General features: G+C 35.8%; 4 protein-coding genes and 1 pseudogene across 5 annotated transcripts; 3 read left to right on the forward strand and 2 right to left on the reverse strand.

Moving 5' to 3' along the window:
- The first annotated feature begins 1,938 nt into the window (after window positions 1-1,938).
- On the forward strand, window positions 1,939-24,252 carry LOC120340673 (uncharacterized). The gene is made up of 10 exons (XM_039408992.2): window positions 1,939-2,225; window positions 5,469-5,682; window positions 7,716-7,777; window positions 16,801-16,919; window positions 17,001-17,171; window positions 17,560-17,933; window positions 18,387-18,583; window positions 18,721-19,700; window positions 19,827-20,225; window positions 20,350-24,252. Exons 1-10 carry the CDS (start codon window positions 2,092-2,094, stop codon window positions 23,310-23,312), a joined length of 5,613 nt encoding a protein of 1,870 aa, XP_039264926.2. The 5' UTR covers window positions 1,939-2,091; the 3' UTR covers window positions 23,313-24,252.
- Window positions 24,253-25,854: 1,602 nt separating this feature from the next.
- Window positions 25,855-27,998, forward strand: LOC120340672 (uncharacterized). The gene is made up of 2 exons (XM_039408990.2): window positions 25,855-27,070; window positions 27,317-27,998. Exons 1-2 carry the CDS (start codon window positions 25,871-25,873, stop codon window positions 27,971-27,973), a joined length of 1,857 nt encoding a protein of 618 aa, XP_039264924.2. The 5' UTR covers window positions 25,855-25,870; the 3' UTR covers window positions 27,974-27,998.
- A 1,476-nt stretch (window positions 27,999-29,474) lies between these two features.
- Window positions 29,475-34,018, forward strand: LOC120340674 (coiled-coil domain-containing protein 169-like). 2 transcript variants are annotated; one of them, XM_078119866.1, is made up of 7 exons: window positions 29,475-29,685; window positions 29,789-29,981; window positions 31,061-31,162; window positions 31,524-31,668; window positions 32,111-32,200; window positions 32,772-32,899; window positions 33,510-34,018. In XM_078119866.1, the coding sequence occupies exons 2-7, from the start codon at window positions 29,857-29,859 to the stop codon at window positions 33,616-33,618; spliced, it is 699 nt and encodes a 232-aa protein (XP_077975992.1). In that variant the 5' UTR covers window positions 29,475-29,685; window positions 29,789-29,856; the 3' UTR covers window positions 33,619-34,018. The 2 variants fall into 2 exon arrangements, with proteins under 2 accessions (XP_077975992.1, XP_039264928.2); XM_039408994.2 differs by having other exon boundaries at window positions 29,475-29,981.
- A 3,383-nt stretch (window positions 34,019-37,401) lies between these two features.
- Window positions 37,402-47,278, reverse strand: LOC120341465 (methanethiol oxidase-like). Its single transcript, XM_039409974.2, has 12 exons — window positions 47,075-47,278; window positions 46,452-46,584; window positions 43,419-43,491; window positions 42,788-42,973; window positions 42,584-42,704; window positions 40,894-41,076; window positions 40,412-40,467; window positions 39,888-40,013; window positions 39,385-39,463; window positions 38,827-38,990; window positions 38,121-38,290; window positions 37,402-37,979 (listed from the first exon to the last, which is right to left on the reverse strand). The coding sequence occupies exons 1-12, from the start codon at window positions 47,076-47,078 to the stop codon at window positions 37,817-37,819; spliced, it is 1,458 nt and encodes a 485-aa protein (XP_039265908.2). The 5' UTR covers window positions 47,079-47,278; the 3' UTR covers window positions 37,402-37,816.
- A 5,877-nt stretch (window positions 47,279-53,155) lies between these two features.
- LOC144431924 (uncharacterized) lies at window positions 53,156-53,978 on the reverse strand (annotated as a pseudogene).
- Between the last annotated feature and the right edge of the window lie 7,366 nt (window positions 53,979-61,344).

Consider the following 61,344-nt stretch of genomic DNA (forward strand, 5'->3'; position numbering starts at 1 on the left):
TATCGCATTGGTGTAGAGGGAGTCACATCATAATTGACTCGGAAATATCCTCTGTCAGGATCTGGTACAAACAATGCTTGTTTAACGTTTATGAGCTATACGCAAAGTTCAGTCGTATTCATTTTTTTTACATTACGGAAAAACTTCTAATAACCTCCCTTCGTAGGGCACAATGTCGTATTTCCTGTTACATTGCTCAATCAGTCAATGAAAATATATCACTAATAAATTGCGCTTTACAGCTTCGGAAAATGACGTGGCCTACAACTCCCAGAGCGTTCAACCATAAATGAAGAGGTGCCCACCTTGCTCAAGTGGACGTCGTCGAGGGCGCAACGTTTGATTTAATATCTCATAATATTTATACGTAATATTCTCAAGTTAAATGTTCGTCGGACCTTACGTTATATCGCAAGTTGTGTTGTGGTTATCGAGTGGTTTCAAAGAGTAGAGAGTGAAGTTGATTTGGGAATTTTGATGAAAGATCAGTGGACAGAAGAATTTGGCTTTTATTATCCATAAAAAAACACCTCCTAAATCGCAAATTCAGAGCATGCTGACTCAATTCAAGATCCTAGTTTCATATTTGACTTCTGTACATAAGTAGTAGTAGCATAGGCTGAACACAAGCGAAGGTGAACAAAACAATACAATATTATTCTCAAAGCAATAACAGAAATTGAAACATTGCTTCGAAGGTGGGCGTGCGCTATACCCTATTGCCATTTTCCTCGGCGTAATCTGAGTGGGGGAAAATTGGTGGCGGGTGATACTTGACACAACTCGTCTTTTGTGTGATCCACACCACTATGTCTACGCTGAGTAAAAAGGTTTTTTACTCCAGACTACGCAATAGTATTTTCTTTAAGTCATGTTGTTTACTGCCAACAAAAACATATCCTCTGTATGTCGTTATTAAATTATGCATACATTTAAAGAAATTGAGCAAATTCGAACACTCATTACGTTAGGGCTAAAGCTAACAAGCATCAGAGTCTCATGATAGGTATGAGGACATTACACACTGTTATATTAGTGTCGTAATAGGTGGTAGTCTCAGTTGAAACCTGTCAAGAGAAAATTGGCGGGTTTACCATTTTTGAGTTTCAAGTAACATTTCTCAAATAGTTCCGATGAATCGATACATTTTTATAATGTATCCCACCATTTATCAATATTACGACAATTTTATCGTAAATAGCGAACGAAATGATTGGTGTTATTACAAAACAAATGCCTAATTTGTTGATAGTACAAAAAAATATGAAAAGCTATTATTTTGTCATATATTTCCTTACTTCGATAAAATCATTAAGAAAGACCTATGCTTGACCTAACAAAACCTAGCACTGTATGTTGGTATTGTAGTGCGCTATTCACTGTTATGATCGATCATAATTTGAATCATTACCCTTATTTACGGCAGCGAATCAGAGGAGATCATGGTCTAATTTTATCTCATTTATGTATTCTAATTATGTTGTGTGGTTAAAGTCCTATTTTATCCGCATGGGTTAGTTCGATGGCGTCATTTTCAAACATAAGCATAAACGAGGAAATTAAAAATAACTCGTAATGTAAGCAACGTAATTTTTGCTCGATCAAGTTTGATCAAACCATGACGATTGCAACATCTCAGAGCATGTTTGATTGGGTTGTGTTTTTTTAATTAATTGAACATCTGACGTCATGATTTTGCTCGGCGACTGCTGAACGCTAAATGATAAATGATGCCGCTCGGGTTGTTACTAACAACTTTCGGTATTAAAGGCAGTTTTTTAGCTATATCGTCATTACTATAATGCAAAAGGTACATTTAGGCTTACTTGCAAATAAAAATAAAATGGCTTTGTCTCGTTGATAGTTTGAGAGAATATCCGTTCTCCATTTTGACAATTAGATCTTGATTTTTACATCGTTTCGTTTATATTCATTTAGAGGTTATATATTGTAACATAGTTCAAGTAAGTTTATGAGACCACAGGATGCTAGCAATGTGCTGAAACTGGACGAGGCTTCGGAGTATCCGGAAATTGTTATTGTCACAAGCATCCGTGAGAATTTTTTGTTCAAAGTGTCTATTTTCCAATTATGAACCATGACATACCGCCACCGCCACCACCCCCTCCAGCTCCTATAGCCCCACCTCCACCGCCACCGCCACCAGCCCCGGGTATAATTGGAAAATCAAAGAAAAACGACGAGTCAACGACTAAATTTAGAAGGTTTGTCTATTTTTTATGTTTTCGAATAGATCATTTCAGAGATATTAGTTGTTAAGTTTCATTTTTTTTTTATCAGATATTGCATTTTTGCACAAAAAATAATAATTATAGGCAGTCAACCCAATATGTCGTGAATTACTGTGGTATGATTTTTGATAAAACCGGAATCTTTCCGATATGTCATGGAGCCTACCTAATTTATTGAATACCGGACAAAACTTTAGACATTGGGTCGTTTTTAGGATCTGAAAAATAACATTCAAAACGAACTAGTAATATATTGTTTCAATTTGATCTGATAGTATTTATTCATAGGTACAGTACATCAAATATAATTCATGAATCCAAATACTTCGATGAAAACTACTTAAAAAAGTGACAATTCGGAAAAATATGTTCTCATTTATCTAAACCGTTCTACATTCGAATCAACAAATTGTCAAATTTTACAGTTGGTTTTCAAAGCTTATTTTAGGGAGACGGGGAGATTTCAAGTGTACACACTCGTTCATTGTTGTGTTAATCATTAAGTAAATCGAACTTCGTGATTAATCATCCAGAAACTCATAGAATTGCAAATATACACTTAAAGAGGAATGGGTTGTGATTGTTTATCAATCAAATGCAGAGCACTACTTTACCTTCATTGTCGAAAATTTGAAGCAAATGATCCTGATTTGACAGTAATTTAAATAATGTCATAGATGATACAGTAAATCAACACCATCATTTACCGGGAAATGTTAGTCTATTTTCTAACAGTCAAGCTATACTATGAAAATGACTTAGATTGGTTTTTATATAATTACCAGCCAAATTTCAGCAATGGTATGCATTGAACTTAATCAATTAATTATTAATTAATAATAAATATTCATGCATGCAATTGGTCACGGATTATGCAGTATATTCGATGTATAATTTGGTATCGGCACTCTACGTGTTACGTATGTTACAAGACATGCGAAGAACATCGATGAATTCACTACATTTATGGGAACTTATAAGGAATTTAACCTAAAACAGATTTGTAAACAGGCAAACTGTTTTAGGCCGTAATGGGCGCCCTGTCTAAATTTTTCCATTCCTAGTCCGGAAAATGTTTTTGTTGTATCTTTGTATGCTCACGATATGGAACTGTCAATACCTTATTAGATATAGAGGTATTTATCCTTGAAAACGAGTTTCTATACCTAATGTACCAAATGGAGACGTCATCGCTTTGAATTTAAACTTAATGTAACAACACATGCTAGTTTATAAACCTAATATTACTTGCGTCAGTGCGTGCATTCGGTACAAGACAATAGAAAATAAGTTACCATATTGTTTGCTGAAATTTTACTACATCGGGTTTGCACAGACCATCGGAATGTGGTTTACGCAAAAGCACTGTTCGGTCTTTTACGCACGCAAGTCATAAATTTCCGTAACATTTTGCAACTTCATTGCGCTCAATAAATTACCCTTTGGTTCTAGGGATTACACCAAATAAATTAATTTATCGCTGTCCTTGAAATGATTACAGAAATCGTTGTCAATTTATGCGCAGTTAAGTATATGGATTATAAGCTAGCTTGGAAAATTTTATTTGTGACATAATATCACTAAATTATCATGTAACAACACAAAAATAAATGTTTATTTTCAATCAATTGGATTTGATAACATATTGCCAACTTGCTGCATTAAAATAGTTTCAGCGACCAGTATGGTACCACTGCGACATTCCCGTTGGAAGTCATACGCTGTTCGTATTGAATTGTCCGAAATGTTTCTGATGTTTACATCTCCGTGTGTCCTTGTGTGATATTGAAGTTCCTTAAATTCAAAGTAGCAAGCCATTTCGTAAAATATTTATTTCTCCAGTATACGACAGCTTGGTGATGTTGTTTGTATACTACCTCCGTCATAACGATGCCATCTGTCGCCGGAAATGTAATATAAATCAGAAATAAACTATTAATTACGGTCCTTAGATAAAAAGTTCAATCTATATGTTTGCCTTACTTGTTAGAAGGTGCTTCAAGAGATTAAATTTCTGAGCGTAGGCACTCGAAGAGTAAAATAAACTTCAAGTTAATGTAATCGGAAATGCTTGTTTTACCAGTACTCAAACTTCTGTTTCGTACCATCGTGTACTGTACAATCAGTTTGTGTATTTAGATTATATAAGTTAACATTAACGAGTAAACGTGGTTTATTATAGGATACGTTAATATCAGAAGTTATTGAGTTAATAAAATCATAGCAGTGTGTTGCCTTCTTACTTGAATGGAATTCAGAAAGTCTTTTATAGGATCAAAAAAATTGAACAGAATTTTGGAGTACTTCAAAGTCGCTTGAAATATAGTCTGAAGCGTACGTTTGACGCAGCAACAGTGAGTTGTGACCCATAAAAAACGGAACCCACAAATTTCCTAATTACTCTTAAGAAAAATGAAGAAAATGTATTAAATACTTCATTAATTAAACTTCTGTTTGTTTTTGTTCTGCTGTATTTGAGTCGCCTTAGAATCTTAGATGATACATGAAATACAATTTTTCTGTGGACAGAGCTTTCGCTCATGTGTGTAACCAGAATTTAATAATAAAGTCATTCATTTTGTGTTAGATGAAATGTAGAAATACGGATAAATAGGTGCTTCAAGGCTGGTCATGTAGAAGTAAAAGGCTTTGTATGCGATTTTGCTAACTAAGATCATAATAACGTCGCCAACGGTAGCAAATAACGCTCGATGCAAGAAGTATTTTATTGATATGGTCATAAAAACATCCCTCTTATATGTGGATTGAAACATGATTAGCAATCAGTAGTCAATATATATCATTAGGCTACAAATATACATTCATGTTATAGTCAGGTCATACATGATCGAATATCCTAGGTACTGTGTACTTAGTCAGATAATAATTACTCGTTCATTTTAGGGGAATACAGTATAGGCAATCGATAAAATATGTACAGACTAATGCCGTCGTTTTAAATAGTCAATTCTGATTGTTTGAGTCTTATTGAAAGTAAAAGATTAGATGCCCATAATATTGAAAAATCGAGTAAAAATATGATAGCGTTTCACTTCAACAAGCATATATCCAAAGTTCCAATAAACGGTTTCTGAAATATATACAGTATATATATATATATAGATATATAAATGTTTTTATTTATTCTCATTTCCAAAATGAGCATAATACACATTTGGGGAAATCTTATTCTTGATTGCTTTTATCACAATTTAGATTTGCCTGGAAAAAGATTCCAGACGTACAAATCACTGACGCTGAGACTATTTGGAGTCCTAAGGAAAATTCAAAAAACACGCCCCGACTATCGGTGGACATAAATACAATACAAGAATTATTTGCCGTGAAAGACGTAAAAAGCAAGATCCGATCTCCATCTCCCAGAGGATCGAGAGTCGGGTTAGGCCCTCAGAATGAAAATAAAGGCCTGGTGAGTACTAAATCATTTTGCTGTGTTTGGAAAGGGAACAGAATTATCTATTTCTGGCAGACTTTTGTATTGATGTGCTCAAACATCATCGATTCGAACAAGTATTCTTTGAGGTGTTACTTAGGTAAGGGCTAAGGCGGCTACTCAGCCAACTCAGGTATGGGAATTTTAAGGGACGTTCAACACAATATAGACAATTTATCCTACTTCGAGTAGATTAGTAGTACTGGATTGGTAGTATTGGCCCCACCGGTATAGTCAACTCAATTTGCATTTAGTTACTTCGATGGGCATTAGAATAACATTAAAAGAAAATATTCTAGAGGCGTCACGTCTTTATGATTGATATAGAAATTCGCTTACACAGTTTTTTCTGCATACCTTTCCTATTCTCTCGCGTGCTCAAACTCTTAAAGTTCGCACGATATATCAAGTCAAACCCCTTATGCTCACAATTACTATTCACTCTGTCAATCTTGTAAGGCTTCTGTGCTTTGTTGTGTTGTACTTTCAATTCAATTGTTACATTAGACTGATGTTTACTTTATAGCAACCAAACCCAAGCTAACCAAATTGTAAACGAAAACATTATGCCTTTATAATGTTTGTATCATTGGCGCAATTTGGCTTGACCACGCATGTGCTATTAAAACACCGTTATGTGCGTACTGTACCGGTACCGTAAATCAGGGTTTTGATTTGGATATTTTTGTTTTTCTAACCACTGCTGACCCAAACGATTTTCCCATGTTACCACAGAAAGAAAGGGTACAGGCTTTACACAACATTCGAGTAATGCGTACGCGATTGGTCGCTGAAAATGATGTTTCTTTTTATCGATAATTGGTTCCAAAACGCCAGCGTTGTAGAATATGAAATATAAATTGGAATATTTACCAGGATAAGACTTATTTTTAGTCTTAGCTACACACCACGTGAGTATATTGTCGGCATGTCAGATTCCATTATTTATTGGAAAACTATTTTTGATCTGCGATAGTGCATCTAGAGAGGAGAATTGATCAATCTTATTCATTGGTTTTAATTAAAAACTGTTCTTTCTAAACGTAACAACAAATTGGTGAATAAATAAATATGTATTAATTTTGTTTCCCAAATATATCTTTTTTCGTCTTTGACTATAATTACGCAGCAATGTTTTAAGGTGTTATTTTTCTTATTTCTGCAGTTTTGGCTGTAAACAGATCTACTTATCTTAATTTGTCCACATAACTATCAATAACTTTACTCCTATATGGTCAGTTGGTTATGTATTATGACGTAATCTTCTGACCAACAATCGTTTTTGTAACAGATGGATCGCTATGGCTTGTCTCGGATATGAATCTTGTTTATTGTGTATTAGATAATTGTCGAACAATATATATCATATGCAGAAGTGTGATTTTCTCATCGCCTTGATTGATTTGAGTCCAGTGACCCATAGCTCAGCGTTGCTGTAGCTAATTCATTCTGACGAAACCTGATCACACACCGGCGCATCTTCTGTGGTATCACTCGTGCCACGCGTTTGAGCAGATAGCAGAATGTTGTTCTAATTATTACAGCACTGGGGTCGAATTACACAAATCCAAATATTAGATCAGTGTCTTGTATCATGATTTTATGTACTTTGTGTTAATTTGAGTTACAATACACTTCATTGCCTTTCCATGAAACGAAATTGCCTCGCAAGTGATGGCGCCACAACTATTCACCCGCCTAATTACACTAATAAAACTGTTGGTTCAATAGATACCGACACCTATGAACGTTCAGCAACTTTGTGTTTGCAACCAGCACTCACTCTGCTGCGTTTGAACGCTTTGGATTACTACTTTTAACTACGGGCCATGGACAAAACTTATGTGTCCGGGTCGTGTAGAAATACAGGCTCATTTTTGGGCTGAGCCAAATCGCAATATGTAATATTTGCGTTGAAAGATGGACATGACACTCAGAAAAGCCCAACTGGCATTTTCTCATTTCACAGTCTTTGGACATACTAATATACGAAAATATCTCTATTTTAGATTACTTTTCTCGATACAAAACAAAGCATGAACATCAACATCTTTCTACGGCAATTCAAACGGTGAGTACAGTTTATTTTCAAATTCAATTCGATTATTTTGTGAGAAGCAACATGTTCGAAATATACTTCATCGTATACCAATACACAATATATATTGACTGTGGAATTCGACGGCCATGCAGCATCCAGATTTTTTCAAGGCGAAAAAATTGCCCCCAAATGAGAAACGAAAATAAAACACTCATTTCATCCTATCTTTACCTACTCAATTTTCACCCGACATCGATATTAGGATCGTGTTCAGGCGGTACACTAACATTCAAGACGGGTCACCTCGTACATGATCAATAACTGAGTTGTATTTTTAGCTGCTTTTCGGAATTGATTTGTAGGGCTCAATTTGTGAATGAGCAAATAAACTTTTTGTTAAAATATGTTTAATCAGTTTCTAGTGTAAGGAGATAATAATTAGAGAAAATATTAATAAGGTGACAATAATGCACTCTTTGAAATGATTGTCCCAGGATATACGATTCTAATCTATGTAATCCATAGATTATATACAACTTCGCCTTAGGATTCAATGTAAACTTCCGTAAATCTCCCTATTCACGCACAAACACAAAAATCGTAATTAAAATCGGCAAGTGTTTCTTAAAATACAATTGTAAGGCCATGTAAGTGACATTGTCAATTGAAGTGGAAGTAAGATTTCCTCAACAAAACATAAAAGTCGATTGAACATGGGCCTTAGGTGGGTTTTATACCAGGTGGTTGTGCGTTACAAGGGCCAAGCCTGGTAACAACCGGAGACAATTTTACGGCATTTACAGGATTCGTGGGAAGGGTAAATTCACACAAAGTAGTACTCATCGTCTTATTAAATACCAGTTAAACGATTATGGAAAACTTGAGGTTACCGAGTGTTTTATTGGTGCTCATTTGTTTCAGAAGTAGCGCTGAGGTTTCACTTTTCCTTCGATGTCCAGCAGAGCCAACGAGCAAATAATCAACATTTTCTCAGCGGGATCCGGCTTTTGTTCAAATAGGTTTCTGATTGTGTTTTTACACTGCGGTTCCCATGCGCCACTCGAGTCGGCGCACTTCGCTCGTTCAAACGATGTAAGCCCGGCCACTTGAGAACAAAAACGCTCGTCTTGGCCTACTCGAGCCTCGGCAGTCTTTCTTTCCATGAAAAAGAAATATTTTCGTCCGAATGACAATACTAGATTTAACATTAGGGTTCTACAGGTAACCATCATGACGTCATTAGGCCCCTTGAAATTTGAGTGTTTACTAGAAGTTGCAATGGTGCCATCAAGTTTAGGTGAACTCCCAGGCTAATATATAATTTTCACTTCGGTTTTAATGTATTTGACCAACTGTTTAATGGTTTTTATGAAACTATACTTTGTGATTTTGACATAATAACTGTTTTAACAAATAACTGTTTTTTTACTTCCATGTTCCATTCCATGTTTTAACTACGAATTTCATTCCATTTTATAATATTATTAACTTTAAAAAAGTCTGAATGCACCTCGTAATAGTGACATAGTCAAAATATTTTGTGATACTTTATATATCCTTATTAGATTTGAATTTCATTATCCTTATTTGGCTCATGCACAGGCCCTAAATACAAGTGAAAATCACAATACTGCCATTCACATATTTCGCATTCATGCTAGATGTAGTCATTCACACAAACGATTTTGTTAAAGAAATTATACGACGATATTTAACTATGATGGATTGTTCCATTGGTTTGACGTTCGATTCAATCCTGATAGTTTTATTGTTGAACAACGCAAACAAATAGTACGAAACATATCATCGACAATTCATGGTCTCGCTATGTAAGTTTTTAATACGTCTCACATGAAAGGACAATTTTATTTGCTTTTAAAGAGTTCCAAAATACATATCAAGCAATTGTATTTTATTTGTAAAACACAAATCGTGTCTGATCAAATGCGATTCGATTTTACTTATAAAATTTACTTCAAATTTGGGGAAAAGTTCATTTGATTGCTTTGCATTCGATTTTTATCGAATATTTATTTTTCCGCAGTCACATAGTACCTGAATGGGAATTTCAAAGCCGGGAATGTGAGGGCCATTTTGTGAATATAAGTAGAATACCGCTGTCGATATTTGAATGTAATTGTTTGAATAAACTCAAAAACCCAACTTACAAGACACTTATATGTTAAGAATACTACTATTCCCGTTTTTCAATAGATAAACGTAGGCTCTGGTGATTAATAATCTTATTGCAATATTTAAATGAATGAATTTACAAGAAGTCAAAAATATTTCAGTACTAGATAATATAGCAATTTGTGATAAAATGATACTTTAGAGTTGGCTTATCTGAAGCATTCAAAGCGTGGTATCTGGTAAAATGTTGCAAGCTTTAGACCAGGGGTGTGTAACAATTTTTGTTGGTGGGCCATATAACCAACTTCAGACATTTAGCTGTGCCACACAAATATCATAGTTTTCCCTGTTCACAACGAATTGAAAAATTATCACAAAAAAGCGTTATGTATTTCTACCCATGCGAGCGCCTATCTAAACCTAAACTGTCGGATTAAGATTTTAGGTTTGGTGGGGAAAAATCCGAGTGTTGAATCGGGCCACACTTAATGACTTGGCGGGCCGGGTTGTGGCCCGCATGCCGCCTGTTGCACATCCCTGCTTTGAACCAACTACATAATGCCTTGTAAGCATATTCTATGATCCATTATTCGCTGTGTGAAAAAACTTAAATTTCATCTAGATTTCCAATTTCAGATTCGCGAAACAGGCAATTCAGATATTATAGAATGAAATAAAATATGAGTACAAACGGCTGGTTAAGTAGTTATTTCATTGGAAAACGAAACTTTAAATCAAGTTTCATTGTAGAAATCTTACCCAATAAACTATATTCAACAAGAAAGAAACATTGTAACCATTAGCTATTTATTTTGGTTACCGACATAACGCCATTATGTAGCAACGCTAACAAGAAAATGAATAACAGTCCTTGTAGATATTCTTCAATGAAATAATGAATAGACATTCCTCAGAATCCTAAATAATTTGATCTTTGATTGTGAGCTCATGCTCGATTGTTGCTAATTTGACTGTAGCCCATACTTGATATGGTATCACATTTTTTTTGCGATAAAAGTGCTGTTGACAATGTAGTAAACTGAATTTAATGGCTGAGTACCGGTATATTAAACTTAAATTACCTTGTCTGTCGTAAGCAAGAGTTACTGCCAATCATGTCTGGAATTTCAGGTATAAAGTTTAATGTTAGAAGAACTGGTTTGCATGACCTGAAGGTTAAAGGTACAAATTGTTTAAGTCGTACATGACCGCATTTTAAATGTTGGATTTTGTTTTAAGCTACCCTATTTTGCATTTATGTATTTAGATATAACAAGTTATGTCATTACTCTACTTTTCTCTAAGATAAACAGAGAAGTGTGTGGCAATATCCTATATTTCCTATAAACTGCATAAAAAAACAGAGAATTGGTTGTGGGGAAACACCGGGACAGCACCTAAAAATATTAAAGGCTTTTATTTTAGGCACGACCAAAAATCATTGCATTCATGTTATAGGATAGGGTTTTATTTTTACTGCAATTGTCGTCCAGTTCAGTACAATCACTCAAATTGAACCAGTTATTATATTTGTGATCTGAAAAATTTGTTGTTATCATCCACTCAGTATGGCCAATTGTCCATACCATCCTATGTAATTTTCAATTCAAACAGACAAAGATTTCAGCCCAAACGCGTTTTCTTTATGTCGCCTAATCGCTTGTAGCTGAGTCCACAACCGATCATTTACAACTTGTCATGCTCTAAGCCCTAGCTTAGATAAGCAAAATATCGAAGAATAAGAGTAGCCCATGGTGGACAGGTTAGAATTACCCCTGTGTGTATAACATAGCAATAGGAAGCCTGGTTCAGTCCATTTTAAGGCAGCGTTTTAACAATGCTAATTTGAACAATGTCCCGTGCAATATCGAGGAAAAATTCCAACGAAACTCATTACAAAATGATGGAGTACCGCCCAGTTGGTAAATGACGTGCGCGGTACCGACATTGTTTGTCCAAATATAAATTCGCTGATATTGGTTGGAGAGGGTTTGTGATTTTATTATATTTACCTGACCTTCTGACATACGTTATAGAGTGACCACAAAAGCGCTTATATAGAATGTCAAAACCAAACTTAAACTACACTTTTATTCCATACGGTCGGTATTTATCAGATTAAATAGGCTCTGGCCAAACTCGCTCTCCTACGTATTTGTGGCGACTTATCCAAAACCGTCTCCAGGGCGAGGGTGATTGCATTTAGAACTGCTGTATTCTCGTTTATTCTGCTGTAAGTTAGTGCGCGATTCCTTGACATCACATTGTTGAAATGAAAAATTGAAATTTGCTTTTATTTGAAGTTACTTGTGCCGACCATACACTAATCTTTACCTACTTGCTGGAATTTCACTGAATTTATCGCTCAAGTACGTAGTCGACAATCATATTAGAGATAACGTTAAAGTGTTTAAAAATATATGATGAATGGATTCGATCTCAAGTTAAATGCACGAACGGCAAGACTATTTCAGAATAGTGTTTGAATAATGATGTCGAGTAGACCTACATTTTTCGAATAGGCAAATAATTTTGGTTTAAATACATTGCCCATCTTTGGCAATGAAATTGTTTCACTTCGCAACTGAAAATGAATGAAATGAGGAAAACAAATCTAAAATAAAACAGAAACATCAAACGATTAATGTTTAGCAGAATGACTACTGAAATATTTTATTTTCACTCTCTGAAACAAAATTGAAGGATGCTTTTGAATGGAAGTATCAATCTGCATTCCCACTGTCCTCATTTACGTGACTCTTCACTCGGAACAAGGCAAAGTGTAAGAGGGCAGGCCCTACTTTTGATTTATCGCAACATGTTAACGCTGTAGAGCAGGGGTCACCAACCTTTTCGAAGCCGAGGGCTACTTTTTGGGTACAGATTAAGCTGCGGGCTACCAGTTCAATGTACACTTCTAAAAAATCAGTTGCTCGATTAAGCTTCAATTATTGATATAATTACTGGTATTTAGTGAAGTATAGACACTAATAAACTTTAGAATTATTCAGGAAATCAAACAATTATCACAACGTTGCAAATAAATTTCTATCAATAACACTTGTATTTCAAAACTGAGTGTTTTCAAATTGATTTTCAACACTCTGCACAAGTCTAAGATAAAATGTAATTACCAGTTGTACTATCAAATGTTGCAGAGTATTATACTCCGACGTGTAACTTGTCACTGTAACTCTGAGCGAGTCTTGCAGATTTTCATCAGTGAGGCGTGTTCCGGGTTTGTTCCTGGTGGAGTGAGTCGCGGCGCTATGACTCCTCGCCGCCGTAGGGTGGTTCGCGTAACCGCTGGTCGGTTAAGGCTTCCTTCGCCATCAAGTCCAGGCTTCCGGGAACAAATAACTAACTAATCCCATACCCGACATCGAATGGTAACCGGCAAGAAGCCGTGGTTTGTCATATGGTTAAACCGTCCTATCTTCTTCCCCGGGATAAATATGTAAATCTCCTCCTATCCTGAGTTTATGTCAAAAATGTTGATTCGAAAGAATAGGTTGAAACAAACGATGGTCTCGTAAAATAGGATTGCTGTATGATTTGAATCGCGAGCTTTTTCTGTCCGTACTGTGCTGACCAGTGGTAGTTAGCGCAGAAGATTACGTGACAAGAAGTGAAATATCTCTCCGCTTTGCCGTCGCTGAAATCGTCCCACTAATGAGACACGCGCAGGCTGTTTTCATGGTGGTATAAATATATCCACCTCCCATTCATAGTGAAAATGATGGGTTTTTCTTTGGAATCAATGATTGTATTATTACTGCTCCGCTAACCAACGGACAAGAAAAAGCGCGGGTTCGTGGAAAGTGACTTCATTGTGATGTCATAATTGAAAGAGTGTTAATTGACCCGTCACATTACTGAGGTCAAAGTAAAATAAGGTTGATGGTTACAATAATTAATATAGTGTCATTTCTAGTTTCCATATAAGTGTGATTTATACTAAAATAGCAGGACAAAATATAATTGATGTAGCTTACTTATAAGAGCCGTTATTAAGCTTAGTTTGGAACAGACCTGCGGGCGACTCATATGGTCTTTGCGGGCGACTTGGTGCCCGCGGACAACGCGTTGGTGACCCCTGCTGTAGAGATTCATTACGATATATCGTTAATAATTAAACTTTCGTTCAATGTTATTTAACATTCAATCTGTTAAAAAGCAATGCTTTATGGTGACGTTTCATTTTTGAGTCGTGAATATCTAAGCCACGAGTATTAAGTAAAAAATCTCCATTTGAACCAATTTTCGTTTTGTGTGGTTCAGCACATTCGGATTTTATTACATGATGTGATTCGTTAGTACTAAATCCAGTGGTATGTTTAGTCAATATTATTATATATTATTGGTTGGTTGGTGGTTTCCTCCTTATTTATTAGGACGTGACTATTTCAAAATCTGTGGACTAGATTAAGTCTGAGCAAATTTTGATATAAATAATCTTGACAACGCAAAAACAAATATATATTACATCAAAATATATTCGTAATAGTAGAATTGAGTTTGTCCCGTTTTCTTGAGATTTTTCCTGTCTATTATCTCTAAACAAAGCTCTGGAACAGTTGACATTTATCTCTAGAGAGCCATTGAAACTACCGGCATTTTTCTTCGCTCGATCATAGGCATTAAAATAAATGTCTTTTATGCGTTAAATTTGCTATAGGGTCAAATAGGTGATACTTTCAGCGAAAAACAAAAAAAAATGTTTTTAATGTTTACTTCAGCCTGTCGCTATGATTTCGTTGTATGAAAAATGACAAGCCTAGTAATAACGCCCGCCAACAAACAGCGCGGATGCATCAGTAAGTGAATTAAATTTGCGGTAGTAACAGAGATTCTCAACTGACAATCAATGTCATTGTCTCGTTCATTACCACACATCTACTTGCCATTTATCTGATCGTTACAGCTCGTTGGAAAATTTCACAATTCCGCTTTTATTGTGGTCTGAAGTAACAATAGGCATCGAAAAGGACTTTTGTTCGTCGCTTCCCTGGCCCGCGTGGGTATACAAACACTACGCTGAACAAAAATAACATTACCGTTCCTATATGTGCACCTCGATTCCACCGTGTACTTTTTAAATGAAAACAAAATACTTGGTTGCCTAGAAAGAATGTTCTATGGCGCTTCCGTCAATCATAGAATAGGCGCCAACAGACGAGTATATATATTCTTGTGATACATGGGTGTGAATGAATTATCGCCGATGAAAAAAGATTTGATTTTTTATATTTGATGTTCGTTTATAATATTATTCTCAAGTCATGTGCTAGAACATTTTTACTTTTGTGAAATAATATGATGAATAACATGAATGATGACTTGGCGAAACTATTTATATTGTATATTCATTCAAATTTAAGTTTAGGAATAGATACTGCTCAAAGGAATTGTATTTGAATGTCCAGGTTACATAGTTTACAAATATTTATCCTGTCTCTAACCCCAAATTAAACTATTTCATGAAAGTCGCGAGCACTCATTTCTGATTGAATCACAATGAAAACCTTACCATTTAATCATATCTTCGGTCGCCCACAAAAATTATTTTCAAAAACTTAAATGTGTGAAAATAATGAAATTTACAAAATTTACAGGGCATTTCCAATTTCCAAACTAAAATAGAGCCAATTTTCAAACCCTTTAATTGAGTGAATTTGATAAAATTTACAATATACGTCACACTTCGAAATGCACAAACATATATATCATGTGAGGCAAGTAGTAAGTGTGAGATTTTCAGGTTTACATTACAATTTCCAAAAATAACAAGTTTGAAGTGCCCGCACCTAAATCTTTACTTTTCAAAGCTACCTGCCGCAAAATAAGCTTTTACCACCAAAATGTGATACTTTATAATCACATGTGTGGACCATATATAAGTATAACTTGTATCTGAAGAACACGTGTGAATATGAGTCCAAAAAAATTGAAATTCGAATTTAAAGTTCTCCAGATGATTGTAACATCACTCAATATGGTTAGTACAAGGCGACCGCTAATCCCTTAGTACAACATAAACTGTTGTAAAAAGAAGGTGAATTTACTCCCAATTTTCAAGTCAAAAATATTACTAACTAAGATTACAGAAAGTGCACAGTCGAGAAAGAACAATACGATGCCAGCTACTACTAGACTTAATTAAAAAAAAGTATACACAAATTTCGTACCAAGCTTTACATATTGTAAAAAGTGGCTTTTTTCTATACATTTCAAGTCACTTTATTTTACAGCTTTCTCAAATTTTTTTACACCGTCGAAATATTCTGTACAATGTATACACTGATAATCATAATTGTGGTTATTCAGCTCTTTGTAAAATCATCACAGTTGTTATAGAGACATGGACAATTTTATCGAGGGCATTCTTTGTAGCTTTATGTTCCTACACATCTGATAATTTTGTTGTTTTATCAATTGAAAAGTCCACTGATGACGTCATGAACAATGTTTTTGTTTTTCTTGTCATTTCTAAATATATGTGATGTTATTATCTTATTGAAACTATTGATCATATAATTGCCAGTTAATAATGTTACTGTTAAACAGAAAATATGATTAATATGCATAAACTGGTGATGTAAGAGTGTGTAATTAAGGAAAATTAGATTTGTCAGGACGATTGCCAAAATTTTTGATAAAACTTATTCTTTTTATTTATATCCAATTTCTTAAACCAAAATTTTGTACTAAAGCACGGTTTTTCATGTCGTTACTATATTAAGTACATAAGCATGACTTGGTAGCTTATACAAGCAATTACTATATATAAAAAAAGATGTTTAAAAGCACTTGCACGTTAAAGGCATAAATGGTTAACATGGGAAAAAATAATAATATGCCAGAATACATTTTCATACTATAACATTTCATATATCATTCGTTTTTATTTGTATTTCTAGATCGATCAAAGACGTCGTGACGGCAATTCAGGAATGCGACACATCTCTGTTGTCTGCTGAAAAACTGCGAACCCTCTGTAAGCTAATTCCAGAAAAGGATGAACTCAAAAAGTTGGAAGGTAATTGGAAGACTATGGTATACGTTCATTTATAACAAAAACGTTTTATTCATTGCATTAATAAACTTCCTCGTTTTCTAGAATACAAAGGCGACGAAGATTGCTTGGATAAAGCCGATAAATTTGTGCTGGGAATACTAAAAATTCCATCGTACAAATTAAGAATCGAATGCGCCATCTTGCGGGATGAATACACGCCAGCAATCCGAGAAATAGAAGAGTCTTTAAATATTCTCCAAAAAGCTATGTTTGGTAGGTGGATGTATGGATAGATATTTCATGGTCGTTCTTAAAATAAAATACGACTTATTTGGGATCAAATTGGGCCAAGAAGTTAATTTATGATTCCTAACGTCGTTGATAAAAAAAATAAGGAAAGAAGGTTTTTAGTCACAAGCGCACAGTATGAAGTAAAATTGCTCACAACTGATTTATGAGTGATATAACACCAGCGAACAGATGAGAACGGTCTTGTTGGCGATCAACAGTGAACTGCTGTAGGCGACGGTTAACACCCTTGATATTTAGACACGATTGCGATTTCGGATTTCGCACTTACCTTGAAGCTTATAAAAACTATGAAATCAGCTGCACAAGGATCAATCGTACACTAATATCCAGCTTATTAAATTAATTTCAGAAATTCGTAACTGCCTCGCTTTTCCTGCACTTCTTCACCTTGTATTGCAAGCTGGTAACGTTCTCAATCAGGGAGTTAGCTACGGGAATGCTTCAGGTTTTCGCCTTCACTCGTTGAAGAAATTATCTGAAACTAAAGCTAACCAACCTGGTATAACTATGATGCATTATGTAGCAATGGAATTAGAAAAGCAAGACCATTTGATGATGCGCTGGCCAGAACAGCTTCCTTCTTTGTCGAAGGCTTTTCGGATTTCAGCGACTGAAACTAGAAACGATCTTGCTATTTTAAGAAAGAAAGTACAAACTATAAAAGACTGTGTTGAACGAGATAAGAATGATGATTTGAAAGAGAAAGTTCGCGGATTCATGAAGGTTAGTTGGGGGTCTCGGCACAGTTGTGTTCAATCTATGATTTGGGTAAATTTCAGACTAGTTTATGGGACTTATTTTTTCGTTTCATCCGATGGGACATTCTAGTGGAATTCCCGAGGTAATGACGATTCCATGGCCAATACTAAAAATTGATCGAAAATAATAATAAATAGCCATATATATGTATTTATCCAATGTCTCTCCGCAAAATAAATAATATCCCCAAAAAACGTTTAGAATTTGAAGATTATAACCATTTATAGCCGTAATCAAATTGCCGGGGGAAATAAAATGTGTGGTGTCCCATCCCATCCCATGGGGCGTTTCACTTGAAAATCTTATGGTCAAGCCAAGGAATTGATCATACGGTAGTATATAAGTTGACTACTTTAATAATCACGTTAGCAAACATTATTCTTTTTTGCTTGTCTAATCTGGTTGGTTTATTTGCAGGATGCCGAAAGTGATTTCAAAGCACTTTCAATAAAAGAAGATAAATTCGCAAAAGATTGTAACGACCTCGCTCTGTATCTATGTGAACAACCTTCTCAATTTTCTTTGGAGGAATGTTTCAGCATTGTGGAAGAATTTCGTAATAAATTTATCCAGGCTGCAAAAGAAAACTCCAGAAAGGAAAAATTGAAAGCGAAGTATGTGGGATATCTGAATTTTTGTTTTATAGGCAATCAATCACGAAAATTAAATATATTAGACTGAGTTCTAGGATATCACAAATGTGTCAATAATTCATTCAAGAATTCTATAATCTTTGTGTTTTTATGTTCAGGAGAGAAAGAAATCGAAACATTTCTTCACACTCGTTTTCCGATATATCAGCTGCAAGTCGTCTCAGCGTGGACGAAGCGAAACGTTCTCTTGATGATGTTGAATACGGGGGCCGTTTCAGACGTCGAAACACAGTTGATATTGCGAGACGAAGGCAAAGATCACCAATGCCCAATAGACCTGTAAGTGACCCCGCAAAACCAGGAAGTGCTCAAGAAGTGGAATTCACGAAAAGCAGTGAAGCTAGTTTGCAGAATACTTTGGATTCGCGACTAGATTTCAAAGTGGAACGAGTGACTATGACGAAGCTCGAGCCTATACAACGGCAGTCATCGGAGTCCGTTGCTGACGTGCTGTTATCAAGAGAAAGAGATACTTCTTGGGGTATGGCTTATGTGCCAGAATCAATAGGCACGACGCGCCAAATAGACCCCAGTATCACTAAAAGAAACTCTAACGCAGAAGATGTTAGTGAGGCAGTTGAATCTTCTAATGTTGAAAATGGTAGACCAACACGCCGGCGTTACAGATCTTTACGATCTGGTCTTTGGGACTCCGAAGACGGTGGGGCGGATTTGCGTGATAAACGAGAGTATTTTGGATCCACCAATTCACTTAACACACTTGCAGAAACCGCCGAGAATCAAATAACTTTATCGCCAAATGCTGATAAAAACAATGAAAAAGATTTCCTGAGTCCTCGAGAAAAAATAAGACTGCGTCATTCGAGTAGAAGAGTTAGAACTGATTTGAAACTAGCTGAAGATACTTATGTTACCAGAACAGGCGAAATTCTACCTATTAATCCAGGTAAATCTGCATCTGATCGTCCTAGATCTCATGAAGAATTTTCTTCTCGTTATTCTACGCAAGAGGACGAAGATGCGGGTAAAAAGAAGAGTCGGCATGATGACATAAGGGAGAGAATAAGAAGATACAAAGAAAAGAATGAAAAAGAAAACAAAACAATGTTTCGGCAAGGTACAAATTTTTTTTTCTTTCGAATTTTAAATCAAGAGGACAATACATTACATACAGATTTCTTCAAGTCTCTATTTGGCAGTTTCTTTTACGTTTTGATTTATATATCGATTTGTTGTTTTACAGCCTCTGAAGAAACCAGTGATTATTCGTTGCGCAGATCCAGACCAGCAAGTGATGGTAGTTCTATCAATCGACTCTCACGAATATTTGAGAAAAGATCAGTATCTTACGCCGGGGAAGGGTTTGATCAAAGAAGTGATGAAATCGTTTCTGCAAATTCCGATTTAAAACTTGAAGATGTTTCACAAGTCCTGGAGACTTCGACGCTAGTGACACCTCTGAAAATAAACGAATCAGTTGAAATGGAACATTCACCCGCACCACAAAAACCAATATTTAAATTTGAAATCGACCCTCAAGTATCCAATGATGCGACTATACCTGAGGATTTACACGCAAGTGAGAGAATAAGACGATATAAAGAGAAAAAGGAAACCGAAAACGAGACAATGTACAGACAAGGTAAATATTTATTTTTTATTTATAATTCTAAATCAAAGAATCACAGTACATTCAATGCAGAGACTTTTGGACCGTTTTATTTGCAGTTTTTGTTACATACATATTTCGATTTTTTATTTTACAGTGTCTGAAGAGACCAGTGAATATCCATTGCGGAGATCAAATGATGGGAGTACCTTTAATAAACTAAAAACTGATTTAGAATCTTCCAGGAATATAAAAACAGACAGCGAGTCTCGAAAAACCGTCAGCAAGAAGACGGACGCTAAAACAAACGTTTCCATTACTTTAATCGATGAAAACAATGACGAATCACAAACTACTTCAGTTTTCTCCGCTGAAGATCAAATTGATAGAAAAGAGGAAATAGGGAGCGACGATGTTAATCCCAGGGATTCATTGCCCTGCGAAATATCAGATGACGAAAAGATACCTAATGATACGACTATGCATATTTCGGAGCATGACCGTCGTGATACAAGCAGTTTTGATCGGCACAGAATTATTGTACATATGGATCGTGTGGAAGAAGCGGAAATTTCAAAATCAAAAGCTCAACAAAAGTCATCTTATACCGAATCAATTGCTGATAAGTTGGCAGTAATTGATGTAGCTGAAAAGAAAATATCCAACGATGCCTTACAATTAAAAAGCGGGGTGATTGAAGTCATGGAACAGTCCGACCTTTCTAACAAACATCATTATATTGAAGATACATCTGGTATTATTGAAGAAAATATAACCGTTGTGGATGCATTTTCTGTGCTTGCTGAGAAAGAATTGGAAGATGCTGAACCTGAAACTGCACAGAAAGCATCTCCACGACTGCACATGAACACCGATGATGACAACAACAATACAGTAACAAGTCTGAAAAGCTTAGGAAATGAACTTAAAAACAGGAAAGATAAATTGAAATCTAAAAGAGTCAGTGCAACTCCATTAACTCCTGCAGCACGGGCAGCCCTTCGAAAGCCGAATTCTCCGGCTGCACAAGTTAAAACAAGCCAAAGCACAACTTCTTCACGGCCGAAGACATTTTCCAACTTCAAGACAACATCGTTAAAAGAAAAAATAGGTTTACAGCCTGTGTCTGCAGAAGTTCTCAGAAAAACAAGATCACGAGGAAAAAGTGTCAGCCCAAAATCCTCAACGACAGTTCCACCCGCAAAGAGTGTTTCGAAATCAGCTAACAGTATAGCTAACAAGAAAGATCATCAAATATCGAAGGTCGGGGAGGCAGCTAAAAGTGAGGTCTCAGTTAAGAGGGGTAACGGTGGCGTTACTTCGTCTGTTGTCCGACCACTGCAATCGTCCAATTCAACAAGCAAGACCACAACATCACCATCGATAACGAAGACGATAGAAAAGAAGCCCACATCTTCAAAGCCATCGTCAGCACGCACAGTAACACCCCGATCCGGTGAAGCAACAGGTCATGATGTGAACTCCAGACGTGCTCCAAAACCGGGTCCAAAATCATTTATGGGCTTGCGAGGCCGAAATTCTCCAATGAGAAATAGCACAAACTCTATAAATAGAATTGGAATCAGGACCTCAAGTGTAGTAGACTCTTCCACTCTCCCAAGGGCCAAAAGTGGGGCTACAACAAAAGGCAATACAGGATCCCGCTTGAGGCGTAGCACAGAATCTATTGATAAAGTGGGAATCAAGGCTACAGTTACTGTTGAGTCAAATACTCTTCCGAGGACGAAAACTGGCGCTAAAACAAAAACTGCTCCTAGCTCGACTTCCATATCACAAACTCGCAATTCTACAATGAGAGGCAGCTCAGATATCATAAACAGGTTGGGTGTTAAATCCGCATCGCCCGTGGAGTCCAACACACTTCCCAGAAGCAAATTTGCGTCAAAAGCACGAGTTGTAACAAGCGCTACAACTTTACAAAAACGGAATTCTCCAATGAGAGGAAGCACGCAATCAATCGATAAAATTGAGACGAGTGTCGGCGATTCCAGCACTCTTCCAAGAGCTTCAAAAACACCGACCGCCGCCAGAAACATCGCAGCTACAGTCGCAAGACTAGCTAGACCGCGAAGCATTGCTTCAGCGAGTGATCTTAGGTCTGCATCTGTAAGCAAGTCGTCTCGCAGCAACGGTATTGAAAATCACAATGCCAAGTATAATTCTCAACAACAGAAAAACACGCAATTGAGCAAACCTTCTTCAGTAAAGATAGAATATTTATCCAATACAAAACAGCCAAGTAAGTCCGTAACTGCTGCAGAAGAGAAGACAACTAAACCCAACTCTTCTGCAACGTCGAAGGAAGTTAAACCTAAGCAAAAACCAAGTGGACAACATGAAGTTGTAAACAAGATAAACGCTCACAGTAGTAAATCCACAACAAAGAAACCTTCGACACATAGTCCTAAACCGACTTCGAAACAACCTATAAGGCAGAAGCTCACCAGTGCGACAATACAAATTAAGTCGAGTCCAAATGAAAGTAAACCAATGAAATCAGACGGTAAAGAAATTTCTGGAAGTAAAAATATTATTGATTCGCTCATGAGGAGAAAAACAACTCCAAAAACCACAAATCAAAAATTGACAAATGGTGAAATCACGCCAGCTAATAAATCTGATGAAACCAAATCGACTGTGGCTGTAACAAAAAAGTCATCTGTGAGTAGAGTAGCGGATATAAAATCAAGAGATAAGAAAACAACCAGAGATACCAAATCTACAAATATGGTGGAAATTGAACAAAAATCATCAAAGAACGTTAGTAGTCCTGGTAACAACAAAACACGTGATATGACCTCAAGATCAAGTCCATCTACAAAAGTCGTTGCAACCTCTACAAAAAATCCGTCATACAAGCCAATCAGAGCGTCGTTGAAGGATTCTGGTCTTCGATCTGTCTCATCTTCAAATCTATCTTTACGGGAAAGTCCACCCAAGAAAAAGTTTCCTCCATCATCCTACAGACCCCTGAAGGATTCAATATCAGCAAGATCAACTAGTTCTATATCTTCTACCGTAAGTAACTCGAGTGCAGATGTAACATTGAACCGAACAGCAAGACTTCGACTTTCCAGGCTTAATATGAACAAGAAATGATTTTTGAAAAACGGGTGTGCAACATTGTACTGCTAGAGAGATGGAAAAGAGGAAGCTGTAACCACATTATCATGCTCAAGGACATGTACATGTCAGGCTGGTTGGCAATGTTCGTAAGCAAAGATTTTCAATGCATCGCAAACGCCTTGACTGTCAACCGCCTGGGAATCAAGTTGGTTCATATTGGTTGTAATGAAAACTCCCGACTTGTTAACGAGCTTAGAAAGAGATACAATGTTTATTTATATATGCTGTTAATTTAGGCACTATCTTCAAGGGTGCGTTTTTATGATACTTCAACACTGTAACCTCAAAAATTTAACGAGAGTTGAATGCTTGCCGAATATATTTGTTCCATTCAATTTCTGCTAACATCACTTGATTTGGCGTTTACTTTCCAATTTTTGATTAATTCTTTCTTTTTAAAAAAAGACAGCTTCATAATTCGTATGGAACGTTTGTATACTTCAATAAACGAATTAACTCGCACGAATTAACTCGCCAAAAGCAACTGCTAGTCATGCTCGACGTTATTACAAGTCCTTTGGACAAGTTTACCAGCAGTCACTGTTGAATATTTGTGATATCTTTTAGTTCACACATAAATTACATTATCAGATTTCAAAGGTGTATGATGTATTTGTTGTGCTTACTCCTTTTATCAGCAATCTTTCACAAATTTTCTAATCGTTTAGCCATATTAATATCTTCCAATTGTTATTGGTACATTTCTCATCACTATTACCAGGCATATGATAATCAAAGAAAATCTTTTTTGGTATATATATGTAGTGGTACATATGATTTTATATTGGTATTGTTACATTTTTGATTGCTGAACCAAGGTAAAAGTATTTTCTCATAGTTATTTTATACAAAATAAGCAGTTTTTTATGACTAACGATAGCCACAATGTAAAATGAAACTCAGCATTTTTTTACAAATGTGAATATTTCTCTGGTAGTGATAAGTTCATTTTTAATTTACAGAAAGCTATGCTTTTAAAGATTTCATATAGCATATAGGAACCAGACAATAAGTCTCGCGCACGCCAGTAAATTTGCTGAACGTTTTACATATTGGCTTGACGAGAAAATCGGTTGTGGTAAATTCAAATAGATTTTGTGATGTATCTGATAAAATTATTCATGAGTGTGACTTAATCAACAGTTAAATCACCAGCAGTTATCAATTTTGAATCACTGTAAGAGTAAATATATTTTTATGATTTCCCAACAATGGGAAACATGTATTGTAGACGTCGAACATGTTTCCTAGTGAATCGGTGATATTATATGCAATGTTTCAGATAGGAATTGGAGTTTTTTCTTCATTATAACGATCATGATGCCTTGAAAATATTAAATTCAAATACATTATTTTTTACAATAACATTTTGTACAATGAATGTATGATCAAATGTGGGTGGTGTCAAGGTCAACTTGATATTATGATGAGCGTCTACTATACTCGTGATAGCAACATTACATCAATGAGGCAGCAGTACTCAAATAGCCATTGTGTATAAATAAGAATATATCTATATATCATTTATACAAAATTACATCTCGTTCAAAACGGGCACTATGCAGAACAAAACCAAACGGCCTGTGAATTGCCTTCTATAAAATTCCAATGTTCTGCATATGACTAATATTTGTACTTTCAAGCAAATATGTTCACTTTTATCATATAACGTAAAAAACATGAAATTGTAATTCCGGGCGTTGCTTTCAATAAATATATATTCAAGGCTCAAGTTAAGCATGTATTCTAATCAACTTGCAGTAAAACCACGTCAGTCAGGGTACGTCTTCTGTGGTTAGTCAGTTTCATAGTTCTTTCAGCCGTTTTTAGTTAAGTATCTTGCGGAAATACACCAAATATGTTTTTTAAATTCCACTGTTTCCATCATAAATGTCAAAATGGACCCAAAGTGCAACCATGAAACAGACCGGAAAAAGTGTGATCTGCGATTACATGGTTATGGTAATATTAATATAAGCTATCTTCCCTCTTTTCACGTGTTTAATATATAATTCAATGTACAAATAAAAGAACTGAACTGAAAAACTAAATTTTTGCTAAACAAGCGTTTGTACTACAGTGGTCACTACTAATCGATTGTGGCCAAATTGGAAGTTTAAAAAATTAGGTAAAGGTAACGTGATAAACTGATAGACTTATCTGGCAACTCCATTCCATAAATATATCCGGGAGTTTAGGAAAACGAACTTAACATAGTGACGTCACAAAATAAATTATTTTCTTGTGTGGCTCCCTCTTTTGGTCAAAAAAATTATCGCAAATTGTTGTGATATCAACAGTATATCTGTATAGTTTGGACACCCATAATTAAATCAAAAAGTACCTTGCTCAATCAATCATCTAACGTAATTCTATGATTGCTTATTTCATCCCCGGGAATGTTTTAGGAACAAAGTTATCATGGTGACGGAACAATTGTCATACTACATGGCAACAGGTTGCCTGGGGCACGGTTGCTACTATCACGAAAATTGAGCCCGAAAACTATTTCCAGTAGAATATTCGACGCAATGGCTGGCTGCCGTCGGCTTTTACGAATACTTACTACAGGATGGATATGTCTGCTAATTTTTACGTTAGCGATATCTATGATACCAATATGCAATGCAGATGGGTCTGTTCAAGACGATGTGAACTTGAATCGAGGTTTGTGTGGTACTGATAGAACCTTTGAAGTTGTACCAACCAACAATGTCCGAATGACCCGAATAAGATTTCGTGTTCGTTTGGTCGGTCAAGAAACAAAATCATTCAAAACCTTCTGTGAAGCGAAAGATGAATACCTACATACCGTGGTTTATGGATTCCTCTTTGTTTGGGGGTTCTATGGAGTATGCAGTTTGAAAAAATTTATATTGATCTTCAATAGTTCATACAAAGAAAAATGCACAAAGAAGTTGTGCAGAGGGAGGTTTAAATTTCGAAGAAGTAACCACCACGGGGTTGTTCTCAGAAAAAAAGAGTTACTCGAACTGATAAACAGTGGCGACATTGACAAAGTAGTGAATACAAACAACGTTGATTTTAGCTCCTCTGGCTATGTCACAGGCAGCCCAAAAATAAAAGATAAAATGACTACCTCGTCTGGTAATGCTATCATAACTGAAAACCATGATGCTTCAGTCGAAGCAGATGTATCTAATTTCCAATCTTCGGAATCTTCAACCGACACCGATATATCAGAGGATATGAACAGACTCACTTCGAGTAAAGATTTGAATTGGCATCCCAAAACAAGTACTCCGAAGCGAATTCGTTCAAAAAAGGCAACCAAGTTGAAACTGTCACACCATGTAGTAGAACAAGATACAAATCAGGATAACAATATGTCGTCTTCTGAGCTATCACGTACTGATAGCGGCAGTGACGCTACGGTGAAACCCTTCAGTAAGCCAGTTGCTGTAATGCCATCGGCGAAACCAAGTTGTTCCAAAACCATTAGTCCTAGAACCGGTCCTAGAAAAGTTGGATTCGAGGACAGTTCTTCGTCGTCCATTATAACCATTTCCTCGGACGACGATGGCAAATTGAGCAGCAATCAAGAAGTTCAAGTCAATGATTCAACTATTAAAAAGAAATTTTCCAAGAAAATCTTTCCAGAGAAACTGAAAAAGGTCGTCACCGCTGACCAACTCTACCAGAAGTTGAATAAAATAAACGAAGTTGGTTCTGAAAAACTCCAAAAAGAAGTTAAAAGAACAAAGAAAGTGGTGAATTGATTAGAATTTAAAAAAATTATTTTTTATCACGACGGGTTACTCGATGACGAACGCAAAAAGAGGAATCTTTACTAAAGTCCAGCAGTTTGTAATCGGAAAAAAATCAACTAATCAAATTGAAAAAAAAAACGCATATATATAGATGCGCTTACTTAGTCAAAACGTTGCGCATCTATACCTGATCATTTTCTATATGCTTTTAACATTAAATATATTGTGTATATATTGTGTTTTCAGGTTTACAAGGACCTCTCAAACATGAACAAGCCGAGATTGGATAAAATCTCGGAAAAAAGGGAAGATTCCGTCAAAGAAGTTTATGAAAATCTTCAGAAGCAACGACGCACTCTTAATGAACTTCAGAATACAATAGTTCAAGTCGAAAAAGCGACCGAAGAGTCGAAGATACGAGAGATTCATTTCAGTACAAAACTATTGGAAGCGAGAGAAGCTGAACGTCAAAGATGGCGTCGCGAATATAATGCAAAATTGAATTTACTTAAAGAATATAAGGATGCTATCATCAAATGTACTGAAAAAGCAATGGCTTTGCGCAGTCAATTTTGTGGTGAAAAACAACCTCGCCGTGATGGCGAAGCTTGGTGTTACGACTGCCGTATCGGACGTCATCCTAGTGACGTCATAGATATTCCCATTTCGCGTTTTCGACGATATATCGTTAATAATACGCCGGAGCCGATACTTTCTCGATCACGTGGATTTCGTCCATGTTGCCCAATAGTTGAAAATATAAATTCCAGGTATGAAGCGTTGGAATTAGACCAACGTATGCATGTTGATGTTAAACTTGCTCGTATTTATAAAATGCAAAAGCAGTTACAATGGGAATTATTTAACAGAAGATATTTAAATAATGGTTGTTTGAAATCTTAAATTCTATTTTCTTATCGTTTTTTATTCTAGTGCACTTATTATTTTTGTTTGCCTTTTTCCATTTTATGCTTGTTTGCACTTTTTTGTTTCTAGATAAAATTTTAGTAATATTTATATTAAAATACTTTTGCGAAAAAATATGGAACTTTCCTGTTATTGGGTTACCTATAGCAACGAAGGATTGGAAACTATCTATGCATTTAATAACAATTATTGAATTTTTTGACCGCGTACCTAGTGGTGCAATTGAAAATTCTAGGAGCCGTTTCTCTTTATATCAAACTCACAAACAACCTCATTTCAGATGATGTATGTACGCCAAAACGTAATAAAAATGACGTGAATTACGTAAATCTAACTATCGAAACGTAAAATATAACGCTAGTGGTCAGCTATGCTGTACGTTACCCATTTGCTGCGGTCTTCAAACATCTAAGACAAAAAACAAGAACGGGTTCGCTGATGCCCCGGCCACATTTTAAGAACGCGCGAACCCGCTAAATACCAACACTGCTCGTACCGTTGTTTGAGGTCATTGTTATACATCATCCGCTATCTCTAATAATGTAGAGATAGTTTACTACTCAAAGAGGGTTTGTTCTCTCGTTGAGGAACTTCGTTTTCAACTCAAGGTATCAACTTACTCTTGCAACTCTATTTTTGTTCTTGCCAGGTGTCGCTAAAGCGCGCTAAAATAGAGAAATTAATAGCAAATAGTCGATGTTATATATGAACTGACATGTTGCAAAATATCCCGATAAAATTTTGGCCAAATTTGTCTACGGTTAATTTTCAATTTATTCCGTATTACAGAGTATACAAAGTAATTAGAGATTAGAATTTAAATATAGAAAAGCATTTATTGAAACATAATTATACCTAAAATTATATGCATGTTAAATTCAATTTGATGGAAAAAATGAACGAAAAATATCGAAAAACCATACAAAATTCATCTTTTTGTAGCGATATTCATCGTCTAAATTCTTTTCATTATTTGAAGTTCTTAAATTTCTGAACATAAGAACAAATTCAAAATAACATTAGAATCTCTCTAGTGTGTGAATGGTGTCATTTTCAATTTTACAAAACGAAAAACTACAGCCCAAAAATACTAAATTTTAAATTTATAGCAGTAAAATTTATAGCAGTTTATATTGAAATAATATTAATTTGTGAAAATCGATCAACAAAAAATGTGATGAAATATAAAAATAAAATTGATTATCAGGTTCAGTTGCTTTTAATCTAATATTGCTTATCAAAAATCGACTGCTCAACTTATATTAGATTTTAAAACGCTCAAAAATCAGTTAACATGCAGATCGATACTTCTGAAGTGTATCAAATGATACGGCACAAAATTCCATAACGGATGACCACTGACCCAACGTAGGGCACAGACCATCCGTCGCCACTTCAGTAGTAGCCATAGGAAATTATCAAGGGAAATTTGGTACAGGACGTTTGGAACACTTTGACGATCGTAGAGTGTCGTAACCCCGGCGCGCTTCCGAATTTGTAACATGTTCACGCTCGAACTCCTTCATTTAAGAGAAGGGCAATCAGAGATGCGAACATCGGGTGTTTACACAACATCAGCTTTGTTCTATAAGGCTAAATCAACATTGTCTGGTGTGTGCACGAGGCAGAAAGCGTGGAATACTGTATTATGATGTTGATTGGAGTGATAATATAACGGTATTGCTAAGGTATTGTATCGCTGACGGTCTAAAAATTGTTTGAAAAGGAGTTATCTTTGTTTGGCAAGGCAAAATACACGGAAAATTTGTATTGTGTGACTGTCTATGACAGATTGGCTCATTTAGTTTGAGAAGGCACAAACTTCATCACCAATCTGGCTGTTTCAATAATTTGCTTAAATGGGCGATTCGGGAGAAAATGCAGCAAGCGCGAATGATGATGAGGCGGCTAGTAATGGAGTGAATTTAGATAATTATGATGTTGACTGGCTGATGGCAGAAATAGCAAGAGAACGCGAAATGACGTAAGTTTACATGTTTGATATATCTTTAACGAACATGAATACACAGAATCATAAAATTGTTGTAAATTGAAAGGGAATTATAATGTTTTTGTATTAATGTGGGAAATATATATACAAAGGTTGATTTATGGACATTAATCAACTTTATATACGCATTCACTTAGTTTAGGGATTCTGACTGTTCTGTTATTGCGATTATTTTCGCAATAATCGCTACAGAAGTTTGAAATATCATTTTTAAACATGCAGTTGTCATGGTAGCAAAGATTCTTCTGAGAACGTTTATTGAATAATAGCTTTATCGGACTTGATATACTATTTGACGAGCAAACAAAGCTAATCACTACTGGATTTAATATTAAACATAATAAGCGTCTGGGTAACAGGTAACAGCTAACAAAGTGTACCAACTCGATATAATTAACAGTCACACAAATGCGAATTTGTCAAACGTAATAAACAATTTGCGCTAAAACTAATATGTATAACCTTCCTACCAATTTATCAAAGTACATAAAACAAGGCTTTATATACAACAATGCAATAAGTTTAGGTGAATAAATTTTCCTAGCAATATATATACGACAGAAGTAGGAGATATACGAGTAAACATAACATCAGGAGTAAACAAATGGTATATTTGTACTCTGATTTCAGTAATATGTTTGAAGTGCCCGTATTGGGATAGCACATTTGGAATCAATTTTATGTATATATATATATATATCCTGGCTGGCCTAGGATCACTAAGCACTTGGCTGTGCTATTTAGTTTTGAGCGTTTGGTGAAAACCCGTGTAGTGCCTCGCGGGAAGAAAAAGTCTTGCAAATATTATTCTGGTAACCAATCAGTCAAGATTTGGCATTTGTTTTACTTTTTCATGATCTATTTTATCAATATTCATCTTTTTTTAACAACCGTTAATCGAGTAACTGAGGGGGTTAGGTCTGATTAATTATTTGAACTTTCCAGACCTACGGTAATTTTTCGTTCAGTCATGTTCCACTGCTCCGGGTTTCTGGATTATAGTTTCTCATTTTTAGTCCTGGAATTTGAATTTCCTACTTTCTTTTACACAGTGAAATGCTGGATCAGTCTGTAGGAGAATTAAAAGGAACGGTTGTTGACCTCGATAAACAATTGCAAACGATTGATAATGAAGGAAGCGAGTGGCGTGTCAGGTAAAATCACCCAAAATATGTGCTCCGATGTAAATTAAACCTTATAAGGCATATTATATTCTACATATGTTTACTGGTTAGTTAGACCAAAAACTTAGACTATATTTTGGAAGCTTCAGATGCCTATCGTTGCGATGTGATTCACATTTCGAAAAATCTAATGTTCTGTCTGTCGTTGGGCAAATACCCACCGACCAATCCTATTTTGGTATGAGTCATTGCTTTTTTGGCGTTGTCGGTAAAATTGTTCTTGGGTTAGGACAGCCTTCCGTAAGGCATTTTATTTGTATATTGCCAATACCAGGCATTTTGTATAAAAATTCATGATTTAAGTTTCAACATATGTTTGTTGTTTTTTCAGATGTGAGACACAGGCTGAAACGAATCAAGAACTTCAGCGACAAATTGACGAATTGAAAGAAAAAATGAGACAAGCGAGAGCCACAAAAACTAGAGACAATAAAATGACAGATATTAATGCAAAAGACTTGGATGATCATTCCGAGGTGGAAAGAATTATTAATCTATAAATTTTCTTTTCAAACCACTACGATGTAATACCACATTCATATCAACGAAGTCCTTGTTGATGCTTTCCTAATAGTGGTGTGCGGATATTGACAACTAACTTATATCTCCTCTCTCGTCGGGAAATTAATTACACGACCCAGTGAAAATGTGGCAAATGCTATACTTTAATAAAGTTTGCTGAATCCGGGCAGTATATTTCTTCTTCATTGGAATAATCAGATAAGCTTAGGGTCATCTGACAAATGTGATATAATCGCCCTATCCTTTGGCACGATCATTTTGATCGCGAAAAATGCATTCATTTCGATTATGAATTTGGAAATAAGATGGACGCGCATTATTTAGTGATCTCATTGCATACTGTACTGTTCTTTACACACAAAGATTTGTATAAATAAAACGTTTTTGCCATTTCAGGCCGGATTGAACTTATTAGTAAAGAAATTGGAAAAAGAAAAATTCGGAATTGAATCCCAGCTTCGAGACATAGAATGGAGACTGGATCAGGTTGGTATTTATATTCAGTATTTGTCCTAAATATGGGCTGCATAGTTTGCAATAAGTTTTCTTTATGTTCAAAACATTGAAAGATATAATGGTGTCACCTACACAATATGATGGGAGGAAATCGTTGACCTCAGCTATCGTCCAGCTGGAAAACCGGACACTTTAAAATGACCATCTGGTTTTCTATGTTACCCATGTTTCATATTGGATATAAACAAGGTTGTCAAACCAAAATCAGTCAATCATATTGATTGGAATATACTCATGAATATATTGTATTTATGTAAAATTAGATTTTTGAAAACATTTAAACCGCGGCTCTATTATAAATGATATTTTCTAAACATTAGTTGATTGTATTATATCGTAGTATAATTTGTCTTGATGCGTGGTATCGGGTGACCAAATGGAATCCGATAGCCCTGTTTGGTATCTTGATACAGTACCAAGTATGATCGAGTATGCTAGATAAATGAAGTTTGCTTTTCATTGGTAATTTATCTGGGGATTACTCTCGATCATACTTGGTTTAAAAATCTTGGTTAAGATAATATATCCAATATTATTTTAGGAATCTAAAGCGTATTATAAAGCATCAGAGGCAAAAAAGAAATATGCTACTGAATTAAATCAAGCTTCCATATTGCTGAATTCTTACGAAAGGATGCAAAAAGCAGATGTAGCGCTGTCACCTGTCAGGTAATCTTGGGAAAGTGATTTTGTAGTGACGATATAACTTTGGAAATATCGGTTTGGGATATTTTCAAAATATCATTCTATGTTTAATTTACATGTATGATTGATTCACTTACAATTAGCTATTTCGAGTAGCTGTATATAAAACTTTTCCGACTTCAAACTCTAACTTTCCGTCACTTTTGGTTTATGAATTCCTTTTTAGGAAATAAATAGTGTACTTATCTATACTTTACCTTAATTTAGTAACAATATACTTATTTCAAGTTAATTCTTCATCGACATGTTTATTGGCTTTTAAAACCCATATAAAGAAAGCATTTCAAAGCGTTGAATTGTCCTATTCAAAAAACTCAAATCCGTTCGTGCTGTTCTAACCACAAAATTACAAAATTTAAAGGAGTAACATTTCCACGAAGCGTAAACTCAACCTTCAATGACTTTTATATTATTTCATTTATGTTTGACAATAGTCAGTGTTGAAGGACTTATTCTACCACATATACCTATAAAATAGCTGTACCAAAATTGAGTCACGGATAACGCTTGCAATCTAGAGGTGCTAGTCAACAACTCTCCTGATTGAAAATTTTTGGACTGATTTTACTTTCAGAAAATCTCAGGTCAGACGCACACAACCTAGAAAAACTGTTCCGGTTAAACTACCTGAAATAAAGCAGAGAAGAAGACAAGTTTTGCCTAACAAAAACATTGCTAAATGATACTAGACAACTATTCAACTGCGTCAATGCTGCTAGATTGAATTGAGGATAAATATTCAAATGAAACATCATGGAAAAATGCCAAACGTATCTCAAAGGACCCAGAAAGAACTATTGTCAGCGAATTCAAAAAAACATTTTATGTTTGAATAAGATTTAAACTATACGTTACAACATGTCATTGACACGCGTACAATAGATTATCAAGTAGTTTGCTTGCTTGAAACTTTCAAAAGCTTGAAATATACAAAATCTACGGCAGAGTTTTCAAGGGACATGTGCAAGTTAATTTTAATTTTACTCTAAAAACTTTTTATGTATATTTTTATACCAAGTTTACTGTTATAATAACTATATTTACGTTCGATATTCTTGTAATCAAATAAATATATAGTCAGTATATTGGTCTGTTTTTGTCTCCGGTACAAACAGATTTTGGTCAAGGTAACGACAACTCTTTGTAATGTTGATTTGTAAGCGGAGGCTCGTTCATCACTGGCTCTGTCACAACAAAGACCTATTGTTTCCATAAATATATCGTTCTTTCAAGTAAGTGAAATAAATTAAACAAGAACCTGGTTGTGGTTAATGAGAATCGGACAATATCTCAAGTATACCTCAAAGACACACTCAAGTCTATCAAGTACTTGTAGTACCTAGAATCGTAGGTATTTTGGAACAATAGGACATGAGTCTCTTCTACTGTACTGAAAAATTTACCGGGGCGGGCCAGCCCAAATCAATGATTTCTGGCAAATGATTTGACTAAATTTTACATGACTTAATTAGTTTTATATTCGTTTGGTCGTTTTGAGGTTACGACGTTAACAACAATATGAAAAACTCCGTATACAAAATACCCATAGAACATTGACGCAGTGGTTCGTGTTTCCAGTCAAATTTCAATTTAATTAATCATTATTCCAGATCTGTACAGCCTATTTTAAACCCCAAATGTATGAATAAATACTAATAATACATTAGACACAATACATTCTGTCATGGAAGAGAATTCCATTTGCTGTGTCCAACAATTTACGAAGTTACAAGATATGAAATATTATTAGAATCTAAGATAGCCCGTCACACAAATGAGCTGGAAATAGCGTAATGATTGCAAAATGGTGTTGTTGTTTTTTCTTTCATACAATAAAGGTAAAACGAACTTACAAAAGGTCGAGGTAATGCATCAAATATGGTTTGTCTCAAATAGTTATACATTTTTTGAAAAGACTCATAGGCGTTTTTTTTTACAGATGTTTGCAAAAAGCCCATATTTCCCAACGAAAAAGGAAAGTGGTGAAGACGTTCAGGTGGCCACTGAGAGTGCCAAGTGCTCCAAATAGGGATATCCATGTCGAAAAATAGAATAAGACATAATACTTGAAACGGGCCAATGAAAACGTTATGAACGAAACAAATGAGTTGAATCGCGCAAATGGGCTATACTTTGATTACTGTATGATGTATGCTCGTTTTCTTAGGCTTCCAAAAGTCAGATATTTCAGTTAAGATTTATCGTCATGACAATAGACGATAAGTTTATTTCGTCAGGCGAAAAACAAAAACAATTCAAACACGAGTTATTAACTTATTATACATTAAAATACCGTATTTATCGATCGCAATCGACAGGAAGTCACGAAGGAACAGAACTAGTAAAAACGATTATTTAAAAGAAAAAAACAACGGACACAAAGAGAAACTTGAGCTTCAAAACGAAGAAAGGATTGTTATAAATCTTTGTATATGGTTTGGAACAAAATAGAGCGTCCGCACAGCCATACTTCAAAACATCAGATTCGCCATTTTTTGGTCAAATGAAATAAAATTAGAAGGTTTTCGAGAAAAGGGTTGTTAGAATGCTAAGGCATAATTAATTAATAATTATTTAGTTATTCAATATTAATTCATAAGGCATAATCAATTCATAATAATTTCCAGCAGAATTAATGGATTAAGCTTTTTTGTCTCTAAATGTGTATATGTTTTTCTTTAGTGTGGTTGAAAAAATATTATCAAATGACCACTCCGTGCTGGTTATGCTAGTAATAATGCAACGACAAGACAAAGTTATTCAGATGCGGTTTTAGTTATACATATCAGACAGACACAGAAAAAATAATCCAACATATTTTATTGTGTAAACCCATATTGTGTTTAAAGTTATTTGTTTCAACGAAATAAATTTTTTTACAGGTCCACCAGACAATTTCCGCTCCGCTCTGCCAACGTGATATGCTATTTAATAAAAAAATACTGGGCACACAATATGCAAATACATACAAGTCTAGACCAGTTCGCCCATGGCCAAGTTCAAAAATGAACTGCACCGTTGATCGATGTCTGATAACCTTTAAAGACTGCTGTGGAATTGAGGTACTTGTAAGTCAGTATTCAGTAGAGATATGAGTTTCAATTATTTTCAATTCGCAATTGTTTTGTTGAAACATGTTACGATTAAACTATGCCACGACGCTGTCTAATCGGCGACGATGGCACGAGCCATAGCTGCCATACCCTAGACACGCCACAGGTCAAACCCTAAATAGATAACTCTCATGTCTTCCGCCGATTGATATTAAATAGTTGAATAAATTAAATTTCTTTTCACTTAAAACCGACAAATGACATTATATACATGAGGCTAGACAGGATATTATATATAAATTGTCTTTTTTTCCATGAAATAAATTTGGTAATCAATATATATAATGAAATTTAATTTAGAGTTCATAAGGTAATATGGCTGTTCGTGTTCGTCTAACGCAGAACACTATGTATAAACGATGAAGTCATCAGGAATACGAAATATAAATTCCTAGTATTTGGTTGCAACCAGGCCCACAACGAATTTGCAATCGGATTATTTTATTCTGAATGAGTGAAAACAAAAAATTAAAACGTGCGTGTTTGCATCACCTGAAAAGTTGGTACCTATGTTATCACAAGGCCTTACTTGGAGCACTGAGTTTGTAAAAAAGATAAGCGTGACGGGATAAAGTGTTCCCATACGTCCTGAAAACTGCTGTCATGAATCAAAATAAAACAGCGAAAGTTTTAGTGAAAGATCAGGCCCCAGAGGGTACCAGATGGAATTAAAATTATAAAAGTTTTGCACTTCTGTCGTTTAGTAATGTAAATGCAATCGGTGTGTTAGTTTGTTGGCGTAATATTTGGCAAATTTTTCCAAAAACATCAATTGTCCAATAAAGAATTTCAATATTCAAATCTTTAGGAACTCCCTTCAACACACATTGAGAACAGCGTAGGGGGCTAAAATCCAATTTCACTAACACGAGATGTCAGCACAGAGCTTGACATCAAGACCACAATCCACATACAACACTATCAACGATAAAACAATTAGAGAAGCCTAATATTTTATAATTATCCTAACAAAAATGCTTTCCCTTGAATGTAAATACATATTCGACTTCCTTGACTGCTTGTTTAATAGTAAAGTCCGTACAAATTCAAGAATGAAACGTTAGTTACAGATAGTTCAGTCAATGTCGACGCCACCGCATGTTTTTCATTAAATCACTTTGAAAGTCGCATCACCCTTTCCTGTTCCGTACTGATCATCACGTCACGAAAACCCGTTACTATTGGCGCTTGCTGCGCTGACATAGTAATGCGTGGCGCTTTTCATCATTTTCAAGCATGATGCAAATCAAATGCAACTGGTACCGATATATTCGATAATATGTGGGAATTCTGAATGGGGTTGAATACAAATAAACTCTTACGAAACGAAGAGTTTAGGTATCACAGTTCTACTTTGATTAGTTATTGTTTATTACAAGTTTAATTAGATGAACACATTTACAATCGATTCAAGAACGGGTTGGCACAACGTAACATCAATTCGAATTATTTTGGTTTATGAGTTCAGTAACCATCGGAGATACAATCATTTAAAATAATGTTATTTGACTCTTTTTCGCTTTAAAAATTACGCATATTATTATGTAATATGAATAATACACTTTCAATGTGGAACCGTAGTAATTTGGAACTTAAATCGTAACAAAATGAGCGTTAAAAATGTTACTTTCAAATTTAGGTATATACAAACATTTGCTTGCAAGTTAGTGTTGAAAGGTAAGCCCATAAAAACAATTATATCTAAATTAGATAAACATTTTCAGAAATAAATAATTTCAATTCTCATTTCGAAACAATCTAATTCAGTTCAAATCCAAATATCCGAAGTACAATCTCCCCCGGGATAACGAATCTCGTGAGCAAGAACTGGGCCGTTTGGTTCTTTTCCGAAGTTAACGCGAACTTTGGGATTCAACTTCAAACCTCCATTATCTGTGTCAACATCGATACGCAAAAGATATGATCCTTCACTGAAATTAAAGGCAAATGCATGAGGCACGAATCAAGAATACTATTCACCCATCGGTTAATGACAAAACGCAACAAAGTTAGAAAAACTCGTTGAATTAAACTTGTTGTGTTAGTGAAAAGTCACGTTAGATACTACTTACTTCATCATGTCGGGATAAAACTGCTTGTCCCATCCACTGTACAACGAGGTGGTAACGTACAATCTCTTGCCGTCCAAACTGAGTTGCAACATCTGTGGTGAACCTTGCATTCTTTTTCCATTTAAAAACAGCGGACTCGGTTGAGAACTAAGTTCTTTGTCTTCCAAAACCTTGATGGAGAAAAGAGTAATTTTCAAATAGAGAAATGTAATTGATAACAGCGAGCAAATTCTTTTGAAAAAAAGATTTTCTACAAAATAATCATAAAAATATGGTTTTGACGCAGATCTGTTAAAAGATTGGGAATTCATTATCATGGAAATAAATGCGGATTACATGAGCAAAACAAAATTTGGGAAAATTCCCATATTACAAAATTTGCATTTATTGACTCAGTGTGCCACCGCCTGTAAAGTTGAATTTCAGAATTTCAAGCATACTAGTACAGATCATACTGAACCCTTAAGCATTTTGATTGTTGGAAGCAAAATATGCAATTACAATATTTTTATTAAATAAATATTATGCTCGTGATTCATCTTACATTTTACATTTGAATCAATCAATTACTATCCTCATGTGATGTAATTTGCTGAAATAACGAATTCGGTAAGGCACCGATCCAAACATTTCAACATAGGCCATAATGGATTGTTGAATAAAAATTTGCCCATACAACAATCTCAGTAACTAGTCTAACATATACCTTGACAGCGCCATCCGAGCAAATTGATCCACCAAGGAAAACTTGCCCAACCATTTTCGGATTTCTAGGATCCGAAACGTCATACTGACGAATATCACCATGCAACCAGTTGGAGAAATACAAAAATCGATCATCCATGGATAATATTATGTCGGTTATTAGACCTAAAAACAAAGTTAACTTTCGAATTACATATCAAAATCACGCAATTATTTACATTCGTCTTCCAGTCTGGATTACTTATATAAAGTACACAATCTATATCAATAATGACTAATACAAATGGGAACGTTCAAGTGGTATCAAAAGCACAATCTACCTGTATTACAATTTCAAGTATTTTGTGAAGTGTACCTCAAATGAAACACGTTTTCACAATAGTTGGTATAGGAAAAAAACATTTTACTGTTTGTAAATTTGATCCCCAAAATAAATCCATCTTTCAAGTATAATCTAATCAAGTCAGTTCAAAAACCTTACTGATTAATATAAAATGCTCTTAGAATTGTGCATTGAAGTGATCGATAGCTATGAAAGCAACAAAAATGCAAAAATAACCTGGCATATCAGGTAAAGCCCATCCTTTGACTTTCTTTGGTGGAATCGAGATGACTTTTTCGGCAGACCATTTTCCACTCTTAAAAAAGGAGTAAATTATGTTACTTTAGAATACCCTGCATCATCAAAACGTAGAAAAAGGCAATATTAACAATAACATCATCAGTTCTTGTGTGTACGTTTTATCGCTGGTCCATTATTGTCGAATCATATTGATTGTGACTTGATAATTTCATAACTAGAAAGTATATCGAATAACAAAAAACAGCGGGTTTCAATCAAACGTCACGATTCTTAGGAATTTGTCACTTTTTGCCTCAACAGTTTCAAATATCCTGATCAATAACTGCCAATAATTGCCGATTGAGCTGCTATTTGGAATATTTTCAATTATAATTAATTGCATCATCGAAACTGATAAAAATGCCAGGTCACAACAGTCTTACATTTATTTGATTAAATTGCTTTACATATGAAAAAAAAACTTACAACTTCCTACTTACTGTTTCTTTGAAAAATCTGAACACGGTACTTGATAGAGCACAGCCCACAAATCCTTGCGTAGCTGAAGGATCGTGTAAGAATCGAATTTCAAGAGGTATCTTTCCATCCGGGCCTAGATCGATGTCCTTTTAAAAAAGCGGTTGAGATTCGGGTTAAGTTTATTATTTTTTTAACAATAATCATAATAGCGAACTTCGAAATGTCCCTTGCTTGAAGTCATCTTATCGTTGTATAAAAACCCTGCAAGCGAAGGTACTATACACTCATGGTGTCATGAGTAGGTAGCATGTTTGTCTCTTGTGCTATCGAGTTGAATATTGGGATATAGTCTGTTTGCTTAACTTTGCACCAGATACTTGCAGAGCTGTACCAACCGCGCGAGAACGTGACAATAATTTTATGTACTTCAACGACGAGAAATAGTCTGTGGTTAACGAGGCATAATGCTGGTTAGCTATCAAGTATAGTTAACCCGAATTAAGTTGTAATTTCATTTAATCGCCTTACGGGTATTCACACATACTTGTATCAACTCGTGTGTTGTCCAATCCCACACATGTAGTGAATGTCCGTAATGACCTGAAATTTTGAATGAGTAGCAAGATATTTAGTAAGTTCAGGTAACTGTAGGTTCAGTTCAGGTAGCTGTAGTTTAGATAGCTGTAATTCAGGTAACATAGAATTTGAGTCTTTTCATGAAAGGAATGGAGTCGGCAATTGAAGCGTTACCGTGCTTTTAATCACATATTCGGGCAAAACCTTATGCGCGACTGATAGTCATCGAATGCTGAAAAGCACTAACACTAAATCAGCTTTGCAGCAAAATCATGTATGTCTGCAGTAAAAGCAAGCGGGCAATATTCTAATCCTCAACCTACATAGGCTACTAAATTCGTTCAATATTAATGTATCTCACTAAATACTCCCAGAGATACGACGTAATCGAACAACTAAATAAATTCACATCACCTACAGAAATTACAGTCAAACAAAGGTATAACTTACCTTCCTCCACATCTTTTGGATTGAATCCTCCCAAAAGTCTTTTCGGAGTTCCCCATTCTGTGCTGATCATTACATTATGACGAGGTTGATACCAGAAATCGTACCCAAAAGGAGTGTTATGCCCTTTCGCTTCCCAATTTCCAAGAAGTTCAAATGAATTGGAGTCGAGTAGGATGAAGCCACCTGAGAAACGAAATTCATGATAAAGCATAAGTATTGCGAGAGACTTCCTTTCTAAAACAAATGTCACGTGCATTGGCTTGGAAGTTAAGGAGTATATTCGCTCAGCGAAGTTTATGGCGGTCACTGAAATGCCAAGATATACTACTTCACTGGAATGATACAGGGATAAAATGGTGAACTACGTGGTAAATATATCGGTTTAATTCGTCCGGATCTAAATTGGCGATGCGTAACTCCATGCCTGCCATGCCCCATTTAATGACAATATTCGATAACATTACTAGCGCAATAGTAACAAATGCTTCCGATTTATCCAATTCTGAAGTCATGTTATTTCAACGCAATCATATAGCGCGTAATATTGGTCGTAATTATCTATCTGCACTAAGCCAAAGTTGTGCTTTAGTTTAAACTTCAAACCATATTAATTTAAGAGATTTAAGAAACGAATGATGAGCTCCGACCTCGGTCAAGCGAAACGTTGCAGTGACACATTCTTGTTATGTGCAGCAAGACTATTAAATGGAATAGAATAGTCACCCTAATTTAATCTTCAACTAATAGTTAAACTATATACAACATGTTAAAATGCATAATGATGCTAATAGGAGATCGGCAATAACATTTCACATTTGCTGTCATGTAGAAATGGTAATTTTTCTGTAAAAGGTAAGCTATTGAAGAGATGATGAAATACTTCGTAAGAGTAGCGTAATTTTTGGTGCGCATGCACTTACAAAAAAAGCTTCATAATTTCAAGCTTGGCCAAGCTTTTACGATTGGATTACTGTATTCCCAACGTCGCAAAATGGCAAACAATGTACAGTGTGTACACACGATAACCATACGTTATTTGTTCAAACAGATAAACGTCCTTAAAAAACTCGTTAGATAACATACCGTATTCATAAGATGTAAAATTTAGTTACTAAAATTCTAATATACCCCGCGGCAATACTTGTATATTACGTAGGCTAAAAAACGAAATGTCAATTTCGAGTTTATCTGCTAAATGCGTTACCATGATTTATAAATTCCTGTAACGGTATCAATTATCACAAAATATAATCATGATTTTACTAAAGTTTACCTGCTGAACAATAGCAGACTAACAGCTTTCAAAAACGAACAATGTAACTACAATTGGGGACCATATATCCATACCAATTTCTGATAAGAATTCGATTGTAATTTTTCTTCAGATTTGCAAGCACATAACTGAATCGAATTAGATCGGACTCAAACTCAAAGGTTTCTTTTTTAATCTCAATTCTAATGGTGTTGTTGGAAATAGGATGAAGACACAATACCTACCTTGTTTTGGATTTAGTTCCATCCATCTCTCACGAAATATCACATTAAACAACATGGGCATGCTAAGTTAATATTTGAAATATTCTTCTGGATATGATAATTTCCAAAGTAGCAGTGACAAGTGCAAAGTCTACTTCCCATGCAACTATTACGCTAAAATGTCGTATTTATATAAGATAATGAGTTAGTCTACCTTTTCCGTTTCCTTCAGGATCTCCCATACAGCTTATCATAATTTTTCCTCCTGGTATGCAATGAACTGTGTGTGGATATGCCAATGCTGTTTTGTGATATATTTCCGTTGGTTCAACAATCTAACATAAATATATAGCACATTATATTATATACAAATGGGAAAACAAGCAAATAAACTTAACGAGAATCTGTAAAAGCGTACTTTGAACATTTTAGGTTCCTTAGGTGTAGTTTGAACATCAACTGCATACAATCTACTTGATACAAGGCCGGGTAATATAAACAAATTTCGTTTTTTTGTTGGATCACCAAAACAACTGCTGCATGCATTCCAACCGGTATGATGGATTTCATCGTTTCTGTTAGGCATTTCGAGTCGGTGTATTACCTGAAAATTTCAGTGTATTAATAAATGAATTGCATAAGAAGATAATCTGTGAAGATACGATTCAGAAGACTGTCACATGTGCGGTCCTGGTAGGATGATCAAAGGCAGGATGATCAAAAGTAACGGTAAAGATAAATAATAATACAAATTCCCTCACACATCGTCCCGTGTTTATTTTTACATCCAGCGCTCGAGATAGGCGGCTAGCATGTTTTCGACTTCGGTCGAGATTATTTTGAACAAGTGATTTATGCAGTTACCAAACTATTAATCTTTTAAAATAGCAGAGAAAATGATTGTATTCAAAGTTAATCCACAATTGTCACCTTTGTATTGACTTTGCGGAAGTCGATTTCACTTAATATTATTTGGAATTGTCCTGTAAAAGCTGTAATTGCGAGAGGACCAACATTGAGTATTTTTAATGAAAAGCAATTCATGTCACCTGGCAAAAAGTAGGCGATGTCTCATCCATGTCAACGGTAGCAAGATAATCGCCTTTGTCAACTGGGGTATTTCTGAACGAAATAAAAAAAATGATAAAATCAATCAATATTCGTTATCATTTATCAATCAATCCAATCCATCACAGATTGCGTCATAGGGCACGATTTGTTTTTCTGAAACTATTTCTTATACCGTGTATCTTCTTATCACCGTGCGACGATAAATATCTCAAAATAATTGCTGCAGTGTCAGCGTCTACAGTAGTTAATAAGCAAGCAATTTGTACATTGTACTTATCTGTATGCACAATATAGTCATCGAACTACGATTTGTAGGTCATATGGGACAACTTTGCCATTCGGGTCATCCATCTAAATTCTAAAGCTATACGAAAACATCACAGAACTTATATTTAATTTCAACATTGCGTGAATGCAACACTTAAACGAGAAAAATGAATGCTTCACCCGTGATAAGAACTTGCTCATGGCAATATCTGCGAAAAAAACAAATTAAAATTAAGTAAAGGAAGTTGAAATATCCTGATCTATTACAAACCTATCCAAAATTAATGCAACACCATAGTTGGAGAATACCGCCAAACGAAAGATTTTATGAAGAAGATGATAGCCAAATCAGCTAAGCATATCAATGAAACTTCCCCAATGACCTAATTCATCGGTGATGAAACTTTTGACTTAAACGCTTTATGAAAACGAAGTGCACATATGATCGATTTGTACAATTGCTAACGTTGTTCTCGTTGGATTAATTGGAATTATTGCCCATTTAGAGAATAATCGTCTTTATCTTCAACAAATAGACCAACCAATTACAATTTCCCAGTACTTTGAAAAAGAATGAAGCCGATAGGAGGCTGTTGGTTTGTCGCACTTTTATATGGCAGTGCAATTCCTTTAGCCTTTTGCTTGATTGTCGCTGATATCGAAGCAGCAATTTCTGCCAGTCATTTGGCTTCATGTTCATATATAGATCATATATCATGTTCATATATTGTTTATCTGGATGGAATGAGCGTCATCCGAACCAAATTTTCGGCAAAGATAAAAACAACAATGTAAAATTATATTACACCAAAATTTTAGCAATTGATGGACTAATCTCAAACCCTCTGGGTATTTATATCGCCATGTATCAAAATCGCCGGAATATGTAAAAAAAAACTACGGTATATGCGAATTTGTAAATATAGAAAATATTTCAAGTATGCTCCTCTCGTGAGAGCAAAACAAAAACTGCAATAACAAGCGCTCTGGCCGATGCTGCCATTGGAGTAGAAGTAGATATATATGAGCTCAAATCAATGCAATCCAAAACATACATTATGGGTATTACACCTCTAATAAAATGTCACCTTTTTATTTCTATTCGGGCATGATTTGTATTGGCATATTTCGTAGGGCTGTGTTCATATGAATATGCTATACTCATAAATATTGTGCCTAACTAAACGATTAAATTTTAAAGGATACTAATGAAGGCTTCCTGTTAGCCCGATTGTACTCTAATAAGTCTATATCAGGGGTGGCCAACACGTCGATTGCCACGTCTCGAGCAGTCGATCGCGTCTGATGTTGAGTGAATTTTATTGAAATACGCCCAAAAATTGTCTCAAACCAGTTGTGTGTATTACAACAGGAAGAATTCAGTACTTTACATGCGCAAAATACAATATACACATACAGTATTCGAGTATGACTAAACCCGACAAAGCATGGAGTGCCGAATATCGCGTGTCTAGACTGACAAACGATCTTACAATAACTTCTGCAGTATGCGAAAGTTATTGTCTCCCTCCAAGAGTAGTGTGATTAATTTTATTCGCAATGGTAGAAGTGGCATCAAAATGCCCCATTTTTTTCTAATTCTAAGCAAGCGAAGAATCGCATTTGGAGTAAATTGTAAATTAGATGCTGAAGTTTGAGCAGTCATGTAACATTCATGGTTTGAGAATATTTATCTTTCGCTGTTCGGATAATAAATACATGAATACTTGGCAAGGTTTCTTGAAGAATTATCAACACTTACGGCTAAAAATTAGGCACGCCCTATATCTGAATTGTATGATTCAAATAAATAATAAATAAATGATGAAACATTTACTCCGGGAACAAATAAATAATCAACAACTTAAATAGAACATAAAAAAAATATTTAATAACGATGTGCCCACAAAGCCTTCTTATTGGCAGCGGTGGAATTTTTTGTATAAGTGTGTGCAGTCATCTGCATATTCAGTGCTCATTCGTTTTTGTGTAGGACCTTATTACCGATCAGTCGATCGCGATCTATTTTGAAGAATTTAGTCGATCGCGGTTGAAAGCAGGTTGGCCACTCCTGGTCTATATAATGGCAATGGTGCGCCCACCCAACCATGTACGAACTGAACGCAGTTAAAAATGCACTTAAAATGAATCATATTTCATTTTCGGTGATAAATATAGGCAACTGATATCAATTAAAATCCAAGTGGAACCATAAATAACGAATTTATGATCTTACATTTATTGCTGTTGTCAATCAGACTGCAATGATCATAAGACATGCACAAAATACGCAAAAACAATAGCACAAAAGTCACGCGATTTTGCAGATGTTAACATAAACGTGACAACCTATGCATTTAGGAACATGCTATGTTATCAATATCAGAATGCCCCCGACTGATAGGCGGCTACCTGACAATGGCATCCAAATGTTATAAATTTAGTGAAGTGTGATTAATTGGTGGATTATGTCGGTATGTCTCACATCCCACATTACAACTCAAAAAACATATCTGCCATCATATATGCTTGCCAAGAAGTGTGGGATTCGGGCTTTATGAACACTTCGCGAGAAAATTTTACTACCCAATTACAAAGCCAGTCTTTTTTTGTAAGGTTTTGTGGCAATGCATGAACAGTCGAAATCTACTGCGCGGTGAGGAATCAGACGTGCATTCGTAAGGCAGAGAAATAGACATAGGTAAGTGGTTATGATGCTCATAGAAAAAGAAAAATCGAAATACCTGTAAATGCAAGGTATATACAATAATTTCTCTTTGGGTGCTTTCATAGCATCTCTCGGCGTTGCATATCCGGGTCCAGTACCAGAACAGCATTGCGTTTGAAGGTGACTTTTGATGGTAGTTACACGTTCCGCTGTAAATCACAATCATAAAGTTATTAAATAAATAATTAGTAATTAAAGTAAATAATTAAAGTATTACAAGATTTCGATTTCTGTAACTCCTCGTGACATAGCTGACTCTCTAACAACATTCTGACCCTACTAAACAACATTGTCCGAATGAACTTTACCCGGGCGGTGACCAACGAGTACAGCCAATGAATGAATATTCCAAATGTACTCTTTCAAATACATTGTTTTTACAAACTGCCTCATCTGTTATTTTTTCTACGACTTCAACCTAGTCGCTGTAAAATTTGAATAATATAACTTGTGTTATAACTAAGCTTACTTCTTTTCTTCAATATATATGTACATTGAATAATAGTGCAAATAATCTCCACCGAAAATTCAAGTAACGAAGCTATTTTTTAGAATATACCGGTAATATTCAAAAACACAACGCCTACTAGGTATTTATCTCCATGACTAAAAACATCATTGAAAGATATGCTGTCTCACCCATTGTCTTCGATTTATAGGTTTCAGTCGCTATAGTCTGTCCCGCGTTTGAGCGTTTTCAGTCGATGTTTGCTAAGTTGGTTTCCTCGATTGTTCAAACTAACGATGACTTGCCGAAATCGACGTCGAACTAGCAAGCAACTCTGCAAACTTGAGTAAACGCTGATTTGCGGACGCTTGTTATGAGCGCTATATATTCAAGAGGTATATATATATACACAAAAACGTATCACGCATCGATGAGTGCGCAAAAAAAGACATTTTGTTAAACTGTTTTGTACAGACCTGCGTTTGTAATTTTTATGGAGCTGGTAATCGAATCATAAATCACTCGGAGTGAAAGAAAAATGACCTAAACAGAAAAAAAGAACAACCTCACAAGCTAAACGAAGGTAATATGGCACTAACTTAATAAGGCCCGACACCCTTCGAATATTTTCTAACATACTACGATTCCTTTGACGATATTGCCTGAATTTAAATTAGTAGGTAATACAAAAGAAAGGAAATAAAGCCTAAATGAGTCTCCTACAAAATTTTACGAATCGCTATTTTGAACCAAGTCATATAGGGGCTAATATTCTCTTTGTTGGATGTCATTATATGATATTGTGTAAATTATCTGCTTTTGGTTAATAGTTTCAACTTAAAATCATTCCAATCTTAAAATTAGTCCTGTAGGTTGTAATGCCCTGAGGATAACAAAACAGCTTAGGAGCGACCGTTCGTTAGGAGAGAAAAAAACGATAACGATGGACAATGAATGAAAGAACTCGTGCGTGCAGTGCAACTTGGTATTTTTGTCTGGCTTATCGGTCATGAATTGGATCTGTCCTTTGTAGGCTATGTTTAAATATATACAATTGCAATACATGTATTCGGAACCAGGAGTATGTCTTTATCAGCTAAGATCAGAGCAACAGAAACAGCCAACAATAGCAAAATACTCTTTTGTTCCCTAAATCATCTCTTTCAACACTGCAACTTCCATTCTCAGTCGTCTCTCTTGTTATTGTTTATTCGATTTTATAGCATCGTGAGGAGATCGATTATCAGGACCATTTCGATGGGAAGTTGTTTAAGATCAATAGCACTATGCATGGTTTTTGTATACAATGAGATAACAAAGCCTGTCTGCTAACACAGCAAGTGTTTTCGCAGTCAAAGAACTTATTTCATTCATTTGCTTTGCTTTACAGGTAGTTCAATTCGTTCATCTATATTTTATTCATTAAAATATTTTATCAGTAAATTGTGTTTAAAAGTCGTTTATGTGGGGTTTTCTCAGCTCATACGAGTCAACTTGCCGTTTAACAAGAAATTCTCTTTTTTCGTCGATCTGTGACAACTTATGACGGAGAGATTCTAAATTGTGCTTCAAATCAGATACATTGTTGTTCTGAATTATTAAGCAATGAAACAATAACTCAAATATACTACAACGTTTGTGTCATGGAAGACATTCTCAAGCTGAAATAAACATTGCTGTGTTATGAAGTGTATCATACAAATCTATTTTATTATTAAAAACCCTACACAGATCTAATCATTTTTCTAAATAAAAACCTAAATGTGTGTTATTTTTTTTCTTGATTTTGTTTAGCTTGCGAGTATTCTGGTTAGTTTCATGTGAGTATTGGATAACTAACTCTCAAATAACATGAACAGGTCAAGTTAGTTTAATATTTCAATTTTTTTCTAAACTGGTGATATATATAAAATATTTTCAGACGCTAATCGATCTATATCCGAGGTTTGGTGTAAAATAGTTCGCGATTGACAATAAATTCCATTTCAATACGTACGTGACTGACTACAGTTAATTTATTTTTTAATACATTTGTCCGTCTGCATTTTTCTCATAATATGTTCACGTGATGTGCAAGAATTTTGGCCAGATTTTTTTTCATATTCTCATTTGGACTAATTTCTATTTTCTTAGTATTTTCACAATCAACCAGGTTTTGGAGAGATTTATCATTATAATTATTCTTCAGCAGTTCTGTTGTTGTTGTCTGAGTCGCAATGCACGGTTTTATAAATCTTGTCGGATAATTCACTTTGAAGATTTTTGTTGTGGCATTTATCGATGGATGTAGAGGTTTTGTGGATTTTTTTAATGCCAGGAGGTCCAATCCGTTGATGCACTTGGTTATAACTGGCTACTTGCTGACGGAAAAACTAATTAGGAATATTCCTAAAAACTGTCTCTGTCGACGCCGTGAATTGAAATTTTAAGTTATTTGCAAACTTGCGAATAAGGTCGCTGGAGATGTTTCCCATTTTGAATTTGTTAAATTTCATTCCCGCTGCAGCAAGAAAAATTCCCGAACTAACGTACGCATACATTGATGATATTCAATTCATATTTCTCCATTACCTGGTCATGCAATTCCTGAATTATAGGATTTTATTGATATGGAAGACGGGAACAAATCACATGCATTGCTGTCGTATGATGTTCCATCCCATTTAAAATCGTTTTGATCAGATATTTTTTGTATCAAATATTACGGGATGTTGGCCTTTTGAATGACGAGGAGAAAGTTACACGACAGTGATTGTTTTCATTTTTATAAAAAATTTCCAGAATCATCCCCGCTCCCAGTCCATTCAAGATTTGATGGAAGATTACATTCTGAAGTGTATTGCGAATCGAAATTTGATGGATCAAAAATAGACATATATATAGTGCTGGGATTCAAACTTTTTGTCAGCCGGTTCCTTCACGAAAGTCATATTTTTCAGCCGATTCTGTTAAAAACAGAACATTGACAGTAACCAGTAATGCTAACCGGTTCGCTGATCTCATAAAATTTCGTTAGACGGTTCTATAGAACCGGTGCGAACCGGCTGAATCCCACCACTGGATACATATCTGAATTATATCGAATAGCATTAGTTTCATTTGCTTGCTATTTGAGCCTGACGAACATACTCCCAGGTCGCTTTCTTCATTTTAGCAATATCGACTTTTTAGCCTCGGAAAGGCCGAAACCCTATTCTCACGAAAAGCTTCAAAATCTACTTCGAATTCTGGGCTTTCACTAACACCGAAAGCCTGTTCATCAAGTTCGGCAATAGCTGCTATTGAGAACTTGTTTATATGATATGAAATTAATGACTTTCTTATCGTTATAATGATCATTGGGACGACGGCATTTCTAAACAAAAAGACCAGCCATTAAACGCACCCCATACTTCGTGAAATGGCGTCCAAGTATGATTACTTCTGACATTATTCCAATTCACGTACGATTCATTTAACACTTGATAATGCTTGGAGAGTGTTGCATTTGTTGGGCGATAATATATACTTTCCCCCGATAATTACTCTCGGTAAAGAATAACGGTCCAAATAGGAAGATTGTAACAATCAGCAAAAAGCGTGTAGACCTACTGCTAATTTATAATTTGATTCTTCTTCGCAAAATTGATCATTATCGATTGTTATTGAATAAGTAAGATATTATGACCTCCCAATTTTGTTTTCTCTTTTTTGTTCACGGCCGTTCGGTTCGGACCAAAGTGACTGTTCCACCCTTCGGCCTCATTATAACCCTTATAACAGCTGACTTATTCGATTCAGTACAACAACATGACGAAAATTTCCCACAAGACTCCATTGTTTCGGTTTTCCCAAATATGGCACAAGATGGCGACAATAAACTTTTTTAACACTAGACAAGTTGGTTGCTGGCCGTTGGTTCGGACCAGGGACAACTACATTTTAAACCTCATCTGAGATTTATTATGATGACAAGAACAAACAATTGAAGCGACTGCATTGAAGTCTGGCAGAGCATTCCCCATAGTATAAAACACTGTTCCCTAAAATTGTTCAATCGCAAATTAAAACAACATTTATTAGCAGAATATGTGACACAATGATGAGCTGTCAGTGAATGCTGTCAAATCCTTACTATTGATATGAATTCACCATCTCATAGCTAGGTTTCTGTAGTTTTTTGTAGAAAATTATTGAAGATGCTATTAGGTTTTCTTGTATACTTTCTGACGTGTGACATGTAACTTTTTTTCACCTATTCATATAAATTGCCTCGTTCTGATGAATGATTGACTATTTGTCTAACATGATTAAGACCATATTGAGAATTTTATAATTATCCCTAAAGGTGGGTTATCACGCGAACATTTCTGTGAAAAATTTGATTCTATATATTTTTTAAAATTTTAAACGTTTACCGCTTGCATAAAGTGGACTTAGTTTTCTATTTATGAATTTTTGAAACCCGTCTTAACGAAAATCGACCCAGGTTCGGAAACGGCCTTTGATGACGTTCAGAAATTAGCTCCCTCGTCATTGGCGAGTAAGGTGTTCAACCTCTGTTTTTGGCGTTTAAATCCAGTTTCTCATCGCGTAGTTCAGTGAAGATTGAAACAATAATGTATTGTTAAACATAAATGCTAATGCATAAAAAGTTCTGAATGTGAGGGGATCAAGCCACGGCGTTTTGATGATATCCAGTCACACTTTTGTATGAACCAAATACAAATTGCCAATTTGTGCATTTATCAAAAGAGTGATAGTCTACTACCAGATAAACGTAGAATCCCAATAATGATTCAGTTTTTTTTTTTTATATTCATTTCACATTATCATGCAACAAAACACTGTTATATGTTGAACTTACGAAACTGTCTAGTGATATTATCCTGATCTTTTTTATGTCAGTTCTATTAATTAAATTTGTATACTTTATTTTCCAGTCCACACTGCTATTAACAACACAGTCCAGCTGTTATCGATAAACTAATGAAGATTCGTGACAACACATTTATTGGCATGAATGAATTACATATGATGCAAACTTGTAATAAATTGTTAAAAATGAATAAAAACTGATTTGAATAACTGCGTGAGGTATTGTTGTTTTGGGATGTGGGTAGGAGGTTTGCAGGGATTCCAACATAATTTTATGGGTGAAACAATCCTTCAACTTGGAGGTCTTCTTTTAGTTCCACGGAGAGACCTCAGGAAAGATTATTTGCGAAAATTGTATCCATGGTTTTCTCTTTGTTTCCTGCTTCGAGACAGAATCATCATTGTGAAATCTGCTGTAACCACCAACTACACATTCCATACGTTACGGTAGTGTTTGCGCATATACCGGTACCGGTATAGTCAGATAGTCTGTATATACCGAAAATATAACAAAAAGACTAGTTATAGAATCAGATAAGCAGAGTAAACACACATCAATTATAAAATCTAGATCATTTGAGCTTTTTCACTAGAAAATATATTGCAGCAAAAGGTCCGGCACAGAACTCGAGTACGTCTTGACCTCGATTAGTTGGGTTTTCTGTAATTTCTCATAATGCAATAATACTATTTAAAGATATTGGTATTGATTTAAATTACAAAAGTTTCCTCCAAATGCACCGCCCAATAGAACTAGTACACGATTCAAAATAAGTACACAGAATGCTATAATTGCCTTTGACCTAATGCAAAGTTTCTCCGACGAGTTCTCACTACTACGTCATCAACGGGACATACTAATTTGCGTTCGATTTCGGCAGGGTCTACTCTTAAAAATTCGAGTCTCGCAAACGAAGTTCATTTTGTGCAAACGGTAATGGCTAAAAATCTTAATAAATTATATAGAATCAAATTTGCTACAAAATTTTGCGTGATAACCCACCTTTAAGTCCATCTTATTATTATTCTTTTTCTCGTGCATAACTGTTTGAGGTGAACCTAATATAGAAAAAAAACAAACTTGTATACTAGGCTTTTATTAGCTCAAACGTCGACTAAGAGTCTTAAAGCAGCACAAACCAAAGAATGACTTTCAAATCAAAACACCATGCTAATGATGCTATTAAAGGACGAACAGTATACGTCAGCAGGGTCAAATGTCGTGGCTGTTTTAGGCGTTGCTAGATTTCAAGACATAAATCACCACATTCTCCCCAGCTGATAAAAATAAAACAACAAAAGTATAATAATAACTCAAGTATAATAATAATAAAATAAAAATAATAATAAAAGTATAATAATAACTCAAGTATGGAAACGTTAACCTGAAATAAATGGATTCGAAAGTCGCCCAATTACGAGGCCCAGTCCCCATAACGATCAGGCGCCCGTTTGAAACGGCTCGACCGACGAATAGGCATCTCTTCCTTCTTAATTGGAGTAGAAGTTATATCTGCTACTTCAACTAAGTCATCAGAAAGGATTGTGTCATCGTTCTTCGAATAGAGATTCTCAAAACTGAATGGCACATCCTTAGGAGTTGATTCCGATATGGATTTAGTCTTTTCAAATTCCAATTGCTTGTAGTCAGATTGTACAGTTTTAGGGAATCGCGCCAGATCACTCGTTGAAACCGTAGATTCTCGACCATCGGGATAACGAATTAACGAGTATTAGGCGTTAGCTTCCAGAAGCTCAACTTCTTCACAAATCGGGTCGCTTTTCGCTCGTACAAACTTGCGTAAGAGTACTTTACCGCCATTCAATAGCCAGTCTGGTACGGAGTTTCCAAGCATAGATCGTCTTTCAAAATTGAACATGCAATTATGTGGCGTAGTACCAGTGGAGGTGCAAAGAAGTGATCTTGTCGCATGTAGAGCGTCTGGCAAAACTTCCTCCCAAGCACTCTCGGGCAGATTTCTTGATAACAGCATTAGTTTGATAGTTTTCCATATGGTCTGGTTTGCTCTTTCGCACTGGGAATTCACTTTCGGGTGATAAGGAGTTGTATTGCTAGTCGCTATACTCTTTCTTGCAAGAAACTGTCTCAGTTCATTAGCCAAAAAGGAAGTTCCTCTGTCGCTGTGAACATACTCCGGTAGACCAACCAATGAAAATAATGATGCGAGACATTTAGTGACAGTGATTGCAGTCATGTCTGCACATGGGTATACAAAAGGGAATCTACTATACTCGTCCAATACCACGAGCAAATATCGCCGTTTTCCCGCGACGGGACCTTTAAAATCAATACCAATTCTCTCCCACGGCCGAGTAGCTTTGACCAAGTGATGGCTCTGATCGAATCTATGAAAGTTGGGTTTTATTTGGGCACATTGTCGACAATTAGCGCATTCTCTCTTCACATCGTCAACAGAGAAGGGCAAAGATTTAGAGCGTATGAAATGAAGTAATCGACGAACACCAGGATGACCCAATTGAGTATGAACTTCTCTTAGACTCATAGTACAACAAGCGTTACTAGCACAAATTCTTGACAATGCGTCTGGTGCCACATTTTCTACACCTGGGCGATGGACAATTTCATAATCAAATATAGAAAGTTCTAGTTTCCACAATTGTAACTTTGTATTCTTAATTTTACTTTTATGATTTTTCCGAAAAATGTATGCCAAAGCCTTTTGATCAGTTATCAGTTTAAACTTTTTCCCATGCAAAAGATATCCCCCTTTTCTTACAGCTTCAACAATCGCCGCCGCTAATTTTTCTACGGCCGGATGCCTTAATTCCGACTTATCGAGAGTTAAAGGCAACCGGCCTCCTTTTTGGCTCAATATGGCTGCAATCGCAAATTTGGACGCATCGCACTCAATAACAAACGGTTCATCTTCATATATGCACCCCAAGCACGCTTTTAACAAATCCGCTTTCAATTGATTAAAAGAAGATAAAGCTTTGCCTTTGGGGGGAAATGATGTATTAGTTGAAAAGGCTTTAGTTTTTCAGAAAATTTAGATATCCATTTCGAATAGTAGGAAAATAATCCCAAGCAACGTTTCAAATTACTTCCATTTTTAGGTGGTTTAAGATTAATTAGAGGTTGTAAATGATCAGGATCTGGCCGAATTTTGCCATGTGATACCAAATGCCCAAGGAATTTCAGTCACTGAAAATACAGACTTATTTTTATTTAATGTCAAACCTTGCCGCTCCGCAGCATTCATAAAAGCGTTTAATCGTTTATCATGTTGTGGTTGATCATCCCCAAGAATTGTGACGTTATCTAAGTAAGCAAGGGTGCCTTCAAGATTTTCACGCTCGATGAAAGAGTCCATGTATCTCTGAAATACAGCCACTCCATTAGTCACTCCGATAGGGACCCTGCAAAATTGATATAAAGAGCCAGCAGCTTCGAACCCAGTGTAAGGTCTGCCAACGTCAGAAATAGGAACTTGGTGATAAGCCGAACGTAAATCAATGGTACTGTAGATCTTTCCCTTAGCAACCTCGTTAATTATATTGTTTATTCGAGGTAAGGGATACGCGTCCAGAGCAGTGTATCTATTTATTGTTTGTGAATAGTCAATAACAAGACGTTTTTTACGTCTTTGGTCTTTTGTGACCAATACTTGAGCGCGCCACGGCGACTCTGAGCGTTCTATGGTGCCTTCCCGCAACAAACGAGCAATCTCATCTTTGATGAACTTTAGATCATCGGAACTGTAGTTTCGGGACCTGACAGCAATGTGCTTACAGTTATCGTCAACAAATCAAAAAATACGTAAGTTTCACTTACTTTTGCGCTAGCCAAATTGCAGACCTCTTTTCGTACAAGGAGTCGAGGTCTCCGTTTAAAGCATGAATTCGTCCGCAAAAATAACACCCTCTACGGTTAACTTTTGTTCCTACCGTAAGTACTTTTTACAGCAGCTACGTGTTGGTCACTATTAGAGCTAAACTCAGAAAATTGGTCTTCTCTGTTTACCGAAAATTTATCATCCATTGAAGTAACGGCTGCTTGATGAGGCAATGATTGCTGGTACGAATGCAAAAATTCCTCGGCTCGTTCCAAAGAATCAGCAATTTGAATAGCTTTTTCCAGTGATAATTCGTCATATTCTAGCAATCTTTGTCGAATATTAGCGGAACATAGCCCTGTTATAAGCGCATCTCTCAGCGCCTCCTCTCTGTGTTGCTCGGCGCTGACTGCTTTGAAATTACAATCTTTCGCAAGCGACCTGAGCGCCTGGGAAAATTCGGAGATAGTTTTACTGCTCAACTGAACCCGTGTAGCCGGCGTGTGCCTTGCATATATGATATTCTTCTTTCTTTGATAACGTTTGCGCAAAATCACCATAGCTTCATCATACACATCCCCATCTTCCACAAAGGAAAACACGTCAGGTGATGAATATCCACCCATGATAGCACATTTGTTGATTTGTCTTGAAACACCTTCCGTGGATCTGTTGGATTCCAGCTGTTAGGTAATTTGTAAGCATTCTGTCCCAATGGGAAAATACTTTTAGAGCTCCAACTTCATTCGGCAAGACATCAAGCACTGGCACCAGTGATCCCCCCCCCCCTAATTTTGAGGTGCGATTCCACACTGTTATTCCCAGGTGCGATTCCACACTGTAATTCCTAACTCAATTATAATTGTATTCAAGTATAACGACTATGGCATATTTATCAGTGTAGATGAGGGGTTCTAAACTGCAGTCTGCGGGCCAATTACGGTCTATCCTTACATCATTATCACAGTTTAAGCACGTTTATTCCGTAACAATTGAATTATACCGGTATCTTATGTATACGTTTGGGTATTAGGATTACACACCGCAGTATTTTAGATATCAGCCGTATATTAAGAACGCTTGAAGATGTCACAAAACGAAATCTAGGCACTGAAAACAGACGTTTTTTTTAGATGAATGGCGGCGTGTTTATTTCTTTATTGGAAAGAATCAAACTTCAGCGAAACAACATTATGCGCCATTATGATCAGTTGACGCGCGTATTTCAAAATTTAATTCATTGCTTAATTCATACAAAAGTCAAACAAACATGTTCAAAAAATGTGACATGTGTAACAAAACAAGCCATAAGTAGCCATTCATACGATGCCATATGCTAGATGAGCAAGTAACTTCATTAGTCACTATCAGTTGCAAATTAATTGTTGAAAGCCGTGCTTGTTATTTATTTCTCGGGAATTCTATCATCTAAATATTATAATTATTAATTTCATTACATAACAAACTGCAATGCTAGGTGTATCTTAAATCAAGCTTAGAGCCTATTTTGGAGCTTATTTCTCAAAATTTTCTCAGGCCGCTTAAGCGCGCCCTGAACCCCAGCCGTGTCATCGCGCACTTTTTCTCGCTCTCCTTTTCTGGCCCTACAATTTGATTCTGCTGTGTATTTTGGCTCGCCGTCAATCAACCTGGGGAGCCCCTCATGTACATCGTTTCTTAAATACAAGTTTTTAGCGATCCAAATAGTTTCATTGCTGATAGCAAATTATTTACCACCCCCTAAATATCGAAACACCCCCCTAAAATGAAAAGCTGGGGAACATACTGACTGGCACCCGAATAAGTTTTTCGTCGGAAGTTAGCATTGCTTTCGGAAAACCAGTTAATCGTTTCAAGTTTAGGTTTTGGGCTAATAAAATTGAGGTGAACCTAATATAGAAAGAAACGAACTTGTATACTAGGCTTTTATTAGCTCAAACGTCGACTAAGAGTCTTAAAGCAGCACAGGACGAACAGTATACGTCAGCAGGGTCAAATGTCGTGGCTGTTTTAGGCGTTGCTAGATTTCAAGACATAAATCACCACATTGTTTCTTGCCAATTTTTATGTGATATTCTTTTTTATCTTGTCATTAATATTTTTCCTTGGGTAATTGATTTAATAAGGCCTTTTATCCCGGCTTAAAATACAATTTATCTTGCACTATAATACCCATGACATATAATTTACCATATTCTCCATATAAGACTTATCCGCAGATAAAGCGCGGTTGTTCCTAGAACAGTGTTTCCCAACCCGAGGCCGCGGTCTCAAATGAGTCCGCGGAGCGTTTGAAATAGTCCGCAACGAGTCAGAAATTCACTGCCGGCCGCAAACGTTTCTGCGAAACTTAACCATCAGCCACGATTTACTTTAGAATTTACATAAAACATAAAAAGCAGGTTTATTTATATAACATTAATCGAGTCAATAATTTCTGGATACTGAATGAGTAGGGCTTGGCATATATTCGAATATATTCGAACTATTAGAATAGCAATTTATTATTCGAAAATTTGGTAACAGGTCACTTGCGCGTCGTTTAATCAAACGATTGGATTTAGTGGTTGTTGTTCGAGGAATAATTTTTCTGGTCGGTGTCAATGGTGGCAACCTGAATTTTCTAAATTGAAAAGCGGCAATACAAAATACTGAAAATGAAATTGAAAACACCATAAGTTTTTTAAAAACTTATTTAGGTATGTTGCAAATGCAAAATTTCGGGTGCTACCGTAGTATTCGTATCAGGGCAACCTGGGTCTCAACCTGGGGTCGCGAACCCCCAGGGGTTCACGAGAAGATTTTCAGAGGTACTTGGACGGCAGTAGAGTTTTTGTGTGTTGCTGATTTTTAATATTTTCTATTACTACCAGACGAAAATGCGTGTCGATTGAAAGTAGATGCCAATGGACCTTTCCCGACCTTTGACCTCTGAAAAATTCTTCCTATACTTTACTATTGAAAAATTTTCGGGGCTTATTTTAAGAGTGGTTTCGCGAGTTGGCGCCTGTAAAATGGGCTATGTGTTTCAAACCATCATTATGATTCATACTATTCAACAATCTGACAAAGACAAACAAGTAAGTCTAAAGAATAAAGGCAAAAGGTCAACCGTTCTTCCTTCATCCCTACCTGGTTTTACTTTGAAATGCTGGAAGTTTGTCGCGCATTTGCAACTCGCCACGGCGAAACCATTGGGAACCGCTACATTGCACCGTTTTTCAATTTAAACCCTTTCATTTATTGGTGTTCCGCGAGGAGATATAAAAAGTGTAAGTGTTCCGTGGCCGAAAAAGGGAAACTCTCACGTAGGGCAAAACAAAATATTTTATCATCTATCTCCTGAAAGGAATATGCGGTGCGGTAACCTACCAGTACCGTACCTGTAGGTCTTATATGCACAGTTAAAGTTGCAGTTTTTTAATACTTTTTATTACTACCAGACGAAAATGCGTGTCGATTGAAATTAGATGCCAATGTCCCTTTCCCCGACCTTTGACCTCTGAAAAATTCTTCCTATACTTTTCTATTGAAAAATTTTCGGGGCTTATTTTAAGAGTGGTTTCGCGAGTTGGCGCCTGTAAAATGGGCTATGTGTTTCAAACCATCATTATGATTCATACTATTCAACAATCTGTTTTTTAAAAGTACCGGTAAAGAATTTTAGCCCAGTCTATCACAGCTATTTCTACACTAATTTTTTATTATTGCAATTAAACTCTCAAGAAGGCAGAGTGATCATTGCATTATTTGATTTATATTCAAATTTCCGAAACTCAACTGAAAACTAACGAATAAAGTTCGGAAACCCAAAAACGAGGCAATATTTACGACCACGCCTGAAAATCTGTCCGAGTGAGAAAAGTGCCTGAGTGGGTGCAAAAAGGAAGCATTGTTACGTCACTTTTTGCACTTTGCTGATTTAACAATGTCATGAAGTAAATAAGGAAGTCGATGCTCGGGCAAAGGTCCATTGAAACGTCAATTTCCCCTGATGTTGTTGTGATTGTGACGCAACAATGTGAAATCCACGGCTTTGCAGGCAAACTGTGAAATTTCGAAAGACAGCGAGCTGTGAGCATTGGAGAAAGTGATTATGCTTATTAAAAGTTGGGAGATATTTAAAAAATTCATTAGTTACGCGGAGGACAAGGACAATAATATCAACACGAACATTTAATTTAGTTACATCTGGTCAATAAATTGTTGTTTCAACAAATCGTTAATCAATATATCACAACTTTGTTCGGTGTCTGATTACCGGGGGTTCGCGTTGATTGTTTCGTGACTCGGGGGGTACTTGACAGAAAAAAGGTTGAGAACCCCTGCTATAAATTATAAATAAAATTGAATTTTCAATCTGAGATTTGATTTATTTAAAAGTCTCAGTTGACTGTACTATATTTTTGCAATTTGTTACTATCTTGTCATTCCTTATTAATTCAAATAGGCCCTGATTCAACGATTGTATTATGTTAATTAACTTGTTGAATAATCCCCCCTTATATTATTATATCTTTGGAACTGTTATGTGTAACCAATAAAATAATTATTGTAATTAATCGAGGTAATAATCTATACACAGCCTTTTTTTTCTCGTGAATCCCGAATGGCTTGTCACAATAGGACTTTTTCCTTCTTTTTAAGGGTCGGTCGACATAGTTGACATTGCAGTCTTGCCCGCCCCCTCCCGATTATATTCTATAACTGTTCTTTTCCATTTATTGTAATTTTACATTTTTTGATATATTCGGAAAATGAATCATTATCATTGCTGAGCCAATTGACCTGCTATTAGCTAGGTTTATATATTTGCTTCCCATCCGAGCAATGTGCAAGTCGCACGGTGCTTAAAATTTCTCGTTATAAACTTGTTGTTTATATGTTTCGTGTCATTGTTTGTACATATATCGGTATATCGAATTAATGACGTCGTGGTAATATATAATGGCTCTGATATATGTGTAAACGCAGGGGTCTCAAACTCGCGGGCCAATTGCGGCCCGCGGGATGATAGTTTGATCCCCCGCCTTGGTATTAAAGTTTAATGTTAGTGCGGCCCGCAAGTCACTTAGCATGAATAATGCTTTTAATATAACAGCGTTTCTCAAACTGTGTTCCGCGGAACACTAATGTTTCGCGAGCATCTCCCGAGTGTTGCGTGGAAAAGGAATCAAGAATACATCTAAACTGGTCGCCATGGCGATCTGAGAATCATGAAGTTGTTGCCCAACTGACCGTTTAAAATCGCGTCACCGTCGGCCAAAAGTGGACTAACTATGTCCGGGTAGTGGCATTTTCGTTAACCGTCGGTTTAGCTTTTTGACTGTTAATTTCAATATCAAATTTACAGTACTTCTTTTGGTTTGTTAAAGACAAACAAGTAAGTCTAAAGAATAAAGGCAAAAGGTCAACCGTTCTTCCTCCATCCCTACCTGGTTTTACTTTGAAATGCTGGAAGTTTGTCGCGCATTTGCAACTCGCCACGGCGAAACCATTGGGAACCGCTACATTGCACCGTTTTTCAATTTAACCCTTTCATTTTTTGGTGTTCCGCGTGGAGATATAAAAAATGTAAGTGTTCCGTGGCCGAAAAAGGGAAACTCTCACGTGGGGCAAAACAAAATATTTTATCATCTATCTCCTGAAAGGAATATGCGGTGAGGTAACCTACCAGTACCGTACCTGTAGGCCTTATATGCACAGTTAAAGTTGCAGTGCACAAAGAATACAATTTGAACGAGTTGCTAAGCTTTTATTGTGAAAAACCTGGTGCGGCCGGCACT

This window comes from Styela clava, chromosome 14, assembly GCF_964204865.1.
Source record: "Styela clava chromosome 14, kaStyClav1.hap1.2, whole genome shotgun sequence".
Classification (NCBI taxonomy): Eukaryota; Metazoa; Chordata; class Ascidiacea; order Stolidobranchia; family Styelidae; genus Styela; species Styela clava.

Bases quoted from the DNA above. Each gene is read 5' to 3' on its own strand.
- LOC120340673 (XM_039408992.2), top strand. From the start codon at position 2,092: ATGAACCATGACATACCGCCACCGCCACCACCCCCTCCAGCTCCTATA. The intron at 2,226-5,468 runs GTTTGTCTATTT...ATCACAATTTAG, and splicing joins TCAACGACTAAATTTAGAAG to ATTTGCCTGGAAAAAGATTC. The intron at 20,226-20,349 runs GTAAATATTTAT...TTTATTTTACAG, and splicing joins CGAGACAATGTACAGACAAG to TGTCTGAAGAGACCAGTGAA.
- LOC120340672 (XM_039408990.2), top strand. From the start codon at position 25,871: ATGGCTGGCTGCCGTCGGCTTTTACGAATACTTACTACAGGATGGATA. The intron at 27,071-27,316 runs GTGAATTGATTA...TTGTGTTTTCAG, and splicing joins TTAAAAGAACAAAGAAAGTG to GTTTACAAGGACCTCTCAAA.
- LOC120340674 (XM_039408994.2), top strand. From the start codon at position 29,857: ATGGGCGATTCGGGAGAAAATGCAGCAAGCGCGAATGATGATGAGGCG. The intron at 29,982-31,060 runs GTAAGTTTACAT...TCTTTTACACAG, and splicing joins GCAAGAGAACGCGAAATGAC to TGAAATGCTGGATCAGTCTG. The intron at 31,669-32,110 runs GTGGAAAGAATT...TTGCCATTTCAG, and splicing joins ACTTGGATGATCATTCCGAG to GCCGGATTGAACTTATTAGT.
- LOC120341465 (XM_039409974.2), bottom strand. The intron at 42,974-43,418 runs GTGACATGAATT...TGAAATTTTCAG, and splicing joins CATCGCCTACTTTTTGCCAG to GTAATACACCGACTCGAAAT. The intron at 40,468-40,893 runs GTAAGTTATACC...TCAAAATTTCAG, and splicing joins TCCAAAAGATGTGGAGGAAG to GTCATTACGGACATTCACTA.